This window comes from Papaver somniferum, chromosome 3 (assembly GCF_003573695.1).
Source record: "Papaver somniferum cultivar HN1 chromosome 3, ASM357369v1, whole genome shotgun sequence".
Taxonomy (NCBI): domain Eukaryota; kingdom Viridiplantae; phylum Streptophyta; class Magnoliopsida; order Ranunculales; family Papaveraceae; genus Papaver; species Papaver somniferum.
The window spans coordinates 68,610,566-68,682,654 of record NC_039360.1 but is presented as its reverse complement, the minus strand read 5'-3'; the positions used below and the strand labels follow the sequence as shown (position 1 = coordinate 68,682,654).

Here is a 72,089-nt window from a genome sequence, read left to right as displayed (position 1 = left end):
TGTAATTTTTTTTTATTAGACTTTCTTTTCTTTTGTATTTTTTTTATGGACTTTGGACATTAATTTTGGGACATTTTTATTTTTATTTTTAAACCCTACGGAAGGGTACCCTTAAATATAAACTGTTTGCAGGGAAGGACGACGATTACAATATCGTCTCGGCCCCTCGGGTTCGCACACGACATAGGAGTCGTGGCCCGAGTCGACGACAACGGTTCATCGCCCGTCTGGTACGGGAGGTAAGTCCAATCGAAACACTCGCGAATCTCCTGCAAGCGGGTTACTGTATTCCTTAAGGTGATAATTGTTTGAGGACGAACCGGACTGTTTTTATATTCCTAGTAAAGGGCAAGGCCTGGCCTAAACAAGATAAGGGTTCGGATTTCATCACCGCTCCCTTCTTGCCCGCCTTAGGAAAACGAAACCTAAAGCGGACCTAAGCCTAAAATTTGGACTAGAAAGAGACATATAGGGTATCGAGCTTAACAGGACAATCATTCGAAAAATATTGGTTACTCTTTTAAGCACACCTCGAAGTTCTTGACGGTTTCTGCGAGTTGAATGCGTGACTGCGCCGCATTGGATCGGTGAGGTTTTGGGGATCAAAGCTCCACTGAGCTTCCCTCGCCTCTATTCAACTTACTTTAACTCGGATTGATTCCATAGGGGTTTTCTTAAATTGTAACGAATTCCCTTTCGAAGGATTAGAAGCTGGTCTAGAAACAATCTAAGTGGAGCCATCATGCTTGTTGTTTGCTAGAAATCTTTAGGTTTGCTGTGGTAAAGTCGAGTCAGCCTGCTGTGTGATTGCTAGAACCTTCTTGTTAGGATTTTTATTTCTTTTTGAATTCTTTTTAGTGTATGCCCGATTTGTTAATAGGGCTTGGAAAAGAGATACTCTAGGTCGATTGATTAGCGAAAAACCTAGTAGTTCTTCTGATTTAAGCAGGGAGCTCGAAGACTCTTCTTTGGAGAGCCCTGTTTTTGGAAACTTCAGTTTTGAGAATTTATCTCTGAGTGATAAAAGTACCCCTAGTACTTCTGTTGTGCCAGCGATGACAACTTTGAAAGATTACATGTTCCGAACTAGGACCAACCGAGCTTCATGCATTAAATTGCCAGCCACTACGGCTAATTTTGAGATAAAACCTAGTATTTTTCAGATGATCCCTATATTCTTAGGAAAAGATGATGAGAACCCTTATTTCCATATTAGGGACTTTGAGGAAATCTGTGGGACAATTAGAATAAAAGACCTTACTGATGAAGTCTTGAAACTTAAAATGTTTCCCTTTTCCTTGAGAGATAAAGCCAAGACCTGGCTTAACAACCTACCGTCTGAATCCATAGAAACATGGCAGGAACTTATCGCTGCCTTCTATATGAAATTCTACCCTAAGCATAAAACTGCAGCTGTTAGGCAGAAAATTAGTGCTAGTGTGCAACAAGAGGGAGAGTCTCTTTATAGGTTTTTAGAGCGATTCAATGATCTCCTATCTCAGTGTCCTCACCATGGATTTGATAATATGAAACTTGTACAGATTATTTATGATGGTTTAGACTATTCGACCAAAGCCATGGTTGAATCTATGTGCGCTGGTGAGTTCACTAGTAAAAATGTTGATGATGCTTTTACCTTCTTAGGAGCTATCGCTGAAAAATACCAACAGTGGGAATCTTGTGTTGAACCCCCTAAAAGACTCTTGGTCAATAGAAGTAGCACCAATATGGTAGATACGAGTTTTGCGTCAGATGCTAAGTTTGTTGCTTTATCCAGAAGGTTAGAAGCTTTAGAAATGGGTCAGACTAAAAATAGGTCCCTTGTTGAACCTAATAGAGCCTCTCAAGTCTCTAGTTGTGAAATAGAGCCCGATAATTCATTTTGGGAAGGTCAGGTTAGTGAAGAGCAAGCCCATGCTGTCTATAACAATGCTAGGTTTGAGAACCGTCAGAAGTTTGACCCATACTCAGAAACCTACAACCCTGGTTGGAGAAACCATCCAATTTCTCTTGGTCTAAGGGCCAGAGTCAAGGCCAGTCTAGCAATTCTCAGCCTCCCCTAGGTTTTGGTTTTAAGAACTCTTCAGGTCAAACCCAGTTTCAGAACACTTCCGAGAAAAAGATCTCTACCTTAGAGGAAGCTATCACTATGTTAGTAAGTAACCATGACATGCTATCAAAGAACCACATGAGCTTTCAACAAGAAACTAGGCAGGAATTGAAGAATACTTCACAGAGTCTTGCCAAGTTAGAACTTCAAGTAGGACAAATAGCTAAGTTTATAAGTGAGAGAGAAGATGGAAGGTTCCCTAGTCATACTGATCCTAACCCTAGAGGAGAGAAATCGTACAATCATGTGAATGCTGTCACGACCCTTAGGAGTGGAAAGAAAGTTGATAATAAGGTCGACATACCTGAAAGTGAACATGCTGTAGTTCACCCTTATGAGCCAGAAAATGAGGAGACTGATAGAGTCTCTAAAGAGACCAATGAGGGTCATGTTGAGCCTCACTTTGTTCCCAGAGCCCCGTTTCCCCAGCTGCTAGTTCCGAATAAGAGGGAGTCCAACTTTAATGATATATTGGAGGTTTTTAAGCAGGTTAATATCAACCTTCCATTATTAGATGCAATTAGGCATATTCCCTCTTATGCCAAGTTCCTTAAGGACTTGTGTACGCGAAAGCGTAAGCTCAGTGTCCAGAAGAAAGCCTTCATAGCTAGTCATGTGAGTTCTATTATTCAGAATACCACTACTCCTAAGTATAAAGACCCAGGGTCCCCTACCATTGCTTGTACAATAGGTAAGTACCGTGTTGAGAAAGCGTTGCTTGACTTAGGAGCCAGTGTGAACTTACTTCCATACCATGTGTACCTCAAGCTAGGACTTGGTGAGATGAAACCTACCCAGATAACACTTCAGTTAGCTGACAGGTCCGTTAAAGTTCCTCATGGTGTGATAGAGGATGTTCTCATAGAGGTTGACAAGTTTATTTATCCAGTGGATTTTATTATCCTAGATACCCAACCTGTCCCTGATCTAGAGAACCAAATACCAGTGATTTTAGGTCGCCCGTTTTTAGCCACGTCTAATGCGATCATAAACTGTCGAAATGGTATTATGAATCTATCTTTTGGTAATATGACTATTGAGTTGAATATTTTTAATGTCAATAAGCTACATTCTGAGCTAGATGACACGTGCATTGAAGAGGTCAACATGATAGGAACCTTAGTTCCGAAGTCTGTACCAAACACCGAATCGAAAGATCCATTAGAGAGTTGTCTAGCCCGTTTTAGCATGGATTTTGACGATGATAGCAACATTGAACAAGTAAATGCTCTGTTGGATTCTATTCTTATGTTAGATACTGATAGATGGAAATCTAGGTTTGAACCATTACTAGCTACCGAATCTACCTTAAGCCCTTATTTCGAAGAGCCTAAAGATCCTCCTGAGTTGGACCCCAATTATGCATTTGTAGGCCCATCTGAGATTTTGCCTATAACTTCCAATTTGGATAGTGATCATGAGATTAGGCCAGTAACCGTGCTTCAACATAATAAGGAAACTCTAGGGATGACCATAGAGGATATGAAACATATAGGTCCTATAGCTAGTATACCTCAAAAGAATTTAGAGGATGAACCACCTGATTATAACTCAGAGAAAGCAATTGACCTTTTTCAGGAACCGGATGGTCTAGAAATTAGGAATATTGTGACTAGTTTATCTAGAGACACCCAAAACTCTAAGTTTGGGGGTAGTGAACTAGAAGAAGCTCTAGAGTATTTTAAATACTCTCCGGATCCGGAAATTCAAGCCATAGTTAAAGGTCTTACGGAGAATAGTGATTACCCTAATTTGGGGGTAGAGATTGTCAATTATCCCCAATAGAAGTCCCTAACTTGGGACTAAAGCCTAGTGCATCTGAGGTATCGCTTGAGTGTATTCAGACTCCACAACCTGATCCGCCTGATAAAGTCCAGGAAAAAATCCATATGTTAGAGGCCCGTTTTTCGGATGAATCTGTTTGCCGAGACACTCATATGAAGCCCAATTGGGCACTCCAGATAAATCCAGTTGTCTTGCGAGAAACTTTAGATCAGGTTGTGCTCTTTCTGCTCATTTTTCTGATCTTGACCATTTGTCTCCTATTAGTGGCAGTTCTATTTGATCTTATGGACCCACAATTGTTTCGACTATTGGTATACGACTTTGGAAGGTGAAAATTCTTTTTGAGGTATTTGATGTCTAGCTAATGACTATAAATTTAGCATTTACTGGGAGGCTCCCGCGTTCATGTGATACGGTAATATCCTTCCTTATTTCTTTTCCCTCTAGTGGTAATAGTTTCTCCTTGTTCATGCTTTTAATTTCATCTTTAGAACATTGAGGACAATGTAAGATTTAAGTTTGGGGGTGTGGAAGAAACACTTTTTGTCACCTTTTTGCAATAAATAAACTCCAGAGCCTAGAAATTTATGCCTATTGAGGATTGCACTAACTAATCTAAGTGGATGGAAGCATTTTGATTGTAGGAGTTTGAGGAACCAATCTGATTAGATGGAAACATCTAAAGAGTCTATTCATAAAAGCACAGAGCTCAGGTGTTAGAAATAACATGATAGTTTCACCATATCTCGTTGAGTCCTTTTCACTTCTATTTTTATTTTATTTTGTTTTTAAACTATGTTTCTCTAAGTGATAGGTGGGGCTCACGATTCAAGTTGTTACCAATGCTAGGGTGAATTAGAGTGATTGAGATACCATGAAAAAAAAAAAGTTGAAAAAGAAAAAGAGATGATAAAAAAAAAATGAAAAAAATGGTAGTTACCAAAAAAAAAAAAAAAAAAAAAAAATTGAGACCAGACCATTTGACCAAAAGGAATAAATTCAATAAAGTCGACCACTGGTACCCTTGTATATGCCAGTTGTGTTGACCTAGAGTTAGGTTATCGACCACTGGTACCCTTGTATATGCCAGTGTGTTGATATTAGTCAGACTAGTATCTCAATCCATTAGGATAGGTTCATTTTGGCGGAGGCCTTCAGACAGATATGGGAAACGCCGTTCACTTAGTAAACATCAAAACCATACATGTTTTTCTATATCCATCTTCTTGATCTATCCATGTGATTAGTTTTGACTCCGAATATGATGTCCATAGTGCAACTATCTGAGTAGAGCTCTGTCACTTTATATGAATTTTAGTATGCTTGAGTGCAAACTCGTGTACAGCAATTGGAATTTCGCATCAGGGTACTTCTTCCTGTAGTCAATAAGTATGCCAACCAAGGAGATTCTTTAGTGCCTTCCAAGGTTCTGCGTAGATAGCTAAGGTCTGGAGTACAGGTTTTGTGGGTATATCTCTGGTAAGCCCTCCCGAGACTATAACTCGGCCACTAGGGCCACCTAGGGGTTTAAAGGCTTATTGCATACGCTAAATGCAATCGACGATGCCTGCGACAGTGAGTTAGGATTTTATTTTGTAGTTTTTTTGATTTGCTCGGGACTAGCAAATAATAAGTTCGGGGGTATTGATAGACGCATTTATGTGTATAATATAGCTCATTTGTATAATTGTTAGTACTCGATATTGTACTTATTTGGTTATTTTATGTATTTGTAGGTGTTTTTGGAAAATAATCTCTTGCGGCGAATTTGGCTAAAAATGTGGCATTTGGACCTCCGTTGATAACGTACCGGAAGCGCCTCAGAAGTGTACCGGAAGTATCCCAGAAATACCCCGGAGGAACCCCGAAAAAAGTGCGGAAAATGCCCCAGAGGACACTTGCTATACGGACCCTTGATTTTGGATAAGGGGTAACCTAATTACTAAGGGGTGACCCATTTCCAGGCAGCTGCTAAAGGGACACCAGAACTGGATAGGGGGAGATCACATTTCTTCACGTTTTCAAATTAATGTTTTGGCGGGAAACTTCATGCATGTTTACTGGCAGAGTTGGATTCGATTAATGGACGGTTTCTAAAGAGATTCAACCCCCAAAATCAGTTGGGCTGGATGTGAATGGACTAAACAGAGCTGGTACATGTGTTTTGATCGATCACATTGGGCTGGAATAGCCGGGAGAAGAAATCAGAGTCCAAATAGGACACGTATGGTTCTGTTTACGTTTCAAAGATTTTTTTGAGGATATTCTGGGAGAGTTTTACGCTAAAGAAAACTCTACTTGGTCCTGTTCAAGTCTTGGGAGAGTTTTGGGGCAATAGAATAGCTCATAAACGCGTACAGGGAGATCAGAGAGAGATATTCTCTCAACAGCGCAGAGAAGAAAAAGAAAAGAAAAAGTCGGATTCAGTAGAGATTTTTGGGGATTAAAAGACTATATAAGAGTTGGTTCAAGTCATAGAAGGGTTGGAAAGTTTTAGAAAAGTTTTGGAGAGAGTTTAGAGGTCAGGAGAGACGAGAGAATCGAGTTACAAAGAGATTTTGTTGCTGGTGCTGCCAGCCATTGAAGACCTTCAAGAACACGAAGAACAGACTCTCAGAGTCAGTCGTTCTTTAACAGTCTTAAACAGCAGTATCCCGTGTTCTTCATTACAGCAGTACCGAAGTGTCGTTCTTCAACAGTGCAAACAGCGAACTCTCTGTGTCGTTGTTATACAACACTTGTGTTGTATCGATTATTTTCAGCACTACCCCTTTGTAACAGTGACGCTGCAACAGTATAACAGCGTTACAAACTTCAATTATCAATTATTTTCATCAATAAAAACACTTATTTAGCCATGAATACATCTTGTGAGTGTGTTTTTGAGATGAGGAGCTAAACCCAATCCCAGGGGTGACAGAGGAAGCCATTCTCACAATAATTATGTGGTAATCACTATTTTATTAATTTGTGCAATATTTTTATATGATTAATTGCATTGATAAAAATGATTTAAATGGTTTTTATTAATCAACTGTGTTTTCCCTTGATAATGCATGCTTAGTTTTAGACTCTTGATGCATTATACTTGTGATTAACATTTGATATTTTGGAAAATCTGCTCTTGGCAATATTTAGAATCAACCCAATTATTTAAATTGCATAGTAAAAAAATATTAGATCACATAAGTATTGTTGATTGGTGGAATCTTAACCCCTATTTCTCCATAAAATTTTACTTCAGTTTGCTATTTTTCCTAAATTTTATTTAAATCTAGAAATTTTGTTACCTTCACAAGTCTGAAAAGAACCTTTTTACCACTATCTCTACAAAAAATTGAAAATACATCAGTGTCATCATTGGGTTCACTTGTTGATCCGTTGGTATGGGTGTTTCCTTCCTCGACTGACCCCTTTTCTTTGCAATAACTTCCGCACTTGCTTGACTCTCAAGAGATGGAGTGCTATTTGGATCCAAGTTTGAAACACTCGGTGTAGTTGTTTCTTTCCTCGGGCGACCTCTTTTCTTTTTAGCCGGCTCCTCTTTGTATTCCGCCTCGGTATAATCATGTCCGGATGGATCGCATGTTGTACTCAAATACTCTTTAATTTGTTCCCTTTCTTTCTCCCTTGTCTTTGTGGTAGGTGGTCTACCCGTTGGATCTTGTTTCAAGGGTTCTTGAAGATCTTCCATAAATGGGTAAACAATCGACATCAACTTGTACTTCATAGTTTATTTATCCAACCTATTCATTGTGGGGTATTTATCGAGGATTATTCTCCCAAGTTCCATGTTGTCCAAACTCTTCACCGGGATTTTCTCTTGGAGCCGTGGTGAAAGATAGTTGCTTTCAATAAGGATCGATATCTTCAATCGGAATCGGAGTTTTATACCTACGAAGCATATGACGACATGGAAGTCTGATAGCCTTCATTATCCGACACTTACAAGGAGTGCTCGGGTTGTCATACTTCTGATACAACTTGAGATGTTTCATCATGAAATGTATTTTCCAATGCGAGACGTTGCTATGTATACCAACAATCAACCAATCATCCACTTTAAACTCCTTCAACTTCTTGTACCTACTTTTTTTGAATTGCTTACTTATCTTGTTGATATCATTATTAGTGTACTCATGTATAGCATGTTGCACTGTCACAATCCCATTTTGACTCGTGAAAAGTAGACGTTTTAGTCTCCCATGAGCTTGCTCTACCATACTTGTGGATTCAACTTTGAAATGTTTATAGTCGTAAGTAAAAGCATACACAAACCTCTCTTTGTGTGGCGTCAACCATTGTCTCTTGAAATATGCCACTACTTTGGGGTAATTAGTGCCCCAATCATCTTCGAACTCCTTCAAGTTTATCTCATATCTTCCCACACTCATCGACCAAGCCAACTTATCCCACGCTTTCATGAATAACCCAAATTTAATCTCACCTTCTTTCCATTCTTCGTCTTCTTTCTTTTTCTCTTCCTCTCTCTCCTCTTTAGTTAGTTTACTAAGACGTTCATCTTTTTTTTTCACTTTTAGTAACTTTCTTTGCATTCGGTTTTGTATATGACTCCTACAATGCTTTCTAAGATTGCATTTTATGTGCCATGTGCAAATCAAATTTTGTCCGTTGGGAAAAACTATCCTCACGGCATTCATTATTGCTTGCTCATTGTCGGTCACTACAACCCCGGGAGTTTTGTCTTTGTGGTAGAGAAGATTCAAAGTTTCCAATGCCCAAATATAGCTCTCATCCTTCTCCCGATCCATAAAATACCATGTCACCGTGAATGATTGCTTGTCCGAGGTCTGTCCTACAATGTTCAACAAAGGCATGTTGTACCTATTCGTCTTATAAGTACAATCCATAAACAACACTTGGTAGAAGCATCGGGCTAATTGTATCATATCGGGATGCACAAGAAAAATACGATCATCCTTCCTTTCCGATGACTCATGGTGTCTCACCGTGTAGTTGTATTTGTGGGCGAACCATTGTGATTCTTCCATTACTTTTCTTCCATCCCATTCAATTCTTTTGATAGTTGTTTTGGCCGCATAAATTGTGGACAATGAAGAAAGGTTATTCTTTTCATCCCTCCAAAACTTACTAAGGAGCTTGCTTGGTTTAATTCCCCAACTTGTTCTTACTTGTTTGAACTCATGCGGTTTCAACTTGGAAACTTGTGGGTGTCCAACAAGACTTTGAGGATCTTTATGGTTATGCCAACCAACATCAACTCTATTCATTCTCCACATGTTATCGGTGTCTTTGTTCCTCCAAAAAATAATATTGAATGAGCCTCCACACTTCTTTGACTTCGTCTTGTATACCCTAGTCGTCTTCTTATCATACACATAACCCTTTCTCTTGTGATTGCGTCCGGCGACCCACTACACTCGCATACCATTTCAAACCGCGAATCTTTTTGTTGGGTGTTTTTTACTAGAACGCACATCTTCTCTTTTGCTTTCTCAATAACCCAATTGACCGCGTCGTATTTTTCCTTCCATTCCAAATCATCAGCATAATGTGCGGAAGTATCAAGACCCTAACACTATGAGCTTGAGGCTGATCCATCATCGGTACCAATGCAATCTACAAAACATCACAAGTTAGTTGATATGTACTATAATAGTCGGCAGGGTCGATATATAAAACAACAATGACCAATGAACCGCCGACTTGGTCGAAGAATAAAAGAGCGCCGACCAAACAACAGTCGGCAGGGTCGACGTATCCAGAACAATGCCGGCTTAAGCATGTTTCAAATCACGTCTCCTGAACTGCAAAAATCTTATAGTCAGCAGGGTTCATATTTTCAACCTTTCCGACTAAACACTGCTCATGAAAAGTCGTGGCATTATGTAATGAAGACCATGCCGACTCTTTAAGTCGGCAAGGTCCGACCATCGTCGACCTTGCCGATACTGGGTAGCAAAAGTGAAAAAAAATCCATCTTTTTACATGGAAAAATCACAATCTTCACCACGTAAGTTGTGTACCTGATTACTTTCAGTTTCCTTTTCTTCTTCTTGGTCATTAGATTCCACGTTTAGCTCAAGACGTTCATCACTTCCAAATCCATCTTGAGTTTGAGGAAAATAAAAGTGAGGATCATGCATATAATCCATTTGATCATGATTTTGTAGATCACCATACAAATACTCATCTGTAGGAGGAAAATTAGCAGAAATAGGCATCCTCAGACCGAATAGATCAAGGAATCAGTACCAGTAGGATTTGATAAAAAAAACTAGGTCAGAATCATACCAATTTATGATGAAAACAGAATTTACAGACGAAATTGAATTTGTTAGAGCATTGCTCGGTCGAACTCGCATGCGTTGCTCTCTCAAGCATGTTTGTCATATTACTGATCAAAACTATAAGTCTTGATTGCTAGTCTACTATAGCTAAGTCTCAGACTAGGATAGAAAGTGTAGTTGAGCTCAAGAACTCCATGGAGATCATTATACAAGACGAAGGACTACTTAAGTAACTGGTGGATCTTCATCGACTAAAAGGTATGTGGAGACTTGAACTTATCTATCACTCAAAAGTCTATCTACTCTATCTCCTATCTTGAGATAAAAGTCGTTTTGCTATATAGACTTTGATTATACACATTTGCTATTTCGAGCCGAGTTTATCTCACCTATCCATTTCTCGAAATATGTGTTGGTAAGCTTTTGCTTTAGCCAAGTTCATCTTTACCTAGTGACGAAAGTCATGATACGTTTCAATCACTTTGAAAATTGCTTACTTTGACGAAAAAATAGTTTGTGAATAACAACTATATAATAACATCCTCTAAGAATGTTTCAATGATTGAAATGAGAGTTTAGATTATATAACCAATGATGGATATAAGCATTGTGTGGTAACACATATATGTATAAGTCCTTTTTCCTTGAACCAAAGTTTGCGAACTTTGTTGATCAAGAGAACCGGAATATTGGCGTGAGCTAATTCCGCGAACTAAGTTTGCGAACTTGAGTTGGTTATATCTAAAAACGATTGTTTGTGAACTTATTCATATTAACTAAGGAATGCTAAATGCAAACCGTGGCTATATAGTTCATGAACTGATTCGAGTGAATCAAATCATTTTTGCTTCGATTGTGTCTTGTGTAGTTACATAAGATTTCCTTGCAATTGAACAACTCTGTAACTAGTTCATTTGAGTCATTTGAAACTAGTTATGGTGAAGAAGAACATGGTTGATATGAAAGTGCTCATATGGATAACCATTGGTTAACTATTGTTGAACCAACAAATGTTCATGTTTGGGTACGGTTACATAAACCCAAAATAGTACATTTCATTTGTATGTAACAAGCTAAGTTTTCGATCTAACGGTTGAAAGATATGCTTGAATATAATCAAGTTTTCATCTAACGATGAATATTGAATGCTTTGTTACCAAGCTAACATTGATTACAAACCCTTATTTGAAAGACTATATAAGGGAGAACTCTAGCAGCTGGGAAACCTAATCCCAAAATCTCATGTGTGATACTAGTTGTATTAGCTGGAGTCGATTCTCCTTTAACCTTTGGTTTCTTCTTAAAAACCACGTTAATGACTTAAAGACTTCATTGGGATTGTGAAGCCAGACCGATACTACTTTCTCGTAGTTGTGTGATCTGATCTTGCTGATTCTATCATGTTGAGTACAATCGTAACGATTGGATTGAGATCTTTATCTCCGATAGGCAAGATAGAAAAGTAATCACAAACATCTTCGTCTCATCGTTTGTGATTCCACAATATCTTCTTCCGCCGCATCGATTAAGATTATTGTGAGGTGATTGATAATACTAGGCTATTCTTCGGGAATATAAGTCCGGGTTATCAATTAGTTCCTGTTCACCTTGATTTATCAAAAGACGAAACAAAAACTTGTAGGTTCATCTGTGGGAGACAGATTTATCTATTCTGTAGACTTTTATGTGTGATATAGATTTGTTTATTAAAGTCTTCGACTTTGGGTCGTAGCAAATCTTAGTTGAGGGTGAGATCAGCTAAGGGAATCAAGTGCGTAGTATCCTGCTAGGATCAGAGACGTAAGGATCGTAACTGTACCTTGAATCAATGTGAGATTGATTAGGGTTCAACTACAGTCCAGACCGAAGTTAGTTTGTAGTAGGCTAGTGTCTGTAGCGGATTAATACAGTGTGGTGTTCAATCTGGACTAGGTCCCTGGGTTTTTCTGCATTTGCGGTTTCCTCCTTAATAAAATTCTGGTGTCTGTATTATTTCTATTCCGCATTATATTTTGTTATATAATTGAAATATCACAGGTTGTGCGTTTGAATCAATCAATTGGAAAGCCGACCTTTAGTTGTTGATTGAAATTGATTGATCATTGAACATTGGTCTTTGGTACCATTCAAGTGATTTCTCTTGTATTCAATTAACCTCGCAGATTTCTATTTGCTTGAGTAAGAATTGAATCGAGAAAGAGAGATATAACTCTTTGATATACTTTATTGAGATTGAGTCTTATTGATTCTCTTGAAAGTATATTGGAGTTTGTCCATACAGATTGTTAAGCGAAATATTGGGTGTGGTTGTTATACCCCCGCTTTTTCAGTTGGTATCAGAGCAGGCAAACACATTTAAAGACTTTATCAGTTTGTGTTTGTAGCGATCTGACTCTATGGACAGAAGTGATATCTCAATAAATGCACCACCAGATCCAGGGATTCCAGAATTATTTTCCATGAATTATTTATTTAAATATGTATAAGAAATTCTATCTAGACCTCCACTAGGTTTAAAATCCCTTGAAGTGTTTTCAGGACTTGACAGAAACTTGAAAGTCTTTCTTCTGATGTTGATTTATTTCTCCAGAAAGAACAAGTGTCCCTTGACAGGCTAAATCAAGTCATTATGAATAATACTCATGTTGAGGTTGATATTGATTCTCTAATCAGTGAGTGTAATGTTCCTCCTCTGAGTTGTAACAATTTAAACGAGTTACATGAGGAGTTTAAATCTCAGTCATCTGAGTATATCACCTCAAAGGATGAATTGTTTCATTGCTCTGTCCCTGACACTTCCTATCAAGATAACATAATTGTTTTCATTAAAGGAGCAAGGACGTCTCTTTTTATCAATAGAGTTACCCTGTGCAATGCCAAAAATTATCTTCAGAAAAGGTTTCTCTTAAGGTTTAAAATAAGAGGTCAGAAACACAAGTCTTATTGTGCTTTTTGGATATCCTTTGAAAAATATACATAATCAATTCCTTGGGATTTCTCCATTAGTGTAAGATGTAAGAGCTGCTGGAAGGAGACTAGTCCACACTATGTCTATGTGACCACATGTCTCGATTCTAGGGGTTTATCTGTTGAGCTTCTGCTTCAAATATCTGTTTTTGGTTAATCCAAACAAGTCCCCTTTCCACACGTGTGGTTCACACAACTTGAACATGGTTTCTGTACGTTTTAATCTTATTCCAGAAGGCACTCGAACCAGCTCAAGACCACCGCTCGACACATTAAAAGATGAAATCTTACTTCGTTCTCCTCGCCTCTTCTTCTTCTCAAACAGTTCAAGAACAAAAAGAACAAACTGTTCACGAACTGTTGATTCCTATAACCTCAAGTCTCAATATTTTTGAGTGTTCTTAGGCTCTTTGGAATCTCAACGAAAAATTACATCAAGGGTTGGTATTGTTCTTATCGTCTCTTCAGTCCTGGAACTTCACCTTTGTCATCAGTTCGCATACCAAGTAAGTTTTTTTCTCTTTTCTTTTTCTCTATCTTGTCCAAAAATGGCTCATAGGAAAAAGTTTTGTCGTGGTGAAGGTTCAAGTTCACAACCCAATCGAAACTTAGACAATGATAATGAGTTTGAAGATGATGAAATTGGTTTAGATGTTCTACAGCCATTTTAAGACCTTGCCCTTCCAATTAGTTTTTCTAGTTTTCTTGATAGGAATAAGTATGTGAAGTTTCTTAAAGGGAAATTTGTTGTATAAAGAGTATATGATTGTTCTATTTGTGAACCTGAGTTTCATCAGTTCATGAACGAACATGAGTGGGGATATATTCATGATGGTCTTGGGTCCTCTTATCCTGAGATGACGTGCCAGTTTTATGCTAACTTGCATGCTGCTAACAAAGTCAGTTGGAGGAATTACTTTTGAAGTAAATCGTGAAGTGATTGCATATTTGTTGAACCTTTCTCTTGAACACTCATTTGCAATTCCTCAACCAGAGAATCACAGACCAACTCATGGTCAGCTATCCGAATTGCTTCTGAATAGAAGTAAATCATGGTTTGGGGCAAGTTGTTTGTTGACAACATTAGCTTTCATCTGAAGATTTTCAGTAAATTGGTTGTTGCAAATTTGATTCCAAGTACTCTTGATAAGAATCTATGGAGCAGAACCCTTGCTGAGATGGTTTGCTACCTTATCTTTGGAGAAGATATTGATTTCTGTGGCCTGATTATTCGTCAGATGATCCATATGGTTTCACAGAAGAAGAATCTTGGGTTCCCATGTCTTATCAGTAGAATCTGCAGTCAATTCAAGGTTAAACCATGGGTAACCCATAATATGAGGCCCTTAATTAAAAGAAGTTTAAATCTAGGCCCCGAGTTATTAAAAGACATCCATACCCTTTTATATATTGTCAAGCCCCAAATTAAATAAAATTTAAATTTAAGCCCAAAATTATTAAATCTATGCCCAAAATTATTAAAGTATAGTGTGAATGTGTAAACATAAGTTACACATGCATATGGCATGTGTATCCAGAAGTTACACATCCTTATTGCATGTGTAATGCAAAGTTACTCATCAGTTATATATCAAAACTACACATACGGAAAATACATATATTACTTTAATTTTCATTTACTGTAATTCGAACGCGTATCAATTGCAGTAATTGGTTGTTATTGAACGTAATAAACGAATTAAAACACGACTAATGCAAAGCGAAATCCTAGAAATAATCCACTATATCATATAACTTAAATGTTTCCTTCCTTTTTTGTCTTTCTCGATTCCAATATTCAACATCTGTAAACAAAAATACACATCCATGGGATTAGGTTGGATGGACAAAAATAAAGAACCAAAATTATAGAATGATTGCAAAGTGAAATTATAGAACAAAGAACACATAAAAGGCACATGATAACTAATCTTAGCATGTGCGATTAGGAGTTACACATGCATCTGTCTAGTGTAACTATGAATTACATATGTATCCGTCTATTTTAATTGACAGTTACACATGCATATGAGTTAGACACCTATCATGTGTAACAATGAGTTACACAAGCATCTAACTTGTGTAACTAGAAGTTACACATGCATCTGTCTAGCGTAAAGAGAAGTTACACATGCATATAGAATGTGTAACTAGGAGTTACACATACATATGACATGTTTACTCAGCAATTACTAAGTCTAATTGTGTATCTCTAGCAAAAAAATCCATCAGAGCATCAAAGTAACATGGTTCAAAGACCTTGGTGTTTATAATTCAAAGTTTACATGTTTGGATATATATAAACTAATGTGCGGATGCAATAATGCAAAGAAATGTCTAAGAATGTAATGTCTTACACCTAACTTGTAAGCAGCAGTAGCACTACAAAACTTGTGTCGTAGACAGTTGATCGACCAATCATACATTGAACATAGCTAGTGCCTCTAAGGAACATTACATAAGGATGCTTCAATATATTCACTAAGCACCAGCAACATCACTGGTGTCAACCTCGATGAATCAAATTAAAGTATTTTCTACTTTTCAGTGAAAATTAAGAATCAAAACAAGAAATTGCAAGGAACAATACTGTGAAACTCATCAAACAAATACAATGATGAAGACAAATTTTAAGAGAGATCAATACATGAAAGCTTTCTCCTCTCTTACCTGCAACATTGATTTCTCCTCTTTACCTGTTAACTGCAATCATTAATTAAAAAACTCAACTGCAGCTTTCTTCTCTTTACCTGCACTATTGCTTCCAATGCACAATAGCACCACCACATCTCCATCTATAACTCACACAAACATTCCCATTCACATCCAATGCTAGCCTGCATTTACATCTCAGTCACCAACACATTTCCACTATTTTCTTCTGCGAATTCCATCAACATCACATCTCCTTGTTTCAGCTCCAACAATTTAGTTCAAAAATCAACCTGCAATTTCAGTTCCAAAACCATATAATTAGTATATATAACTACTTCATCCATATATGCAACTAATAAACTGAATTACTTATTATTTCGGGTATACTCAAACTTTTACACATATAATTAGCATATGTAACTGGCAGTTACACATTAAAAAGAACAATACACACAACAATGTATAACCAGTTTTACATGCACTTGACTAGTGTAAATAAGAGTTACACATGTATATGACTAGTGTAACTGGGAGTTACAGATGCATCTGAATAGTGTAACTGAGAGTTACACATGCAATTCGGATGTTTATACGCAAGTTACAGATGCAATTTGGATGTGTAGAAGAAAGTTACACATGTTGTGCACAATCATCAAAATGAGAAAATTGAAGCACAATGAATAACTCTCTAGCTTCAGTACTACTACCAGCATCACCACCTGATCCAACTTTCACCATCACAAGCTTTGAACTGAAAATTGAAGAACATCAAATCTTAATAAACCAATTCAAAAGAAACTTAAAATGATTGTTTTGCTTTAATCTTACCTGAGATAACGAGCTACGAGATTAACAAATCCAGATTTCTCATTCTCACTGCAAAACAAATAAAAATGTTAACAAAAAACAAAAACACAGATCTATATAATCGTAAATGCAAAAACACTAAATCAATCCAATCAATAAATAAAATACTGAAATCGAATATAATGAGATCAATAATCAAATCCGATCTGATCGAATCCAGCAAAAAATGATTTAAGATTGGTGATTTTTTCAGTTTCAATTGTCACTTTTCTATTACAACTACTACAACTGCTCCTTATTGATAGAGACATACACAAAAGAGATCCAACTCAAAATCGATCTATCATACAATAGATACACAACAACATAAACAAACCAAAAAGAAATATAGATCTAAAGTAAAAACAGTTCAAATATTGATTAAAAATAATGAAATCTTACTCAAAAATCGAGTGTGAAAAATCCGAGATATAACGTCAACTTGAAGAACAAAAACTAAAATTAAAACCGAACAACGTCGATCGATTAAATATCACGATCTGAGGGTTTCAAACCTCGTTGATTCGTTTGTTGTAGTTTGATGTAACTCCGATTGTATCTATATCCTTGACAACAACAAAATAAAATCTAATCAGATCTCGGATCAACTATGAAGAACCCTAGAATTTATTTTCGTTTGAGAAAGATAGAATAGAATGGAGAGGAGAGTGAAAAAGAATAGAGAAATAAAAATATATTCTGATATTCCTCTTGTGTATATACTAAAGGGTAGTGTTGTCATTATTAAAATTCGTAATAATTAATTATGGGCCAGATCTGAAGAAAATTTGATATTTTGGGCCTAGTAATATCATTTTCTGAAAGTATGGAGTTGACAATGTATGATCCATTTAGTGGGGCTTCTATATGTTGAACCCATATAGAAGGGGATTATAGTATTTTTCACGTAAACCTATTGGTACCTGCAATGGTTATGCTTCTCCTCTACCCCAGACAGACATCAACAAGATGAAGAAGCCAGTTACTTCTGAAGACAATCTTCTTAATGAAAGAATTGAATGCCTTCAGGAACAATTAAGCTATGTATTGGTAATTCATCCTGAATTAACTGAACAAGTGTGTAAGATTGCTGAGAAATATAGTCGTAATCAAGCTTAGTTCTTTGATATCTGTTAAACTTCTTATGTTGAACTATTATTGTTTCTCTGTTTGTAATAACTCTTATGTTTAGCCTTGAATGATTTTATATTAAATTGCTACATATGATAGATCCATAAGAAGTACAGATATATCTTGTCAAAAGTGAAGTCCTTTATATGTCGATATGCATGTGTTGATAAAAGAAGGAATGAACTTTTGACAAATACAAAAGTTAAGCCTATTATGTCAATTATTGATGGAAGATAGGTTAAAATCTTTTGTTTCCGAGGATTATGTCTATTGTATGTCATTGTGCAAATGGTGATGGGAAATAGAATGAATCCTTGCTTATTCCACGGTATAAGGTCGATCTCCGATCCACAATTTTTGTATACATACTGTGATTGTTCCATAAGGTGTCTTATGTTGAGCACAATCGACTGAGTTATTTTTAGCTTAGTTATTGCTCTGTGAGGTACTTTATGTCGAGCATGTTCAACTAAATTAATCATTCTCGTTTGGTTATTTAGTTATTGCTCTGTAAGTTCTCTTATGTCGAGCATGACCAATTAAATTGATTACTTTTTGTGGTTAATTTGGTTGTGTATTCCGATTAGATTAATTATGGGTTCTCTTGTAATTAATATAATTGTGTACTTTTGAGTCTCCATAAGTTCACTTATGTTGAGCATTTCCGATTAAATTAATCATGGGATCTCTTGTGGTTAATTTAATTGAGTATTTTGGATTCAAATTCATACTTGTATGTGATTTGTTATGTCCAAAGAAATCCTTATTTTCTTTTGAAATTAAGGTCGCTCTTGTTGTTCCTTCAGGAATGACATATTATGGGGAAGAGTTCTTAATTGAACTTGTGCTTAATTGCCAAATCTTTATGGGGAGTGCGGTTGTGGAATATTATAGGGGTTATCTTGTATCTTTATAAACTCCTTGATGAAGCATTTAGCTTTGGCTATATGATTGCATCTAAACAAGATGATATGTGCTTTCTTTTGGTCATGAAATGTCTCTTTTGTAAATTTCATTAGGATCCCGTTTTCGTACCTTTGCAAATTTTATTGACAAAATGGGGAGAATTAATATGTAGTTCACACTACAAATACATATGGTTTTCGGATCATTATGTAAGGGGGAGTGGTTTCCATGTGAGATGGAGTATTGAATAAGGGGGAGTGATACATATCACCATAGTATTGTTGTCGAAGTTGTGATACAATTGAACCTTGATACTATATAATGATACTATGACACTGTATAACAATGATTGAGAACTCTTGTTTTCTTGTTGTTATAGCTACGGATTTTCAACAACGATGATGCTGAACTTACAACCTTTGGGATCATTGGAGTACTTGGAAGTGACGAAGATTTCGAGTAATGTTGAAGATTAGGCATGTGGAATAAGAGCTACAAAAGTTATTTCATTTATTTTTGTGTTCCATATGTATTGATAGTTTTGTCACTAAAATTGATAAAGGGGGAGATTGTTAGAGCATTGCTCGGTCGAAATCGCATGTGTTGCTATCTCAAGCATGTTTGTCAATGTTAGTGATCAAAGCTATAAGTCTTGATTTCTAGTCTACTATAGCTAAGTCTCGGACTAGGATAGAAAGTGTAGTTAAGCTCAAGAACTCCATGGCGATCATCATACAAGACGAAGGACTACTCAAGGAACTGGTGGATCTTCATCGACTAAAAGGTATGTGGAGACTTGAACTTATCTATCACTCAAAAGTCTATCTACTCTATCTCTTATCTTGAGACAAAAGTCGTTTTGCTATATAGACTTTGATTATACACATTTGTTATTTCGAGCCGAGTTTATCTCGCCCATCTATTTCTCGAAATATGTGTTGGTAAGCTTTTTCTTTAGCCAAGTTCATCTTTACCTAGTGACGAAAGTCATGATACGTTTCAATCACTTTGAAAATTTCTTACTTTGACGAAAAATAGTTTGTGAATAACAACTATATAATAACGTCCTCTAAGAATGTTTCAATGATTAAAATGAAAGTTTAGATTATATAACCAATGATGGATATAAGAATTATGTGGTAACACATATATGTATAAGTCATTTTTCCTTGAACCGAAGTTTGCAAACTTTGTTGATCATGAGAACTGGAATACTGGCGTGAGATAAGTCCGCGAACTCAGTCCGGGAACCCAGTCCGCGAATTGGCGGAAGTTCTCGACCCGAGAATATCTGCTGGAGTTTGTGAACTCCTTCCGGGAACTTAAGTCCGCGAACTAAGTTTGCGAACTTGAGTTGGTTATATCTAAAAACGATTGTTTGTGAACTTATTCATATTAACTAACGAATGCTAAATGCAAACCGTGTCTATATAGTTCATGAACGGATTCGAGGGAATCAAATCGTTTTTGCTTCGACTGTGTCTTGTGTAGTTACATAAGATTTCCTTGCAATTGAACAACTCTCTAACTAGTTCATTTGAGTCATTTGAAACTAGTTATGGTGAAGAAGAACATGGTTGATATGAAAGTGCTCATATGGCTAACCATTGGTTAATTATTGTTGAACCAACAAATGTTCATGTTTGGGTACGGTTACATAAACCCAAAATAGTACATTTCATTTGTGTATAACAAGCTAAGTTTTCTATCTAACGGTTGAAATATATTAGCTTGAATCTAATCAGGTTTTCATCTAACGGTGAATATTGAATGCTTTGTTACCAAGCTAACATTGATTGCAAACCCTGATTTGAAAAACTATATAAGGGAGAACTCTAGCAACTGGGAAACCTAATCCCCACACCTCCTGTGTGATACAAACATCTTCTTGTCATCGTTTATCTACGATAGGCAAGATAGAAAAGTAATCACAAACATCTTCTTGTCATCGTTTGTGATTCCACAATATCTTCTTTCGTCGCGTCGATTAAGATTATTGTGAGATGATTGATAATACTAGGCTATTCTTCGGGAATATAAGTCCGGGTTATCAATTAATTCCTGTTCACCTTGATTTATCAAAAGACGGAACAAAAACTTGTAGGTTTATCTGTGGGAGACAGATTTATCTATTCTGTAGACTTTTCTGTGTGATATAGATTTGTTTATTAAAGTCTTCGACTTTAGGTCGTAGCAACTCTTAGTTGTGGGTGAGATCAACTAAGGGAATCAAGTGTGTAGTATCCTGCTGGGATCAGAAACGTAAGGAGTGCAGTTGTACCTTGAATCAGTGTGAGATTGATTGAGGTTCAACTACAGTCCAGACCGAAGTTAGTTTGTAGTAGGCTAGTGTCTGTAGCGGTTTAATACAGTGTGGTGTTCAATCTGGACTAGGTCCCTGGGTTTTTCTGCATTTGCGGTTTCCTCGTTAACAAAATTCTGGTGTCTGTGTTATTTCTATTCCGCATTATGTTTTGTTATATAATTGAAATATCATAGGTTATGCGTTTGAATCAATCAATTGGAAATCCGACCTTTGGTTGTTGATTGAAATTGATTGATCCTTGAACACTGGTCTTTGGTACCGTTCAAGTAATTTCTCTTGTATTCAATTAGACTCGCATATTTCTATTTACTCGAGTAAGAATTGAATCAAGAAAGAGAGATATAACTCTTTGATATACTTTATTAAGATTGAGTCTTATTGATTCTCTTGAAAGTATATTGGAGTTTGTCCATACAGATTGCTAAGTGCAATATTGGGTGTGGTTGTTATGCCCCCGCTTTTTCAGAATTTTGTTGAGATAAGGATGTAGAAATTGAATACATGAGATCAAATCTAAAGTAATCTAAAGGTTAAAATGGAGATTACCAGCAGAGATTCGAGTTTTAGCTGTTGAGGCAAAGAAATTTCAGATCCAAACAACCAACTGGAAATCCAAAATCACCAAGAGCTCAAGTTGTAAAAACGAATTTTAGATCCAAAATACATGCTCAATCCTTTTTGACGACGTTGCAGTAAAGTATCAGAATCAAATCCCTAATCCATACCAAGAAATCACCAGTATCAACTCTTCATACGAACTCCTTGAATCTTCCAATCAAACTCCATAAACCCTAATTGAAGATGATGTAGAATAGCAGTCGCGGAAGAAATTGGTAAAGAATTTAAGACATAACAGCGGAATAGGATCGATACCCTCAGAAATTCATGATTTCGGAGTCTGAAACCATGATAGATTTGTGAGAATCTACATTTCTACTGTTAACGGTTTGAATCAATATTTGATTAAGAGAAAAGATTGATTTGTTTACGGGACATCGCTGAGTGTGTATACTCGACTCTTACAAACTGAATTATCTCACACGTGCAGCCGGCAAATGCATGACTCTCATGTCTTCCACATTAACATGACACCCACTCATAATCTCTTGCTATTAATCAGACTTTCCAACTATTTGCTATTCACAAAAACTCTGATACCATGTTAGAAGTGTGTGGGCTTCCAACTCAAAACCAATTGGCAATGAGTGGAGTGGCTTCACACCTTATATATTAGGATCATAAGGAGGTAGTAAGCAATGTGGGACTAAGATGTGACTAATACTTTCCTTAGTCTCCACTTAGTCTCCATTACTCCTTCCCTCTTTCTCTAAAACAGAGATATTAGTTTTAGTAATTCCAATCCGTTTTCAACAAGAGAATCTTGAGTACCCATTGTGTCAATTATCGAAAAGCTTAGAGATCATAAGAAAATTATCATAGTCTATGACACAGGTTGTATGGTTGTTTATGTGCATTCTTCTTTGGGCTTTGGACATGTAGTCCCCTCTGCCTTTTTTCTTTGAGTTTTTAGCTTCCCTTTTGTAACCCTTTATTTTTATCAATAAAAGTGATAGTTTTTGTTGAAAAAAAAATCAGAAGAAAATTCGGGATTTGCCTAATTTCTAACATAGTTTTTTTTTTTGCTTTTTTGCTTTTTTTGTTTTAAAGAAAACGAAGATGAAGATTTCAAATTGAATGATTTTATAGGACCCCTACTTTCATTTTCTTCATTTGAGAAAATCCATTTCTAGAATCAAACACTCCATTATGTAACTCATATTGTTTACATGGTCATGTTCAAAATTGTTTACATGGTCATGTTCAAAATTGTTTACATGGTCATGTTCAAATAAGCACATATATCTGTTCAAAATTGTTTTTCTTGAGTATTTTGTGATTGTTTTTCAATTTTTTCCCTAATTTTTTGTGATTGGGGAATTATTCTTATATAGATATAATGGTGTATTTGGGGGAAAGAGTTTCATATCTTGGCTAACCCAAACTTGATGTACGCAGCTGGAGGGTGTGATGCAAGATATGCAGAGATTATAATGAAAGACTATACTGGAGAAACAATTATGGCAGCTGCGATGCGGAAAATGGAACAAGCAACTGTTTATATTTGTATCATCTCACCATCCTGTGGTGGTCAAATAAGATGCACCTCTTTTATCTCTCCACAAGAACAAGAAGTAAAGACAAAAATGATTGAAGCTCTGCAGATATTACATATGCCATCTCTATTGCGCGGGAACCTAGAGGTTGTTAGTGCCTTTCATCGCTTGTCGTTCAACCAGCAACACGTATGGTTCACAGGAAAATCGGTCGCATTGACGTGGAACGTAAAAGTTCAAAAATTGAGTGAAGAAGGTTCTACCAGGATTGCCCGAAAGCGCCCAATTAAGCGCCCAATTTTTGGATGATCGTTTACTTGTTGTTTTTTAGTTATGGATTGTTAAATGTAGGAATTACTGTTTAATCCAGTTTTTCATGACCCAGTTAATGGTTAGTCCACCTGTGAAACTAGTTTACTCGCTAGATTATTTATTCACATGTCCGAAAACTTTGTGGAGATTATAAAGTGTGTTTTCTAAATGCCTAAAACACCCTTCCAGATCTAATTAGTATGTAGTATCAATACATAACAATTTTTTGATATGTAGTATCAATATATAACAGTATCAATACATAACATATTAATATGTAGTACCAATGTATAACATACTAGATATTAATATGTAGTATCAATACATGACATAACAGTATTGAACATAACATATTGATACTACATATTAATACGTAGTACCAATATGTAACATACTACATATTAATATGTAGTATCAATATATAACATATTACTACTAGTAACGTATGTTACTAGTAACATACATAGTATTATATGTTAGGGTTAGTAGAGTAATTTTATTTTTTTCAAATCTTTTTTGGTCTTGCGAGTACATATGTTTTCCCGCTGGACTAGCGATTAACCCGGGTCGGGTTTAGTGGACTAAACAACAAAGTTCTCTTGTTAAATTTGTTGTTTTAACTTTGGGATACTGTTCTCTTGTTAAATTTGTTGTTTTAACTTTGGGATACTTAGGTTTTATCCAATACTAGGCTTTGGTCTAACATTTGTCCAATGTTAGGACTTGGTACCTGGATTGTACGTTGACCCTCGTTGACTAAGTTAACTTTTAGATTCAGTTTAGTTATTATTAAAAAATTATATAGAATATAATTATTAAACGAATTTAGTATCATACCCTCCAGTTTCTTAATATTTACCAAATTCTCATATTAAATAACGAAATAATTTATTTTTCTCTTCCTTTCCCGAACCTTGACCACCGCCACGACGGTTGTCTCCACTCTCCATCTCTCCGGCAATACCAACGCAATCACCAACACAATCACGATCAAACAATTTGGGTATTATCAACAACACGACTTAGTTGATACAATTAGGGTTTTATGTAGGAACAATTAGGATTCAATTTTATTTTATTTTATTGCTGAGATTGAATCTATTAATAGGTTTTATCAAGAACAGTCGGGGAAGAACATGAATTTGTTATGGGTTTTATGCAAGAGATAACTTGGAGAAGCGAAGTGGGTGTTTGATGATTTGTAACATTCTCTTTCTTTGATTCCAGATTCTTTCAATTGTAACAGATCTAAATTTTGGGATAAAGAATTGAAATTAAGCTTTTGAATCAGACTTACAATAAAATTTATACTTGTAGGGTAAAATTTCGAAAAGAAATTTTCCAATCTCCGGATGAAGATGGAGATATACCATCACTAGGTCAAGAATTTGGTTAATTTGGGTTTTTTTTCTTCTGGGGTATTGAATTTGCTCAAATTTGTGGCGCTGATTAAAGATGATTGTTGAATTTGTTGGTTTGTTGTTGATGGGAGTCTCAGATGATTGTTTGGTGGAATTAAAAGATGAGGGGTGAGAAACGGGGACTAGAGTTCTATTACGTCGAGGAATTGATGATGATGCCGAGAAGACAAGGCAAAGATGATCTCAAGGGAAATTTAAAAGGGGTTTTAATGGGTTTTGGTTAGAGTTTGAATCCATGGAGTTTTTCGACAGAGATCTTGAAGCCGAGAAGAAAAATGGATAATTGGTTCTGTTGTGGTCAGTGAAGATTTGGGGATAACAAAAAATCAAGGGAAAGAAATGAAATTGATGCTGCTGTGAGATGAATGGGAGATGAGTAGAATAAGGGAATGATGCTTGTCATGGGTATGAGAATGGATTTGAGCAGCGTTTGAAGAAAACACAAAGCTGCTGGTGAAGATTCCTTCGCTGCTTTCATCTCGATTGATTTTAATGCTTTTTAATTCGATATTTCAGTGATTCCATTTGAGTAGGAAGTGATAAAATTAGGGTTTGGTGTGAATGAGGACCGTTGGCTAAAGTGTTTTTATAGTAACCGTTAGATCGTCATGATAAAAACCAAAGTTGTTGAGCTTAATTAATCATATTTTCTACCGAATAAACATAATTATTAATGGACTAATATAGTTGATAAAACCTGCAATAGAGGCACGTTCCCGTCAATTTGGCTAGTTCCTCGCCTCGACGCCTTTCTCAACTCTTCCATCAAGTATGTATGGATTAACTCCAATATAATTCCAAGAGACTCAACTAGAAAGTCAGACTCAATCAAGGAAAATATATCCAAGAGTTGTATCCCAATTTCTCAAATCAATTTGCAATCGAACAGATAAAGATCTGTGAAACGGATCGATATGAGAAATAACTTGGATGGTACCAAAGACCTATATCAAAGTGTCAATCAATTCATATCCAACAATCAAGGTCAGATTTACCAATTGATTGAACTATACACAACCTGTGATATTTCAATTATATAAACAAATAAAATGCGAAAAAGAAATAACACAGACACCAGAAATTTTGTTAACGAGGAAACCGCAAATGCAGAAAAACCCCCGGGACCTAGTCCAAATTGAACACCACACTGTATTAAGCCACTAAAGACACTATCCTACTACAAGATTAACTTCTGACTGGAACGTAGTTGAGCCCTAACCAATCTCACACTGATCAAGGTACATTCGAGTTCCTTACGCCTCTGAATCCCAGCAGGACTCTACGTACTTGATTCTCTTAGATGATCCCACCCACAACCAAGAGTTTCTACGACCCAAAGTCGAAGACTTATAAACCAACCTGTCTCCCACAGAAAAAGTCTATTTAGATAGATAAATCTGTCTCCCACAGAAATACCTATGAAGTTTTGTTTCGTCTTATGATAAATCAAGGTGCACAGGAACCAATTGATAATCCGGTCTTATATTCCCGAAGAACAACCTAGAAATATCAATTACCTCACAATAACTTAACTATATGGTAGTAGAACAAGTTATTGTGGAATCACAAAGAATGAGAGAAAGATCTTTGTGATTACTTTTTACATCTTACCTATCGGAGATAAATCTCTAGCCAATCTTAGAGAAGATAGTACTCAATAAGATAGAACAAGTAAGATCAGAATACGCAACTACAGAGAAAATAGTTGGATCTGTCAGAATCCCAATGAATCTTCAAGTCGTTAACCTAAATGGTTTTAGGAAAAACCTAGGTTAATGGAGAACCGACTCTAGTACGCAACTAGTATCACACATGAGGTGTGGGGATTATGTTTCTTAGTTGCTAGAGTTCTCCTTTATATAGATTCCAAATCAGGTTTTACTTAGTTACCTTAGAAACAAAGCATTCATTATTCGCATTTAGATGAAATCTTGATTTAAGATGCAAGCTAAGTTTTGCTTGAAACCAAAGCAATATATCTCCACCGTTAGATGGACTTAGCTTGTCACACACAAATGAAATATACTTCATTTAGATATGGGTATCCGTACCTAAACGTGTACATAAGGTTGGCTCAATAGTAGTTAACCAAAGTTAGCCATACGAACACTTTTGTCTAATCCACATTCATCTAACACATCTAAATCAACTATGATGATCAATCATGAATGAATGATAACCAAAGAATCTAATTGTGTTCTTCATAGAGTTGTTCAATTGTTAACAACCACATAGAAGTATATATGACCTAATTGAAGCAAAATCAGAATGATTCAAAAGAATCAATTATGAACATTTAAGCCACGGTTAACAAAGATTGCATTCCTTATTATATAAATGTATTTGTTCATGAGTATAAAATCATACTTAGACGTTTTAGAACTTGAACCACTTAAGTTTGCAAACGGGTACGCAAACTTTAGTTACAAACCAAACTCAGGTGAATAAGTTCGCAAACGGGTATGCAAACTTAGTTCCCGGACTTCAACAATTAAATCAGTTTGCGAACGGGTATGCAAACTTAAGTACCCTGACTTAACAGTTGAAACAATTTGCGAATGGGTATGCAAACTTAGTTTTCGGTCCTGAATTATATCAAAACAGTTTGCAAACTTAGTACATAAACCGTAACGTATCCAGACACGAATTTTAGCTCTTAACTCCCATTTCAACTATTGAAACATTCTTAGAAGACGACAATGGATGTCTCACACACACCATTAGCTAATAAGCAATTTTCAAGTGATCGAATGATCAATAAGAAACTTTCCAAGTCGATGTTTCAAGGCAATTTCCACATGATCATCTTTTGACATAAAGTCAAGAATTAGATGAATGTGGCTAAGACAGAAAGCTACCAACACGTATTTCGAGAAATTGATAAACGAGTTATACTCAGCTCGAAATATCAAATGTGTATGATACGAAAGACTATATCGTATATGACTTTTGTCTCAATGGGAGATAAGTAAGAATAGAATAGACTTCTGAGAATAGATAAATTTTAGTCTCCACATACCTTTTGTTGATGAAGTTCCTCCGAGTTCTTCAGTAGATCTTCTTCTTCAGTTGTAAGCGTCGTGAAGTCTAAAGCTCAAATATACAATCTATCCTAGTACGGAACTCCTATAGGTAGACTAGAAATCAAGAATATAGTTTTGATCAACTAAACATGACAAACAAGCTTGAGATAGCAACGCTTGCGAGTTCGACCAAGCAATGCTCTAACAATTGTCACTGAGATTCTTAAGGAATTCCCATTGTTTTTTTTTTAAATCATAGTGAGTTGAGCCATAAACACATGATAGATCCACTCTTTCTTAGAAGTATTAGCTGTAATGATTAGGTGAATCATGTTATCTTTACTACAAGCAATCTTATATGGAAAACCATCTTTCCATAGAAGAACTATCCCGCCTGACAAGCCAAATAAACAAACATACAAAGAATTGTGGTAGTTATACTTTTGTGTTAAAATTTTTACTTTAGTTTCGCCAATTTTAGTTTCTAGAAGAAAAATTATATCTGGATTATGATTTTGAATTATGTCTCCTAAGTAATCTCTAGTTTCTTTAGCTACCAACCCTTGTACATTCCAAGATAAATTTTCATCTTAGACCAATAGAATAATAAGAAATTTCTAGGGCAAATATGATGGATATTATTTATGAAAGATATATAGGAGATTGTAACAGAAAATTGGAAAGTATAGATATTGAAGACTGAAATAGAATGTAGAGAGATTACCTGGTCACCAGTGCTTGGATTTTTTCCTTTGAACTTGTTGAAGTGATATTGCTCTGAAACAGTCCCATGAAATGTAGGATAAGAGTTAGGAGTTTGAGAATGCTCATTTGCTGAAGAATCATCATTTTGACTGGTAGAATTATGGCTTGAATGGTTTTCTTCATAATGACATATGAGGGATTGAATTGGTTTCTTATAAGCTCTGGTATTATGGAGTGAATCTGGATCAATGTTATCAACATTGAGGTCATCGGATTCTCCTATAGCAATATAGGATTCAAGAAGATTGGTATTGGACCCGAATCCACTTTTCTGACCCATTAAGGAATTAAAAGCCAGTAACTGCTGATCCATATTTTCCTCTGACGTGTACTCTAAGATATTGCAACTATTCATATTATGACTGATATTCTGATCCAAATTATAGGTGTTACTAGGCCCATCTTCCTCCAATGTTTATGGACCACTTCCTCTCTCACTCTTCCTCTATTAACATTAACCTATAACATACCTTGAGTGTCACAACCAACAGAAGTAACTGGTTGAGACTGCGCCAAAGGAATATTTCCCATGTTGTTGTCTTTGTCTCGCTGATTTTGAATAACTGTATCCTTTGTCATTGACCCCAAAAACTCAACAGGATTCTCATTTAATGTGTTTGCATGCATGTGACTATCTTCATTTAAAACAGTAGAAGCTTCATTAATGTGATATGTTCCAAGTTTATTTATATTCTCCGGACTAGGATTAGAAGAAATAATCATTGTATGCTGAATTTCTTGCCTTGTTGAACTTGAGAAGCACTGATGTTCGCAGTTTTAACGCCTCCAGTGTCTGGGTTTTTCCAGGAAGGTGGTTGCAAGATTGAAGTGGAGGAAAGATACCCTCTCTGCTGGTGAAAAAGGTAACTTACTATTGTTTCACACTCAAGTTCCTTGTGATCTACTGATGTAGGACATCTACCTGTTTTCAATGTATCAACTGTCCCAGCTGATCCAATTGGTCTGTATTATAGATGGTGGATTTTCGACAAGGGCTAAAATCGTAAAACCATAATTATAGTGCTCCTGATCCAGCAATCAGATGAGTATTGAGGTTCATGTCTCTTATTGAAAGCATGAAATCTCATGCCATAAGAATCTCTGACTGAGAATACTGTCTCTCAGAGTATACGTAGATGAGTAGTCTCTCAGCTGAGGTAACGGCATATCTCATGAATACTGAGCAATTTCAATAATTACTTCTATATAGAATCGAAAGATTGGACGACTCCTAGACAGCTTGCCTGCTAGTATAGAGCAATAACGTCTTCAGGATGTAACAATGTTTTCCCTGACTATATGAAAGAAATATGACGCTTCAACAAGCTCATATCACTCAATTCCTGAATAATTAATGCTCCTAGATGATCGTACTAGTATAGAGCCCTCAATTAATTATTCGTAAATCATTAGATTCATTAACTGAGTCCCTGGAAAATATTATAGGTTTTTTCATAATATTTTGTTACTTCAATTCATGGTTCTTCCCAACAGAGGGTTAGTAATAAATATTCAACACACGGGCATCTGAGCACTATCGAGTAAGCCCCGACCAAAATGGTGCAAGTGTACTCAGCAATAATGCACTGACGAGCACCTGAATGCACGAACGAGCATTCCAAAACACGAAGGAACGATGAACCTATGCAAAATAGGAAGAAAATAATAAATAATAAAATATTAATCAAGGCGCTGGGGGACTGGGCCCACCGGCCGGCCGGCCGTGTCGTGGCCAGTCCCACGCCTAATTTTATATTTTGTCACATTTTTATTATTTTCCTTGATCTCATGAAAATTCCCTCATTTGAACAAAATTCCTTCGTTTCAAAGAAAGTCCTCAGTTTTATGGTGTTTCCTTCGCATCAAGGAAATAATAATTAATTAGCAAAGATGTGCAGGACCCGAGCCTACTAGCCGGCCGGTCATGCCCTAGTTGTGGCCGATCCCGCACCTTGCATTTCTTATTATTTTATTATTATTTATTTCCTTGATCCCATGAAATTCCTTGATTTCATAATATTTCCTTCAAATTATGAAAATTCCTTCAAATCATGAAAATAATACATAAAATTAGGGAAAACTCACGGACCGGGCCCTAGCCGGCCGGCCATGCCCAAGTCGGTCCCACACGCCCTTATTTTATTATTATTAATATTATTTGTTTCCTCATCTCATGGAAACTCCTTCACTTCAGGGAAACTCCTTGATTTCAACAAAACTCCTTGGTTTCAACAAACTCCTTAATTTCATGATATTTCCCTAAAATCATGAAAATAATTTAAAATTAGGAAAAGTGCCATGGGACCGGGATCATTGACTGGCCGGCCATAGCCGGTCCCACACTTTATGATTCCTTCATTTTATTATTATTATTTCCTTCATCTTATGAAGTTTCCTCAGTGTCAGCAAAATCCTTGATTTCTTCATATTTTCTCAAAATGTTGCTCAAACACACGTCAGAAAATATCAAAATTCTCAGGACTGAGACACAGACACTCGGGCAACGTGAGCATGTTATGTTGACTGAACAAGGTTGGCTCTTTGGCTTGCAAGAGTCTGGTCCCACATACTTTCACCATTTGACCTAATTTGGTCATATTAGGTTCAAACTCTTCCAAAAAATTTTGGAATTTCATAAAACGATCGACAGTCGATCCCGTGACCAACCAGGGTCGTTTTCATGACCCTTGGTCGGTCCTTCATCTCCTCATAATTTATTAGGTTTTATCACTTAAGGTTCAGACGAACATTGTTTGAATAAATGATTAAACCAGCATTTAATCATCTTTTCACCAACTGGTCTTCAATAGACTTTGGTATTTGCTCACTCGAGCATTTGGGAGCTTCATGGTCGACCCATCATCCCGTGTAGCCGGTCCCTCCTTCACCTAGTGGTCAATTTTCAATAAACCATCAATTGATCATCAGTTGATCGAATTAGGGTTTTCGAATCCAAAGCTCTGCAAAACATAATTCTGAGCAGATTCAAACACTAATAATTTTACGACGATCCCATGATAAACATTTTATTAATTATACTCGGTTCAGTTGTCAGTATCTTAAAATAATATTTTATTTGATCATGCTACCAATAATTCATCAAACGAGCAACACTTGCTCAAATGAGCAATATTTGCTCAGACTAAGGAATATTGGTTCAACTATCAATATTCAACGATCCATGAGCAATATTTTCTTAGCTTAACTATCAACATTTACTTGAGAATCATACATCTGTCTCAACAGACACGTTCAATTCATGAGTATCAGAATATTTGCAAATCACGTTCGACTCAGCAATACAAGGACTCATCGTCCCATGAAGTCAGCAACTGACTAACTAAATACACGTCTGGCTTGCAGACTCCACAATCACGAGACATCAATCGTGTTACATGGGGGGATATTAACTAGGGTTTTGGTCTGGCGGTCTACGGCACGTGTGTTCATACACATGATGAGAATGTGAGCAAGTCGTGGAGTCAGTTGAAGGAGTTAGCAAAGTAGTGGGCAGAAAATCAACCAAGTCTCCGCACGATGAGCGACTGGTTTTAACACGATTTCCACTTCCCCACTCTTTGACTCCAGCAACTGCCACACTTCATGGAATCAAGGTGTTTACAATTCTAGCAATATAAATAAGTCTTTGAATCATGATTGAAGAGAGGACAATCTTTTCGTTAAACATACAACATGAGATTAACAACTCAACGTCTGAGCAATTACTCTCAACAGAGCAAATTCAATCAATCAGATCTTATTTTATTTATTTACGCAGAATACACAACGCACCTACAATCTTCGATCACCATTGATCTCACACATTTCTCAGCTTTCCTCCTACAGATCGACCCATCCTCTCTTGTGACCGAATTGACTCTGGAACGACCATTTTCTTGGTTTAGGCCGGAGTCCTACAGATTGATCTCTCGAACTTAAAGCACTCCCTTCTTGGAGTGCATCTATGTGAGGTTAAGCATTTCGCTCGGTTCAAGGAGCCTCCTCCGTACGGTCGTCTCCTCAATTCCGTAAAAACCAGCAAATTTTTTTTCACCATCTACAGATTGGCGACCACAGTGGGAGATCATTCTCTCGGTTGCAATCTCAATTCTCACAAAGATGGTCGGTCTTAGATCCAATTCAGTTACTCAAAACTCCATCCAGAGTCTCTCATATGGTGACGCTTCTCTGGCTCATCCGAATAATTCTGGTAACATTCATAATCTGTACTTTACTACTCCTTTTCCATCTATTAATGCATTCGATAGAGAAATTCCGTCACTAGCCGAACTGGCACGAAGGCAAGATATCTTAAAAAGGAACAAAAATTGATTGAAGGAAGCGATCGATAATTTGTTTAATGGCCTAGTTCTATCTTTGGAAACTAATCTCTTCGAGGAATATGAGATCTTACATACCTCGGCTGTTTTCTCCGCGAGTTTAAGCTTGGTGGCTAGACGATCTGCTCTTCGTTGAAGCTTGTTGACATATCTCATCTTGTGTTTGTACTTGAAACACTTTGAAAACTCATGTCCCTTGAGAGAACAATAGGAGCATGTCAACGCAAAAGATGATTCAGGCGCCTTTGAAACGCAAGCTGCTAGGCACAAGGTAGATCCTGAAACATTAAACGAAGGGTTTCCAACAGAGGGTTCAATTGATTCTTCCATCTTAATTGGGCTCTCTTCTAAAATATTATCAATATGTATTTCTACAATTATCAAATTCAATATTTTCACATAGAAGAGCAACACTTGATTTTTTGTCTTCATCAGAATCATAATTGTCAGACATCTCATCAAGTGTCGCAGCTAGACCTTTGTTCCCAGTGTATTTTCTACGGTTTGGGCACTGTTTGCAAAATAACCAGATCCTTTACACTTAAAGCACTGAGACATATCCTCGTCATCAGTTTCATCTGTGTCCCTGTTTTTAGGAGGAATACGATTATGAGGTTTGACTGATGCTTTAGGCTTATCTTTGGAGAATCGTTTACTTATCTTCAACAGAAGATCTCTAAACTGTCTTGTGATCATCGAGACTGATTTGTCAATATTTTCATCTGATGAATCCGTCTCAGAGTGATCATCTTCAGAGATATACACATTTTTACTTTTATCAAGTAATTTTGTGTCTTTCAGTGCTTTGAACGCAACATCCTTTGATTTGGACGAATGTTCGTGATCAAAGATCTTAAGCTTCCCAACCAGCATATTTCTGGAGAGGTTATCAAGGTTATTTCCCTCAACGATGGCATGCTTCTTAGAATCGTATCTAGATGGCAGCGATCTGAGAATTTTCATCACAATGTCCTTTTCAGGAATAGTCTTACCCAATGCAAAAGATGCATAAACAATTTCAGACACTTTGTGATTAAACTCATCAAATGAATCTTCATCTGCCATACGAAGGTTTTCCCAATCGGAATTAAGGTTTTGAAGCCTAGCTTCCTTTTCACTGGTATTTCCTTCGAATACGGTTTCAAAGATATCCCACGCATCTTTAGACCTAGTGCAATTTGACACATGGTGCTGAAGAGTTGGGGTAATGGCATGTATGATGGCATTCAAACCGTCGGAGTTTTGATTTGCAGCAAGTATCTCAGCAGCATCGTATTCGCCAATATTTTTTGGAACATTAACGTTACCTACTGCAACAACAGGAGCACCATAGCCATTAACAACATATACCCATGATTGAAAATCACGCGCTTGAAGAAAAGCTCGCATAGCAATTTTCCACCATAAGTAATTAGAGCCATCGAAGACTGGTGGTATGTTAATAGAGATATCACCTCTGTCCATAGAGTCAGATCGTTACAAACACATACTTTTGAGGTCTTAAACGTATTTGCCTGCTCTGATACCAATTGAAAAAGCGGGGGTCTAACAACCACACCCAATATTTCGATTAGCGATCTGTATGGACTAACTCCAATATACTTTCTAGAGAATCAACTAGACAGTCAGATTCAATCTAGAGAAAAGTATATCGTGGAGTTAATATCTCTCTCACTTGATTTGATCTTTACTCAAGCAAATAAGAATTTGCGAGTCTTTATCAAATACAAGGATAATAAACTTGGATGGAACCAAAGACCAATATTCAAGGATCAATAAATTTCAAATCAACAACCAAAGGTTGGGTTTCACAATTGATCGATACAACGCACAACCTGTGATATTTCAATTATATAACAAAATATAATGCAGAATAGAAATAACACATACACCAGAAGTTTTGTTAACGAAGAAACCGCAAATGCAGAAAAACCTCGGGACCTAGTACAGATTGAACACCACACTGTATTAAGCCGCTACAGACACTAGCCTACTACAAACTAATTTCGGTATGGACTGTAGTTGAACCCTAATCAATATCACACCGATTCAAGGTACAGTTGCGCTCCTTACGTCTCTGACCCAGCAGGATACTACACACTTGATTCCCTTAGCTGATCTCACCCATAACCAAGAGTTGTTAAGACCCAAAGTTGAAGTCTTTAATAAACAAATCTGTATCACACAGAAAAGTCTACGATAATAGATAAATATGTCTCCCACAGATAAACCTACAAGTTTGTTCCGTCTTTTGATAAAAATCAAGGTGAACAGGAACCAATTAATAAACCGGACTTATATTACCGAAGAACAACCTAGTATTATCAATCACCTCACAATAATCTAATCGTATGGTAGCGAAACTAGATATTGCGGAATCACAAACGATGAGACGAAGATGTTTGTGATTTATTTTTATCTTGCCCTACCAGAGATATAATCTCAAGTCAATTATTCAATTGAACTTGTACGATAAAAAATGGCAAGATCAGATCGCTCAACTACAAGAGAAGTAATTTCGTCTGGCTTCACAATCACAATGAAGTCTTTAAATCGTTAACCGACAGGGTCTCGAGAAGAAACCTACGTTTAAAGGAGAATCGACTATAGCAAAACCAACTAGTATCACACAGGAGGTGTGGGGATTAGTTTTTCCAGTTGCTAGACGTCTCCCTTGTATAGTTTTCAAATCAGGGGTTGCAATCTAAGTTACCTTGGTAACAAAGCATTCAATATTCACCGTTAGATGAAAAACCTGACTTATCCAAGCTAATATCTTTCAACAGTTAGATCGAAACTTAGCTTATCACACACAAATGAAATTTATTTCATTTAGGTTTGAGTAACCGTACCTAAACGTGTACATTGGATTGGTTCACAAATAGTTAACCAATGGTTAGACATATGAGCACTTTCATATTAACCGTATTCATCTTTCTCATAACTAGTTCAAATGACTCATAAGAACTAGTTCAAGAGTTGTTCAATTGCTTATATCTTTATACATAGACACAATTGAAACAAAATCGGTTTGATTCACTTGAATCAATTCATGAACAATATAGCCACGGTTTGCAAAGATTGCATTCCTTATTGATTTATTATTTAAATTCATGAACTTCCGATTTGAAAAATATAACCAGCTTAGGTACGCGTACGGGTAAGGGTACCATAGCTACCGGACTTGAGTTTGGGAACTCAACAAAAAATTTCGGTTCGAAAACTTCCGTGGGTACGCGTACGGGTACGCATACCTAGGTGACTGGTTTTCAGTTTGCGAACTTCACAAACTATAGCAGAAATTTTCGGTATGAAAACTTCCGCCAGTACGCGTACCTAACCTGTCTCCTTCACCAATACCGCATGCACACATATGCACGCACTTGGTTTCCGGCACATGGATTTATACACTAATGTGCGAACACACTATATATGCTTTTATCCATAGTTGGTTACGTAATCTCAACTCCACATTTCAATCATTGAAACATTTTTTTTATAATGTTATAATAGTCGTTAGACAAAAAGAATCGACTATCGTCATCAAAGCTATTTTCAAGATTGAAACGTCATCATGAATTTCGTCACGGATAAAGATGAAAATGGTTAAGGAAAAAGCTTACCAACACATATTTCGAGAAAAAGATAGGCGAGTAAACTCGGGTCGAAATAGCAAATGTGTATGTATGAAAACTATCATACTTATACGACTTTTGTCTCAAGAGTAGGAGATAGAGTAGATAGACTTTTGAGTGACAGATGAGTTCAAGTCTCCACATACCTTTTGGTCGGATGAAGTTCCACTGTTTCCTTAAGTAGTTCTTTGTCTTCTTAAGATAATCGCCATGAAGTCTGGAGCTTAACTATACCTAACTATCCTAGACCGAGACTTAGTCATAAGTAAACTAGAAATGAAGACATATAGTTTTGATCACTAACATTGACAAACATGCTTGAGATAACAACGCATGCGAGTTCGACCGAGCAATGCTCTAACATCTACAACACCGACAACAAGAGCCTCAACAAAGACACTAGCGGCAACAGTTTCTCTAAAGACACAAGCAACAACAAATTCTCCAAAGACAAAAGTAAACACTAGTTACAGAAGACTGATTCCGGTGAAGTTTCAGACTGATTCCGACCGATTCCGATTATCTTTGCTACCATTGTTATTTATTTTTTATATGAAAAAACCCTTGAGAAATGGGTTGATCTTTGGATCCTAACATCTCTGCTGATTACAGAAATGTTATGTGGTTTGGATGTACTAATTTTAATCCAAACCAAACCATTTAAACTTGTTCAATTACTGCTACTTCTGAAGCTCAGGAATCATCAGGGAATGGTTAGATCTCTTCATCAGTTCAATGTTTGTAACTGTTCATTAAGTGTTTTGACTATATTTGTTGTTTGTCTAGAGACTCTAAACTATGTAAAACTTTCGGTATCTCTAAACCGAACCAGAGTCAGTCATATACCTGTTCCCGAGTCCTATTTGGGTTATTATTAATGGGTAGGGATCATGGGACGTCTCATTTTGACAAAGGGTTTTGACACATGACAATAACCATTGATCGGTTTTCATCTGACGGTTATCTATTTGTTGAGGTGGAAGTGTTTCATCTTTTTAGGAATTAAACCGAGCCAATACGGAATCGGTGAGATGATATTTTCTTTTCTCCAAGATTCCAAAAGGAATTTGAGGTTTATTTTTCTATATTAAACTTGTAATCATGATGATTTTACCAAGCTTATAATCAAGAAAAGATCTGTATATCTCAGTGAATTAAATTAGTTGATTAGAAACACAACACTCGTACGAAGTTTTCAAGACCTTGATACTGTTTATGGGTTAAGGAACTCCTAATCATGATGATTAAATCTTCTCAAAATTTGGATTTAGTATTCTAAAGTAGACCAACTTTCCCAAAACTCTCGACTGGTTCAGATTTGTTTCCCAATATTTCGATAAACTGCACATAAGGGAATACGGATTTTCAAAGAAGAAACCAAACTGAGAACTGAAAATCTGTACCCATAAAACAATCGTCCGTTATAAAATCATATGATTTTTTTCCAGGAGATTTAATCAAGAAAGAGAACGGAGATATATTCCATAGTTTTAGTCACTGAAAACTATACAAGTGAGAAGTGATCGTGGTTTGAGTAACCCAATGATTGACTCAGTTAAACTTACACTTTCCTAATCCGCGACTAAACCCCTTCCACATGAACCATTTTATTAGCCTTTCGATAAAAGTTGATCAATGGTTATTGTCATGTGTCAAAACCTTGTGTCAAAATGAGAAGTCCCGTGATCCCGACCCATTATTAATTAAGATTTTCTGGAAAAATAAAAACAAAAACTTTATTCCAGTAAATTACTTTTTACTCCAAGGTCACCTAGCCTGCTTGATCATCCATACCCGACCCGAAAGAATATATCCAAAGACAATGCCATAGGTAAACACAAACACCTTAACAGTTGACTAACCTTCCACAAACAAATAAAGAATCAAGGAACAAAAAACAGAAAAAGCCAAAGAAGAAAGCAATCAGATGTCAGGGTGGTGGAGTGACCATCAGCACCAATCCATCCACTCTTTCTTGTAGTTTGTTTTTGTCTCTTTCTTTCCCTCCCCCACTCTATATATTAGCTTCTTCAGGACCTCAGCTGCTCAATTTCATACTACAGTACAGAAACCGCGTCTTCCCACTTTCTCCCTCTCCCTCTAAACAGGACTTCAGGGCTTATTAAAAGACTTGGAAATTTTCCCGGTCTTTCCTTGAAGTTTCTTTACTGTATATAAATCCAATTATAGTCTTTATTCTCTGTCTAGTAGTCAATAGAGAAAGAGGGAGAGAGCAATGGAGATGAAGTTTAAGATGATGAAGATGATGATGATGTTAGCATTGACTTTACTTGTGTTAGTATCAGGTTCTTTTGTAGCTGCAAACCAAGAATTAAGGAGGAAGAAACAGATATTACCACCAGCAGCATCATCTTCTGCTACCAAAGTTGGATCATCTGTTGTTTTTCGTGTTCTTGGGAATGTTTATCCTATTGGGTATGTTTTTTTAAAGCAATTTATGATCATGTTTTTGTCTTAAATTTGGTGGTTCTTATTTTGTTCCTAAAATCCTTTCAAACCCATTTTTAAACTTCAAATACACAATACAATTAGATCTGGTTTCATTAGATATCCCCAATTTTGACTAATCCAATTCAAACAAATGTAATTAAAACCCAAATTTTAATGAATTTGAAACAAAAATTTCAGTCATGTATTAGTAGCAAAAAAATCTTATCCTTGTTTGATTCTCTTGTTGTGTAGGTATTACTATGTCGAACTGGGCATCGGTTACCCACCCAAACGGTACTACCTTGATATTGACACTGGCAGTGATCTCACATGGCTTCATTGTGACGCCCCTTGTAAAAATTGTCCCAAGGTAACACTAGTAATACCATTGACAATTCATCATAGTCACCATCATCATAGACATTATCACTAACATGTTCTAATGGCAGCTAGCAACATTTAGCTGTTAAGCTTTTAACCCTGTTGGTATTTGACTTCATGCCTATATAGAATATATCTGTGCATCTTTATTTAATCAGCTTATTGTTGTAGCTGTAGTTTGCCTCCCCAGTTAGGCAAACTTGTTTGTTACTCTTATAGACAACAAACAAATCTCAAAAACACGCCTCAATGTGGAAGTATGTCATTATAGAGTACCCAATAACGACATAGCTTGTCATGAATAGCAACATTATCTGTGTCATTTATTTTGTACTCTACTATTTAGGTTGCAGGATGCATACATGTAAAAATGCCCCCTTAATTCAAAGAAAGCATCCATGCTTATAACTTGTAATCTGCTTCTTATATGAAATATACGATCTTCCTGTCTCTTCTATTGACAGGCTCCTCACCCCTTGTACCGACTCAACAAGAACAGCCTTGTCCCATGTGCAGAATCTGTATGTGCAGAATTGCACTCTCTTGAAAAGAACATATGCAAGAAACCAACAGATCAATGTCACTATAAGATTCAGTATGCGGATCAAGGTGTATCGCAGGGGGCCCTTGTCAAGGATGTTTTTCCCATTCGTTTGACCAACGGAACACTGTTTGGACCTCGTTTCGCTATTGGGTACGGCAGTATTACATTTACACTACTTTGTCTGGATCAATCAATAAATTCTCCTCCCTTCCACCTTTCTGTCGATTTCTTATTGATCATTTTCTCTGAAATCTTGTCTCCAGCTGTGGTTATGATCAACAGGGTTCCAAAGGAACTACGTCCCCTACAGATGGATTACTAGGTCTTAGCAAAGGGAAAGCCAGCTTCGTATCTCAGCTCCAAAGTCTGGGTCTAGTACGAAATGTGATTGGTCACTGTTTCAGTAGCAACAGCGGAGGCTTTCTCTTTATTGGAGAAGATCTTGTTCCCTCTTCTGGAATAGTTTGGACACCAATGTCACGTAATTCCATCGAGTAAGTAGCACCAGTGACCAGTCCCTTCTGCGCTTGTGTTTTTTCTTTCCATTTGCAGGCGTAAAACTCATAGCCAGTTATCTGTCTAGATTGCCACATGCACTTTAGTAACTTTAAATTAAAGGAAACCACACCCTTCTTTTGATGTATCTGCTTTTTTATTCCATGTCATTCATCTAACCACTACTTTTACGTTCATTCCTTTCAGCGAAAGCTACTACTCCCCTGGTCCAGCTGAACTCTATTTGGGAAATAAGTATATTGGCGTCAAGGGTCTTCAAGTAATTTTTGACAGTGGGAGCTCTTACTCATATTTCAATTCCCAGGCTTACAAAGCTATCATTTCTTCTGTAAGTAGGGAACCCTCATCCATTTATCCAAGCTATAGCTACAAGACTCGCTCATGATGTTATTTTTATTCATCATCCGTTTTTAGATGATGAAAGATTTATCTGGCAAGCCTTTGGAAATAACTAAGGATGGGACCTTGCCTATTTGTTGGAGAGGTGCAAAACCATTCACATCCTTCAGCGAAGTAAAAAAGTACTTCACGCCTCTAACACTAAGGTTTAAAAGCGGCTGGAGATCACAGCAGCAGATGGAAATACCTCCTGAATCTTACATGATCATCAGTGTAAGCATCATTCTTTCAACATATATTTCATTTTTCTGAATTTAATGAGAACATAGAAGATCCACCAACATGAATCCAAGTTCAGGCTTCTGATAGTTTCTCATTTTCTTTCAGAAATATGGTAATGCTTGCTTAGGAATACTAAACGGTACAGAAGTTGGCCTGCAAGATGACAACATTATTGGAGGTAAGCAAGATAGAGAAACTGAGTGATTGAGCAAGTAAATTCCACTCTGAAATTGACGGACATATCTAATATTTTTTGTTGCTGAACAGATAATTTCTTTCAAGACCGAGTGGTGATATATGATAATGAGAAGCAAAAGATCGGATGGGCACTTGCAGATTGCAACCGGATTTCTAAGTCTGGAGTAGTCCTCTTGTGATTTCTTCCTTCCATTATAATGTGGCACCTGGACATTCCACCAATTCTTTTCATTCAACAGCGTGGTTCTTGATGAAGAAAGACTTTCACAGCTTGACACAACAAATATTGATTTACTAACACAAGGCTACTGCCCTGCAACTTCAACTTACCAATTGGACGAGTATGAAGGATCATAGATTGGTGATGAATTAGATAAATAACGGCAGGGTCATTACTTTACAAAGGACATATTGTAAACCCAAAAATTCCAGTTAAACAGATATGTTTGTGATAACGATTAATGAATAAAAATAACTTGACTTCATCCTCTACATTTTACAAAATTGTATGTTGTTGCAGGAAACATATTCCAAGAAAAGTGAGAACATATGCGTAGGTATCAGCCAATTTGATTGATTAGGTTCATTTGGATCATATGAAAAAATCATTAGGGTAAGGTTTATTATGGATCATCAGTGCAGCACACCTCCAAACCTTCAAGAGTAGAAAACATTAATCATCATTAACAACTCTATTCAAGTCTTTTTGGTTTCTGGTTGAGGAATGTGCTCAAAGCCAGATGCAAAGAGGTGTGGAACAAGACTTATTTGTTGGCATTTGCAGATAGAAAGAAACAAAAGAGTTTTTTTAAAGTATTCTACTGTTTTCTAGACGTCAGAAGCAAAGATATTTTCAAAGATATTTTGCTTCATAAAAATCGATTTTTTTTTACTTCCAGAAGTCGTTTTGAAACTTTACACAAAACTAATCTTTTGTCTTTTGACTTCTGGAAACTCAAAAAATTACTTCTGGACGTGTATCCAACGCTAGCGTTCAAAATAGTTTGAGACATCAAAGAACTAATCCTGGCTGTCGAAAAGAAAAAAAGGAAAAAAAATCGTAGCCGTCGAATTGTGGGGTAACCAATCAAATGATGGGGTACCGAAACAGTGCCCACTGCCCACACTACAAGTTGTAGGTTTTACTCGGGAGGAAATGAATTTTGGCGCCACAACCGAGTTTACAGTCTAGGGCTAGAAACGTAACGAAGAGAGTCCAAAGCAGAAGAATCGAGAGATGGCGGAGGAAATAATATCTCCCATGGAAATCGATGGAGGAGCTTCTGATGAAGCTATGAAAGCAGCTAGTAAAGGCAAGAATGTAGTAGTAATGGCTCCATTCACCAAATCAACCCCATGGGTTGAAAAGTACCGTCCTCAATCCCTAGCTGATGTTGCTGCTCATCGCGACATCGTTGATACTAGTAAGTAGTAATTACCCTAAATCCCCACTCTTTCCTTCTCATCTTTACTCTGATATTATGTGTTTAATTAAATTTCTAGGGTTTCTAATGAATTGATTTTTTTTTTTTGATTTGTAATAGTTGATAGACTTACGAGTGAGAATAAGCTACCACATCTGTTGTTATATGGACCACCTGGGACGGGTAAAACTTCAACGATACTTGCGGTTGCTCGAAAAATATATGGACCTCAGTACCATAATATGATTTTGGAATTGAATGCTTCTGATGATAGAGGTATTGATGTTGTTCGGCAACAAATTCAAGATTTTGCCAGTACTCAGAGCTTCTCATTTGGGTAATCCTCTTTCACTGTTTTATGTGCTTTACTAAGAATCCCTTTTCTTAATGATAGTTATGTTTATTTTCATGAACTGTAGATATACATTTTTTAAGTAAAGATTTTTGTTTATGCAATTGAACAAAAAGGGTTACTTGGACTCCAAATCAGTACTGCAAGAGGTGCTATATGATGGATGCGCCTACTGGCTTTCCCACCCGTGTCTTAGGTTATCAGCCACTAGTCTGTCTTGGAGGACTAGTTGGGATCCTGATGGTAGGGGTCCAGTTGTTGTGCTTTGCCATTTCAAATTGTCACATACTTGAAATAAGGGCAATTGTTACCAAAGTGGTGTTCACAGTTGAGAAATAGTGCTTTTTAACAAGGTTGCTTTAAAATCATGAATGAATCAGTAAACCTTGCACATTAGAGAGAGGCATGAGGATCTGTTCTTTGCCTTGTCAATCTTTCATTTTGCAAGGATATACTACCTCCTCTCAGATTATTTTTTTTTCACTGAAAGGCAAGTTTCAAGGACTCTTTGCTGCTCCTCTCCCTCTTTCACAGACACAGACATATGCTCAAGTTATTCTCTTCATTACATACAAACGATATACACATTCCTTTCATGTGGTTTGGTCCATGGAGTCCTTGCGTATACTTTCAACTTGACTCACTTAGTTAAGGAATTTGAAAACAACATAAAAGTGACTGAGTTTCTATAAACATATGAATCCTGAATGATGAGAGTAGAGGAGGGTGTAAACTGTATTAAATGCAGAATTTGAAAGTTATATACCTTGGCATTGTTGTTTTTGACATCTGTATCTGTTATAAATGCATTGGCTGGCATAACTAGTCAGACTCAGAGTCTTAGGTGATATTTCAATGCTAATCCTGTATAAACAGTAAATCTTACTTTTGTAAGATATGATGGGGAATTTAACCTCCGAGATGATGTGTTGATATGTTCTTGGATTTGTTAGCTTACACAGCTTTATTCTTTCCAGTGTAAAGGCATCTGTCAAGTTGGTATTACTGGACGAGGCAGACGCCATGACAAAGGATGCACAATTTGCTCTACGTAGAGGTATGCAATTCTGTTTTCTCATTGTTAATCCATGACTTTATCTTGGGATAAGTTTTTTTTTTTAATTGCGTTATACTTCTGTTGTCGGGTGTGCTGCAGTGATCGAGAAATACACAAAAAACACTAGGTTTGCTCTCATTTGTAATCATGTTAACAAAATCATTCCCGCCTTGCAATCAAGATGTACACGGTTTCGTTTTGCTCCTCTTGATGCTACTCATGTCACTGAACGCCTTAAACATGTTATAGAGTCCGAAAGGTATGTCTTACTTTCTTGGTTATTTCATGTATCCAACAGTCTCTTTAGTACAATATTTTTAAATGCTGTATTTTTCTAACACCGAGTCTTCACCTGTAGGCTGTCCTGTATCACATATGTATAGGTCCGTGTTTTGCTTAATTCTGTTGAAAATTATATCATTTGGCTGTAATCATTGACATAAATTATAATTTTTTCCAAGTAGTTACGGCTAGAAACCAGTTTGTGTGTTTAGGGATTTAAGCTACAGTTCGGGCTTTAAGTAGAGATCAGTAGATGTTTTTTCCGTCTTTCCTAAAGGGAGATGCATTATCCCTTTAGCTTGCTTAGTAGTCATGCTCTTGAAGTGCTTGTGATACATATTAATTAAGAGAAGTATCAAGTCAGGGTCAAGGCATCCTACCGTGATCAACATATATCCCAGCAATAAAAACTGAAAAAGAAAAAATAGCTTTAAATAATTTCCCAAGCTTGTGAAGAATAAAGGCATACAGCATGCATTGGCATGTAAAGTTACTGTCTGCTTGTTTGGGAGCATCAGTTGCGTGCAGTTTGATATATGCCATTGCGAAATTGAATGGGCCTGGGCCCTGATTACAGCTATCTGAGGGCATCATGAGAAATTTATCTCAACTCTTGTTTACGTCTTCATGTCACACAACTTAACGTTCAACTGAAATCTATTCCTCGATCAATGCTATTAAGATGCGTGTAAAGTAGATAAAACGCATCAAATTTGAATGTCCTTTATCAGCTTTTTAAATCCGAACTGTACCTAATGCAGCACTAATAAGCTTTTATACTGTCACTAGGCTTGATGTTGATGAGAATGGCTTAAAAGCACTTGTACGCCTTAGCAACGGTGACATGAGAAAAGCTTTGAACATTTTGCAGGTAAGTGCATTCCTTACTAATATGCATTTAAACTTCACTTAGCTTACATAAACTTGTGTTTTATAGAGATGGTTGTTTAGGCTAATAAACTTTGCCACGTTTGAAACCTTTAGGATGATCTTTTAGTTATAAGCGTCCCAAAGATGAACACAAAAAGAGAGAATAAAAGAACAGAGTAAGTAAGATAGAGGTAAGGAAAATATTAATAAGAGAAGCCCAACTGTCAAAAAATGAAGAAAGAAAAAAATTGTAGCTTTTAATCATAAGCGGACTTTTTTTTTTTGTGGCAACAACTCTTTTCTTTTCCTATTTCTATTTCTATTTTCTTTTTCTGTTAAACCTTGGCCCAAAACCCTAACCCAATTCTTGTACATACCACCCCCTTCTAGGAAGAAAGAACTTTCTTTAGTATTGATTGGCAAGTAAAAGTTTCAATCTGAAAAGAACTCTATTGTATGCAAGCAAACATTTGCTACCTTGGCGATCTAGGCACTCAACTAGCCAACCTAAAGAATATGCAGGCAATATGAGTCTTATCACCTACATGCCTAGGTTGCCTTGTTGCCCCTAGACATCGCCTTTGATAACATAGGCCACAACATTTTGTGCTCAAAGGATGAAGAGTCTGTCATGTCTTTACAAAATGGATAACAGTGTTACCTGAGCCACTTCCATATTAGCCTTATTGCTTTATTGTGCTGGTAGGGAACATGTTTAACATACCAATATACCATATATGATCATAGTATTGTACTGTTGTGTCCTTGCTTTGAGTCGCACACAGATAAGGCAACCTTGTTTCCACAGGCGCCGTTTCTTGTCCAGGTTATCGTCATTTATGTGTTCTTGGAGGGTTTTGCTCCCCGCTGACAACACAGTTACTTTTCAGGATTGTCGCCTTAGTAGGCAGGTTCCCTAGGCACACTTCGATGCTATTTTTGATAACATAGTTATTCATCAGAATTGTTGACACACGATCATCATACATTGGCTCAACTAATTAGTTTAGTGGGATGCATACTAGCATGTTTGTTTAGGGTTCCTTGATATGTCAAATTTAAATTTTACTATCTGCGATCACATCTCATTCTGGGTTCTCAGGATGTGTTTATTGTAAATGGAAGTGCTTTTATCTAGTTATTATGTTGGCACACATAATTTGAATGGATTCCAGGAGATCTGTACTTTCACTGTTTTGATACAACAATGATCATTTTCTTAAACTTTGTGCAGTCGACCCACATGGCCTCTCCACATATAACTGAAGAAGCTGTTTATCTTTGCACTGGGAATCCAATGCCTAAAGACATTGAGCAGATATCTTTTTGGCTTCTAAATGAAGTGTATGTTACATGTTATAAACGTATCCTGCAACTTTTGTCATTTACTTTTTATTATAAGCTTTTATGTGGTTATTTCTTACGCAAAGAAAATATGGAACCTTTGTTGGACTTAACAACAAATAGATATCACTGACATGAAGATGAGGAAAGGACTTGCCTTGGTGGATATTGTGAGAGAGGTTACAATGTAAGCTGGTTAATGGTTCTGCACTATGTATTCTTTTGCTTGCTTTCTTTATCTGAATCTCACCCTTTTGGTTTCAATAACAGGTTCATATTTAAGATCAAGATGCCATCGGATGTACGTGTTCACTTGATTAATGATATGGCTGACATTGAGTATGATCTCTTTCTCTATATCTGTCATCTGTGATTTATCTATTCTGTACCTTACCTATGTGTGTATCTATGGCTATTGTACTTCAGAAAATTATTAGACTGCCGGTATCAACATGATCAGGTACTCGTATCATCTAGTACAAGCTTGGTAGTGCAAAGATCTAGATTGTTTATTACGACATTGCTAAAGTATTAGCAAGTATAACTATATAAGGGCTAATTACATTTTAACAAAACACTATAACTTGTCGGAGTGTCGTCCATGTTGGTGTTTGTACTAGATAGCACTGATATCAGATCATCACTATCGGATAAGAAGCATCAACTAGAATTATTTGTAATTAGGTTTCAGGATATGCCGAAAATAAGATTGTTCCATTTAACAGCTAGACATCTAGAAGTACACCCTGTTATGTATTTAGAAAAACAAAAAGGTCCAGAGCTAATATAGCAAACAGTGATGATGAAAGGGTGTCCTAGCTTGTTGTGCTCCCAAGGATGAAGGGAAAATATGTCTATAGCCTAATCCACTTTGAGGATGAGGATCATTTTTTGCTCTTTGCTGTATGTCATTGTATTCGTCACAGTTTCTTTTGGTTACTGGTGAGTTTGGGTGAGAATTATAAAGAATCAGAAAAAGAAATTAGTGACAAACAGCATATGTTGGCGTATCTGAGATTGTGTTGGTCTTTGCTGATATGCAGGTACAGACTGACTTTTGGGTGCAGTGACAAGTTGCAGCTTGGAGCGCTCATTGCTTCTTTCACCAAGGCTCGATCTGCTCTGGTTGCATGTGTAAAGTAGTTGAAATCATCTGCTCGTGCTAGTTTTCCAGGTTGCGCACATATCTCCTATTTCAGCATCTGAACTGCTGTTATAGGATGCTTTCGGGTAGTAGCAGGAAGAAGTTGATTAGATATTCAGTAGGCTTGCAAACAATCTTAGATTAATGTGTTTGGGTTGCCAACAAGGTTGTTTACAATTTACTTTGTCATTGTATGTGTGACTGGGTTGTAAATTTTAGTAGAGATGATATCTCCTCCTGGCTATGTGGCTCTGATTTGGCTGGATAGTGAATCGGAATTCTAAAACCATATAGGGTCCATTTATGTTCCAAATTCTGACCGTAGTTTAATAGAATAGTCGTGTTTTAGTAGTTTATGGTGGTCTTATAGTAAAATATCTTTGCTTTTACCCTCGTACTTGACAAAGCTACACTTATAGCAAAAAAAAAACCTTGGATTGTTAACAAGAGGTGACATAAGGCCATGTGGTTGAACACGTGAGCAAAAATTTTCATCATGGCCAAAGATATACCTGATGCAATGTCAAGCAAAAGCAAAGACAAATAACTTTAAGGAAAAGTACATAATTGGTTTTGTTGAAACAACAAACTGGGGCTAGAAGAACCTCAATGCAGGGCAAATGAATCTTTGAAACAAAGGTTGCCAAAATGCATGTCCATAGTTTTTTTTTACCTGTGCTACAACAAGCTCTTAGTGCCTGGAAATTTTCCTCCTATTACCCAAACTATATCTACTATACTCATTGTTGAGATCGTTAGCACCATCTATTTGTCTCCTTTACTCTACTCCACAGGACATTTAAACCATTATATGCTTTAACCTCTGAACTTAAATACAAATTACATTCACATCAACTGACACTGGCAGCTTACTCATTTCACACCTACAAAACTGAAACCTGAAAAGAAAAAACTACTAGTTACAACCAAATCAATTTTACCCAATTCAAACTGCAACATAGTTGGATGGGAATTCGACACCATGATAATCACAACAATTCTAGTCCCTTTTAGCTCCCTACTTCCTGAGAAAAAAATACTCCACAAATGACTACTTCCATTTCATTTTCGAATCTTCTCGTTTGTTATCCTGTTAGACCAGGTGACCTCAATTTCAAGTGTTCTAGATGACCCATCCTTATTGCTGTCGCTTTTTAGACTGAAAACTCCACTATGTACTCCATCTATTACGACTCTGTCTATCGGTAGTGTTATTCTCCCAAGAGTTGACTGCAACCGACAACACCACTATTTCCATCATACTGTTAAATAAACCACGAGCCTTGGAACGGGATAATAATGGGCGAAGCAAAGTTTATTGCATACCTTCCCAAATGTATTTTTGCTTTTGCATATAATCTGAAGTTTCTGTCCCTTTGGTGGTACATCAAATGCCCAAGTGAACCCTTCCTTCCATTCTGGACTTGTACTGTGGCTCACTACCTATACAGCAAAAAGATCATAATTTTTAGGTAACCAACGTATCAAAATTCAGAAAGAATTTTAAGAGCACCCACAACAACAAAGTCTGTATCAGCAAACATTAGTTCGATACAGCTGTAATAGTGTTTTAGAACAAGAGAAATCCTCTTAAATGTTTTCGGGAACAAAAAGTTTTGTCGTGCTTACTTTAGTTTGCCTTGGAGGACCATTTCCTATCATCAACCGGCAAAAGGCATTTGTGGTACCAACACTCTGCTTCAAGTTGCATCCACGCTTGATAGTGACAGTTAAACAACCAGGTAAGCCATGCAAAAGGGCATCTACTCTCTCATGAAAACTTGGTGGACAACTTTTCATTAGTAATTGCAATATCGGAATAGCTTCTGCAGCAGCCATGGCTTGAGCCTTGGAAATATCTATAGGAATGAATGACCATGAATGTCTTAATATGCATAGAATATCCAACACCAACTCCTGGAAAGCTACAGTCCCAGCCTTCAGTCCTACAACCAAGTGAGGAATGACGAGTGTTGCCGCTTCTGATGCATGCAGCTTAGGGAAATTACTGAATATCACTTTTATGGTTGACAAGACCTCTTCATTTATACTTGTTGCGGAGAACTCTTTCTCGACTGCAGCTGCACAACCGTCATTTAATATTAGAAGACTCGATGATATTAACTGTATAAATCTTCTTTCAATATATATTTAATTCTGCTAATTTGTGAGAATCATTAAGCAAACAGTTTATATATGATAAGCAATTAACGTAGCAACCAGATCTCTGTTTGTCACTTCTAGGAATACAACTATGTAATCAAAATTGTATAGATACCTGTCAAAGACCTGATCAAATCATTTGAAACATACTCTTGGAGCGTGTGATTGGAAAATAGGAATTTAACCAGCAGTGCTGCCTGTGCAGCAATTTCTGAATTTGATGACAGTAGCAATCCCTGTATTATCAATATCCCACCTGCTTCTGCAACCACTCGTTTGTTTGTCCTACTGTGCATAACCAAGTTTTGCAGCGCAGACACAGCTACCATGCTCATGGGCTCAGTCGGCTGGTCCTCAAGTAACCTCAATAGTGCTCGACATGCGGATACTGAATCTCTGGATCTAGCATGTCCTTCGTGCTGGAATATGTCCTCAAGAGAAAGTGCGGCAAGAAGCTTACCGGGTTGCGATTTGGTTTCTGGATCCAGCAGATACTGAGATAATGGAGCTATAGCAAGCTTTGTGACCTTCATTTCTCTCACCCTCGCATTATTAAACAAAGCTTCAAGTAGTTTTCCAGATATTTCTTCGCACTGGTGGGACCTTAAAAGGTCCAGCAGTGCATCGACGGCACCAGCCTCTGCCAAGAGTTCAGAACTTGAAGCATCAGTACCCTCTTGGACAACTATTAAAGCATTCAGCGCTAGAGTTATTGTACTCTCCATCTTGGAGTGCAACATTCTCACAAGGACTACCAAAGGAACTTTGAAGTAGTACTCCGTATTGAACCGCAAAATATTTGACAGAACCAACGCAGCAGATTCCCATAATTCATGAGAAGGCTGAGGGTCATCCTGAATAATAACTTTAGAAAGCTCAAAGATACCCCCGGCAGAAGCAACAACCTCTGGCCAACTCCTGGAGATACTCTCTAAGGCCTTAATTGCTGTTTGCTGCAAGTTCAGTATCCCAATTCCAGCAAGCTGAACAAGAGGCACAACTGCATTTTGTGAGGTAATATCTTGTTGAAAACGTTCCTGTGCTAAAAGATGTGATAGTACTTCGGTACCAAGTTGTTGAATGGTTTGTGAAGGGGACTGTAGACATGCTATCAAAGGTTCAATTACTTGGCTAGGAGTTAATCTCAAGGTTGCGAGGCTTTGGGGCTTCTCCAAAATATTTACTAGTGCTTGCAAGGCACTATGCTGTCCCCACATGTCGAGATCTGGACGCAGTAAAAGCATGAAAAGAGGTTCAACAGTTTTTGCAGCAGCAGGACTTCTCGCAATCCCGCTACTATTAGTTAATATTCGGAACAACTCTGCTGCCATGGAGCATAGAGACCCAGGTGAATTAGGAAGTAACTCTAGACAATTTTCAACTATTCCTGCTTTCACCATATCGAGTTTGCAAGGAGTGCGATCTTTCCCCAACTTTATAAGAATGCTGATGCAAGCCTCTATAAGACGATTGTTATTACTAGAAACCAACCCAACAAGAAGATCCACGATTTCATAAGAAGATGCTGCAAGTTCTACCTGTTGCTCGTCATCCAACAGCCTATTAAAAGCCAAGGCACCCGACTCCATTGCAGAAGTTGAATTTGATTGCATTAATAACAGAAGGGGTTTTATACATTCCGAGGCGGTTTCAGTAGCTCGCACTTTTTTGTTGCTGAACAAAATAAAGCAGAGCTGTGCAGCATCTCTCTTCAGCTCCAATGAAGAGGTGGCGGATAATAAAAACCTGCACAGGCTGTGAAGTGGATCTCCTTCAACATCTGTTAATGCTACTGCATTTGAAGAATTTCCGGAAGTCAACTTTATCAAAACTACAAGAGCAGTTTGTTGTTCTTTCTCTGATCCACCAGCATCAAGCATGTCAACTAATGGTTGTATGGCTTGCTTTGCTGATTCACTGTCTCTAATTCTCTGAGCATCAAAAAGTAAATGGAGTGTCCTAACAGCACTGAACCTAGCGCTTCTTGACCCTAAACGTAGAACAGCAATCAGTTGATTCAAGGAACTGATGGACGCTTCATGGCGAATCAGTTCAGGGTTCATAAACAAAATCCTCAGTAGTTCAACTACGGTAGTCTCAGCTGAGTCTTGAGGACTCAAAGACAGATATTTAGGTAATGCATCTAGAGCTCCAGCTTCGGCTATAGCCAGTTTATTCTCTTCATTCTCCTCAGCGATACGGATCAGAAGGGAAACAGCAAATGGAGGAGCACCTGGTCTATCTGGCATTGGTCTCAAAAGGTCTACTAGAAGAGGTATAGACTTCCTCGCAATAGATCCAACTCTTACATCTTCAATGTCAAATAAGTGCTCCAGAACAACTCTATCAGGATTGCGTAAAAGTGAAAATTCTTGAGATAGTGCTACAAGATTGGGCATATCTGATTCTATATAACCAATGAGGCTAATCAAACCAGCAACTGCATCAGAATGTGCAATTGCCATATGTATTCCTTTATTTCCACCATTTACAAGACTGGCCATTGCTTGTGCAGAGAAGTATCGATCAATAATTTCGTCAGACCTTAAGAGAAAAGCAAGTGAAGGTATGATGCGCATCGTAACAGGAGACATCAGCACAGTAGCATCCTGGAATAAAATAGATAATAGCAAAGAACTAATCCAAATACCCTCTGTATCTCCAAATTCATTCTGCTGGTTCACAAATAAAGAGAATCGTTAAATTTATGTTATCAAAGAAAAACTGCATGGATTGAGACGATTTGAAGATTAACATGCAAAGCACACTAGTCAAGTTTTGTGCTTATCTTGCAAGAATAAACCAGACAATGCCATACCTGTGGATTGGAGGTGTAACTAGTAAGCTTATCATAGAGAGCTTCTAAACCACCTGCTTCCATGACAGTAAGAATGTTCTTTTTATGAAATGAAGAAATTATAGACAACAACCACAAGGCAACTGTACTCCCCAAAACAGTTGCTGGATCAGGGACTTCAAAATCACAACCTTCGTCAAAAAACGTTCTTTCTATATAACCTCTAGGAGTTTTGACTTCAATCTCAAGAGAAGCACAACTAGAGTTTATCTTCATCATATCTACTAGGGAATAAATGAGAGGTTTCATAAAGCCAGATGCATTCAGGGCACTCATTGATTGCTGCTTATGTTCCTTAGTAGCACAAATAAGTAGTGCTGCCCCTCCAACTCTTACTTCCAAACTAGATGAGTTCATTATCCTATTAGCTAGTGAAGTGATGCACCTAATTGTTCCAACCAAAAGATCGCCAAGCAAAACTGGTAAATCACTACACACCCTAGAAAGTATTTCAATCGCCTTATCTTGTGCTGGAGGAAGCCCTTCAGCGAGGCACCGGATTAATGCCTCCAAACTCGATGGAACTTCAGTAAGGACAGACCATGGTGGACAAGAGAAGTTTACAGCATCTTTAGTCCTAGCCAACATGGCAACCACGTCTAGAACGTCAACAGAATCAGGTTCATCCAAGTCCATCGAAGATAAAGAATCAACAAGCGCAAGAAGAACAAAACGACGCTGAGCATTACTACTAAGCACCTCATCTATAGGGAAATGGTTCATCAGATGGTGAAGGGAGCGTGCTGCATTTCTCTTACCTTCTAATGTCCCTTCTCCCAACACTCTGGTCAAAGCAGATATAACATCTCCTGCCAGAGCTTCTTCAGCGATGTGAGGATGAGAAAGAAGGTTAGCGAGGGAAGCAACTGCAGTCTCGGCTGAACCAATAGAAGAAGTTTTTGCAATCTTGATAAGGGACTTAACATCCCCTTCGTACTTTTTGTTTGTATCATTTATATTTGTTGAACTCTGCATTACACTGGCAGAACGAGTTGATCTGGGTACACTTGATTGGGGTATTGTTCTCAATCCCTTAGCTGATTGTGTATCAACTCCCTGAGTTTTGCTTGTCAAAAGCTTTATACGAGGATGAATAGTTTCGTCAATCCCAACACTATCAGAAATGTCCTGCCTGCTATCGAATAGGTTTGTTAAGACAGAAGCAGCACTCTCTTGAGATTCTTTATTCGATGACTCAAGAGCCTCAACAAGGGACTTAACTACTTTATTACCAGGTGCTCCCTTCTGCGCAAGATCCTCGCGGGATGCCATACTGAGGACATGACCCAACACCCTGGCAATGTGGACTTTTGAGCGTGGTGTGTTCCCATAAAGCAAAGCCAGCAACTGATTAAGAGTAGCAGCGTCCGCTGATCTGATAAGCTTTGTGAGTGCCCTCGCAGAAGTTTCTTGTCCTCCAAATCCACCACTTTTAAGAAGCCATAAGAAAGCTGGAATTGCTCCTGCACTTTCGACACATATACGAATATCTTCACTATGACTACACAAATTCCACAACACATGTGCAGCATCCTCTCTTGCTTTCAGTGACCCCGTCTCTAATAACTGCACAAGTGGAGGGATACCACCGGCAGCAGTGATTGCCCACTTACTATCATCAGTTTGGTCGGTCAAAATTGCTAGCAATGCAACAGCATGCTCTTGATGTTGCTCACTTGATAATCCCAACAACGATATCAGCAATTGGATTCCCTCTCTCTTTCCAAGGGCCTCCCAAACCCCTATTCCATCACTACATAAGCTTGTCAAAGAGAGTATCAGGAACTCTTGAACATCAGTAGAAGCTGTAATTATCAACCCAGTGAGAACCCTCTTGGCATCTGAATGGTTGAGCCACTTTGAGATGTGGGTATTACCATACAGACTTGCTAAAGACTCAAGAACACGCTCTTGAACTAGCTTATTATCCCGAGGCTTCAAAAGCATCATAAGAATATCTTCTAATTGACTAACATCAAATGATGCCTCCTCCTTATTAGTATCTTGCTCAAAGATCATCAATGTATAAGCAAGTGCTCCAATTATATCAGCAACCGGAGCAGACAAACGAGGCGATTGGGACAAGTCTCCAAGATAAAGTATTAAAGCTGGCATTCCACCGCAAATATTTGCCAGTGCACGTGTAGCATGTCCCTGTAGTAATCGGCCACCCTCACCTTGGATGCCCTCTTTAGAAGGAGCTACAACAGCTCCAATCAGAATAGGTATTCCATCTGCATCAACCATAGCTTTCCTTCCCGCGGTCGATTTAGAGGAAAATGACTCCAATGCATCGGCAACACTAACACGAACTGAAATATCATTTTCCCGTCCTACCAAACGAAGCAAGATTTTAAGAACTCCTGCATCAATAACTTTATCGATGCTATCTGGGAAAGTCAACATCAAACGAGCTAATAGAGAAGCTGCATTTGATTGGGCGGTGATATTATCAGAAGAAAGAAGACCCATAATGATCTCTACTCCTCCAGCATCAAGTGTGGTCCTCCAATATCCGTCCTTGTCTCCACAAAGATTTCTCAAAGCCCCAGTAACAAACCCCTCTACCATTTTGTCCTGCTTGGTTTTCGGATTGAGCTGCTCCCATAATGTGGGAACTACACCTTCAGTAACAAATATTTTCATGCCTACATGATCATCTGATAGACCTCCAGACGACACTTCATAGATCGCTTCTGCTGCTGCTTTCCTGGCTTCGAAAGATTCAGACTTAAGTAGTGACAGTAAAGGGGGTATGCATCCGCCCAAAAGCACCTTTAGACGTAAACTGTCTTCCTTGCAAAGAGCACTCAAAGTTGCAGCAACATTAAGTTTCGCAACGGTTGTTCCACTTCTCAAAATTGATACGAACAATGGCATTGCCTGTGGATGGGAACCAATAACCGTCCTTGCATCCTTTCTTGCTCTGGCAATACCAAGCAATCGTGCTGTAATAAGCTCCTTCTCATGTTGTGAAGACATTTTGGCATGCAGCTGCTCAACGAATTGAGCAACCCTTGCTGTTGTACTTTCTGGATTATCCATTGGCGATGTTCCATTTAAATCCCTGACAAGAAAATGGTTTACTTATTAATATTGTCTTCCCTGTCTGGACACATGAACTTATATAATGTTGGCATACTATGTGAAGTTATCTGACTTGGAGCAGACAATGATAATTCAGCATGAACGGAAACTAGTTACCTTTGTCGGGGAGAAGATGGTGAAACACGTTGTCGAGGTTCAGGCGAGGGAAATTTCGACATATGCAGCACTAATTATACTTTGACTCTCTCTTTAGCCTTTTTTTTTGCTGAGAATTCTCTCTCTCTCTTTAGCCACCTTTGGTACAAAAAAACGCAAAAAAATTACCATTACAGAAATTTTACCCCATGATGAATATTTTCTAAATAGATAGCATTAAAAATGCTAAACAGGCCGGATCCATTCACATGTTTTTAAAATATTATCAATAATACTACAAAAGAACATTGATTTCCTCCACGCTTCGAGAAAAGGATACGACATTGGCATGTTTAAGATGACAGTTTGTGTAAGAGAATGCATACCAAAGAAGAGAATGCAAAATGCCGAAGAAATCCCTCGTTTGTCAAACAAAAAAATGTATGATAATGCCTCTTGAACCACCAATGTCGTCCGAGAAACACCATAAAATCCCTTTTCTTGTCCGGTTCTTCAATTCTTAATGGAAATTGTGCGCATTTTGAATAAAACCATGAATGGAATGAGGACGTAAAAAGGGAGAGCTCACAAAAAAAAGTGTAAGCTCCCCTTATTTGAATACACGGCAAATGATGAAGAAGATCCTGATGATGAATTGATTAAGATTTGAAAGATTGCAGAAGAATATGAGTTGGTAGATGGACAAGGAAAGAGACGAAATCCGAACCGATCATAATTAGACATAATCTGGATTATGACATCAAACAGAGTGTCTAAATTTTGATCACAAAACCAAAAGTGGAAAAAAAACAAAAAGGAAAGAGAGAAAAGGTGAGGGGATGATGATGATGTGGGAGAAGAATTGATGCGGAGTGAGAATCGGAGAGTGATGATGAGAGACTCATTTTTTCCCATTTTCATTAACTAGGTTATGGTAACACCTCCCTAGGCCGGTGAGAGAGTAAGAAAGGGGGTCAGATTTTGTTTTGCTGTGGAACCAAATTACTCGAGTCGCAGATCTCCAAAGCATAATAATACGATGAGCACGTACTTTAAGCCATCAGATTAGGCATCTATCTATGTGCATCTTTAATAACAAAAATGATAGCTTAAAAGTAGGGCTATCAAAAGGATACCGTTTTCCGTTATCAATAATCTGAGTTTCTATAGGCAATTTTCCGACATAACGGTTATCGGAAGTTGGTAACGAAATTTTATCAGTAATTGTTGTCTTAATGAAACGGTATCGGCTGAGGCACATTCAGTTTGGTTAACTATCGATACCCATGGCATATAAGGCTGTGTCAAACCTTTTTTACCTTTCGCCTTGTTCATTTCTTCTTCTAAATCGACTAATCCATCAACAAAAACCTCTCATACTCTCCATTGCTTCTTATGAATTATCTTCTTCATCTTCCCACTAAAACTTATAATCATCATCTCCTCATCTTTCTTCTTCTCTAGCAGTAATGAATCTATGATTCAGGTATTAGAAAGCTAGGGTTTCTGTTCAATTTATAGGGTTTGCGTTCAATTATTCGAATCATAGTATTTGTTCAATTTTTCGAATATGGGTTTATGTTCAATTGTTTAAATCAGTATTTCAATTGTTAAATTTAGGTTTACTTTATTGTTCAAATTAGGCCAATAATATCACACAGTCAAAGAGCATCCAATCATATTGGTAGCTCAAACAATCCATCAAGTTCAATGGCCTCACAGTTACGAGAACAAAAAGCAAGTATTCAAGGTTCGAAATTAACTCAGCATCTGTGATCGTCCCAGAGAAGAAGAAGATCCAGTTGTAGCTGAAGCAAAGAAGAAACTACGTACAACAAGGTCAGATGTATGGAATGAATTTGAAAGAATTGTTACTAAAAAGGTTGGAGCAGATGGGAAGGAGGTATCATCTTTAGGTGAATGCAAACATTGTTTGAAGAGAATTGATGCACCAAGTGATAAATGAACCAGTGGTTTGAAGATAACTACAAATAAAACAGGTAAGACACAAACTAAGTTAGCTAATTAGAGTATGATCCTAATCCTACTAGAATATTTTTGCTTAGATGATTGCCAAGCATGATTATCCAATCAATATGGTTGAGCATGCTTATTTTAGAGAGGTTTTTAGGTCTCTAAATCCTTCTGCTAATTGTTACAATAGGAACAATACTAGGGAAGATATCATGAAATTGTATGCTGAGTTCAAAGTAAAATTACAAGATCAATTTGACATAATAACATCTAAATTTAGTTTAACAACAAATATGTAGACATGTAAACATAAATGATGAATGGAAACTGATTAAGAAAACACTAGCATATTTTTAGTGCCATCACCACATACTAAAGAAGTTCTAGCAGATTATGTGAAATCAATATCTCTAGATTGGAATATAGACAATGAGGTTTCTGCCTTAGCTGCTAACCATGCTAGATCTAATGCTGTTGCGATGAAAAATCTGAAAACTTGGCTTAGTAGCAAGAATTGTCTAGTTATTGAGGGGGATTTATTTCAAATGAGGTGTAGCAATCATGTATCGCATTTAATTGTATTATGAACATGTGGGATGAAAGTAGATGCTACGTTTGTAGATGCAATTAGAGAGTGTGTGAAATATATCAAGTCAAGCCAGGATAGAAAAGAGAGGTTTTCAAATGCTATAGCACAAGTTAAGCTTTCTGGAAGGTTTGTTTGTTTAGATGTGGATACCAGATGGAACTCCGCCTTTAAGATGCTTAAGGATGCAATTGATTTGAGAGAAACATTAGTTAGGATGGCTGAATTGGATTCTGACTTCAATATACTACCAAATTATCAGGAATGGCAACAAGGAATACATATATGTGAGTGTTTGGAAGTGATTAATGTGATTTCAACCAAATTTGCATGGATTAAGTATCCAAGATCAAATATGGAAAATTCACATTTCAGTCCAAGGATGCAACTATTTTGAATTTATTTGTGTTTTCTTTTGCAAGAACTGTAATTAAGAAATTTGGAACATTTTTATGTGTTTACTTTGTGTTTGGCATGGATTTTGAACTGAAAATTTCTTATTTTGAACTGAATATGGGTCTTAAAAACAAGTTATGTAAAACTCCGTCAGATAACGGAAATTATCGGTAATTTATCGATATTCGATAACCTTAACGAAATGGTATCGACTAGGATTTTGAATATCCCATCGGAATTTATCAGTATTGGAATTCTACTAGAAATTATCGGTAACAGTACCAGCGGAGCCACTTGTCGTTTCGATAAGTACTGTTGACAACCCTACTTAAAAGTTGTGCTCATTGTGCACTCAAAACACATGCTAACAGTAGTCAATTCTGGAAATTCACATTAAAAACCTTCAATATCCGGCCGAATATATTCCTCGATTTTTCTTAAGCTATTCGGTTATCTTTTGTCAGAACATGTGCAACATTACCTCCTGTACAACATGTTTCACCTAAGGATAAGAATTTCTTTTTCTGTTTTTATATTGTTTTTATAATTGTGTTATAGTGAGATCGTAATCCAAGAGTGTAACCCTAACAATCTTGTATAAATTTTATTTGCTCTTAGGGTTCTTCTCATCAATTGAGAACCCATCAATAGCATGTCTTAATTTGGTATTATCTTAACATTGACCTAATAGTCTCTTATTTTTCTCCACCTTCCTTTACAACACAATCTCCTCCACCACCTCTTTAACTGAATCAAAATACATGCCTATCTAATTTTCTTTAAACCGTTTTATTTAAGACGACCATGACAGTTCTGCAAAATGTTATTACCGTCAAACCAGATCAAATGAATCTTTTGCTTTGGGGAGCGTAGTTTGAACCTCCAAACTGCGCCAACAGTTATGTTCTTGAAAAATATTTTACCAATGCCAATCTTTGTCCGCCAACAATTATTAATGATCTTTAAAACCTTCCCTTGTTGCTTGGATTGGGGAAGATAAACTCCTTCTTGGATGGCTGATTTCTTCACGTTTATCGTATGTTCATGTAAGAGTTCGTGTATGTACATCTTGTGCTACAATATGGACTAAGATTAATGAGTTTGTTTCTTCCAAATCAAAGGCTAATGTTATAGATATATGGAAAGAACTTCAACGCATTCAAAAGGGTAATTATTGTATGACGGAGTATTTAGCCCATGGCCAATCAACTTGCTGACTCTATTGCTTCATCTGCACCCTGTTTCTGATATGGAATTTTGTCATATCCTGTTTGATGGACTTGATTGATCATCTTTTGAAACTATTTATATATTTCGTCGAACTTGTATGGGCTGTTTTACTGTTGAATATTTTGAGACTCACCTTTTGTATTATGAATGCCGTGTTGAGAAACATAATAAGTACGTTGTGCATCTTTAAGTGAATTTCGTTAAGTCCACTATAAATCGTGTCAATCTTCCTTTCCTATTGCTGGTGCACCCTGTTGTTTGTTAACTCTGTGAAAAATCTTACCATACTTCCAAGGACTGCTTTAAGAGATCTGATCGCACTTTTATGCCTCTACACAAGCAGTCACCTAATAAGTACTCGCTACCTAACTTATCGCAGGGATTTTCAACAATAACTTATACAACAACCCTGGCTAGTCTGTACACTTATGACTGGCTTCTTAATAATGGCACATCATATCACATGAAAAATAACATCTCTAACTTCCATGTTCCTACCATATACAATGGTCCGGGATTAGGTAAAGGTGGTTAATGGCCTAAATCTAGGAATTTCACATACAAGTTCGGCATTCTTACCTATCCCGACTCGTAATTTTTGTACCTTCTATGTCCATTTTCTATTCATAATCACCCATTGTCTCTCAATTTTTGTTGTGATAATAATGTTAATTTTGAATTTAATGATTGTTGTTGTCTCGTGAAGGATCAACGAACAAGGAAGGTAGTTATTTAGAGTGTGCTTAAAGATAACCTTACATGTTGAGTCCAATTTTTCTTGTTATTGCTCCTCTTGTCAGAGAACCAACCTCATCATTGAAAAGGAAAGGGTACCAAGTACATCACCAACTTTTCGTTCGGCAATTTGTATGGACAAAACCTAATACAATTTCAAGTATATCTAATTAAAGTCCTTGAAAATATTTATATAGGGTTTTTCTCTTTCTCTTCCACAATCAATATGTCTTGACAAAGAAGTCCGTGAACAAGTTTTTGGACGATCTCACAAATCAATATGTAAGATCGATATAGTTGTATCCAAATCAATAGGATCTGAATTCTACCAAGTATGAAACTTGTTATCTATCTTTCAAGATACGAATTTAACAAGAACAAGTCTCGTTATTGATCGCAATTAATCAGGACCTAAAATACCTAGATTGAGTACGTACTACTTGTTTTATTCCTACTATAAAGATAAAATAATATAATATGGAAAAGGAAAAACACAATACACCAGAAGTTTTGTTAACGAGAAAAACTACACCTGTTGTGACTACTCGTTTTCCCGTAGTCTACGTAATGCATACAGCTCTGAGGATCTGATACTAAGCAATATTGATACCTCTGTTGAACTGATAATGCTAAGTAATAAATGATATCTAAGATCGCAATAATAACGAAGAACACAAATATAATGTAAAAGCTTCTAAGTTATCATGAGACACAAGAGATTACGTGGTTTGATATTTGTCTACGTCCACGGGGTTCATTGTTTTGTATTAAGTTTGAGGTGGTTACAAAGATCTTAAATGCTTCCCAAAGTAATAGAGAGAACTCAAGTGGAAGTAAATACTTAAGTTCTAAACATTAAAGAGGTATAAGCTTAAGACTAGATCTTCTCTCCTAGATATTGAATGCCTTTAGTTTGTTGGTGAGACTTGGTATTTATAGCCCCTCTTGCTCCAGGTATATCTTTGCTGCCTCTTGGTCCATCGTCTGCTTATATACCTTCCGTACCAATGGTACCTTCGTCCATCGCGTACCTTCTCCAGTTGTATTTCGCCACCTCAGTTGGCCCACGTTCCTTCGGGAACTACCCAACCTTAGTACAGGTTGTACCTTCGTTCACCGCAAGCTTCCGCCAATCGGGTTCTACCACGCCTTCTCTCTCCACGTGCCTTGATTCATGCGTGTAGATAAGAGATTTGAGCATTTGATGCTGATTAGATGCGTCATCTACCTCTGTCCCCTCGCCAGCTGCCTCTTTGTAGACTTGGCTTTTACCATTCTTATCTTGACCGTTTAGGCCTTCTTTCTTGGGATGAGATAAAGTAGATATGCGGAGGTATCCTTTGCTACTTGGGCTTATCAGTTCAGCGAAGGATACACAGTTGAATATATGTGCGGCCACTAAGATCATGACACGTGCTCCACAGAATATTGGTATTCATAGTTTGCCCCTTTTCTTTCATATTCTACCGTTTGGTAGAAGTGGAAGAAAACTTCCGTTACGCCGCCATTTTTGCACGTACCGATTGGGTGGTCCCCACATGTCCTTTCATGCAATAACTTTCCCTTGAATTTCGGGACATCCAAATTTTTGGATTCTCCAGCCGCCTATAAGAAGGGAACAAAGAGAAGGAGTATTTATTAGTTCCCTTTCTCCTTCTTCTTCGAACTGTCGCCCTTCATCTCTTTGATTTAGATTCTTCCGCTTCGAACTGCTCTTTCTCTCCTTCGATCTTTCGAGTGCTTTGGCTTCACAGTTGATCGTGAAAGTAAGTGATGCTCGTCTATTTAGTGTTGATTCTCTTCATATCGTGCACTGTGTCTTCTTCTTTGGGTAGGGTATCACCGATGTTGCGATTATTAACTGCATATGAGAGTTTTTGATCTCTTTTAATTGCTTGCGCTGTAATGGAACTCGGGTTTCATTCAATTTTGATTTTTGATGATAATTCTGCCATGATCGTTCCTTGCCTGCAATTTTGCTTTTCGTGATGTATGATATTCATTTTTTGCCCTATATTGTGTTCAAACCGTTCCTTTGGTTGGTTTAGTGAAACACATGCCCAAAGTATGTCGTTTTTTTCCCCTTTCTGCTTTTGGAATGAACTGTGATTTTTCTCCGTCATTGTTGATGAAGATGTTCTTCCTGATGGTGTTAGGTATCATGAGGCTTCCATAGAAACCTACGCGTAAGGGTCCGAAGATATCTTCATCGACTGATCCCCCTCCGAGAATGGATCATCCTGATGCTACGCCATCTCCTCCTCCTGAGGACTCTGAGGTGCCTGCTGGTACTGAGGTGGCTACGGTTGCTGAGGGGGTTGCGGACCCTAATGTTGAAGAAGTTGTTGTTGAAGACCTTCCGCCTCCTCCTCCTCACTATGAGCTTTTGAGGCTCCAACTGCGTGACAAGGACAGCTTTGCTCATCTGTCTATTGCTGAGATTACCAAGTCTTTTCTCCTCCATAAATTCGAGATTTCCTTCGTCAATGGCCCTGATGTTCTCACTGAGTCTCTCATCCGGTATTTTCCTTATGATGAGAATAACCTCCTCATTAGCGTTGTCCAATTGGCCGCAGGTATGCTCCTCCCTTTATTTAGTAGAAAGGATCCCTTCTACTATGATGTTTTGTCTTCGAGGGATGACCCGGCAAACAAGACTCAGGTTAGAGGAGTTATGCAATATACTGGTAATTACTGGCGTGCCCTTTGCAAAAGACGGTACCGTAGCAAGGGAAAAACAACCCTGGAGTCTTATGATCCCTTTGCTGAGGGGAGATCTAAGCGGGAGGATTATACCCCTGCCAACTTCAATGCTACGTATGCTGATGCTATTTAGAAGAGTAATCTTCTTCTTTGGAGTGTTGGTCCTCGTCGTATCCATGTTACTACTAGGCAGATTAGGGAAGGTAATAGCCTTCGCTTGCTGGAGGAGATTGATAAGACTGGTTTGACTACCATCCCCTATTCTGTTAGGCTACCTTTGCCAAAGTCTGATCGCATTCGTCTTGATAACAATGATCGTTGGGCTCGTATTCCTCTTCGTGTGGTTGGTCCTCGGGCTTATGGTTTTACCATCGCGGATCCCTCAGTTCCTCGTTCGGCTTGTTCTTTGCCCAAGAAGTATGATGGGTATCGGCCTTGGATTTTTAATCCTGCACCTTCCCATGAGGTACCTTCATTTTTGATATCTTCGTTCGCTTTGATATCTTTGTCTGCTTTGATACGTTTGTTCTGACAGTTTTCTTTTGCAGCCTGCCCCTGCTTCTTCTGCTGGGACTGCTCCAGGTTCTGCTGGTAATTCTGTGGCCACAAGGACTAGAAGAGAAAATCTTTGGTTGAAACGCCTGCGGAGGTAAGGATCATTATCATAACTTTGTGCTTGTAAGTTACTTAGTACCTTGCCCATGATTCTTAGCTGACGCATGTGTTTTTTTATAGTCTTCCCAGAGGAAGGGTAAGTTGAAGACCGTCATTAATCTTGATGCTTTGGATGATGATCCTAAGGCTGTCAGTGAGGTACCAGGTGACGAAGACATGGAGGATATCGAGGATACTGGCCTCAGCCCTCATTTGGATAATATCGAGGAGGATTTTGCCAAAGATAACCCTAGTCCCGTCCGAGCTGCCTCAGTTGAGGGTGAGAACCTTCTTGTTGGTACTGGTGCTCAGTTGGTAGAGACTGTTAGTGTTCAAACCCCTGAACCTACGTTGTCCTTGAAGATGCCTTCTTTTTCTGCTCCTAGCAAGGCTTTGCCTGTTACTTCTGTCGCTGCTGGAGCTGCTGCTATGGATTCTAAAAGTCTGCCTTCGTATCCTGCTACCTCCCTTCAATCAAGTGCTAAGGTTGTTAACCCCAAGGTGAGGGTTGGTAGCTCAGATTCACAGCAGAAGAAGAAGGTTGTGATTTCACTAGCCAACTTCTCCTTCAATGCTGCTCCTGCTTCACTAGGAAGTGCTCAGTCTGTATTTACTTCCCCCGTTAGCAAAGCTGTTGGACCCCCACCTTCGTCACCAGATTGGACCGTACTGGGTAATCTTCCTTCTGCCGGTGACATGGATTTGGGAGGCTCTCAAGCTCCTCTTTCTGTTCCTATCTTATCCACCATGCCATCTCTTCGTCGTGGTGAGGGTTCAGCAGTCATGCCCTTGCTCATGTTCAAACAAACGAGGGAGCTGTCGCTGAATCTAGCCAAGGTAGGTTGCCGGAGAGCTTGAGCTTAGGCAGTTCTGATGACGCTGTTCTTGAGGCCATCCTGCGGGATTCCAAGGGTCCCTTTTCTGTTGGAGTTGATCATCATCATCTTGGTAGTTTTTTCGAGATAGCTTCGCAGCTGGACGTGTTATCTGCCCAACATCGTGCTGCCAAAGACTTGTTCTTTGACCCTGATTGTCTCCGCTCCAGTCAGAGCTCTGGTGAGATCCGTAGGGGTAGCATCCAAGAGATGGAGGCTTTCATGGATACCTACGCCAACTTCCTCCCTCGTCTTTCAGCGTTCTCAGTAAGTGATTCTTACCTTATCGTTTTTCTTCTTAATTTGATCCTTCGTCTGCCCTTATACTCCTTTGTTTGCATCTTTGCAAGCAGATCGATGTTGGTTATACCTTATTCAAGGTTTATAGCACTAAGTGCACTCATTTGAGTGCCCTGTTGGAACGTGCTCGTCAAGAATATGCTCTTGTTGTTGCTCAGCAGCCTTCGTCGGGTGATGCTACTTCTGCTGCTAAGATATCTTCGTTGGAGGATGATCTGAGGAAACTCAGAGGTCTATGGAAGCTTGTTTATTGGATCTTGAGAGAGCTAATAATGTTGCTAAGGTTGCTGAGGATGGTCGCAAATCTGCTGCTACTGCCTTAGCTGCTGAGTCCTCTAAAGCCATAGGTTCGTTCCTTCTTCTCCTTAGATTTTTTCTTTACTTTCTGGTTGCATAGTCCTAAGACAACCTTCGTCTGCCAGCCGAAATCTCTAGTGAACTTAGATATCTCTAATATCAAGTGGCCAAGTTAACCTCTGACGTTTGGTATTATCAAAAGAAGTCTGATAGGCTGATGAACGTAACTGTTCATAATGAGGCCCAACTTTCCCTTGAGTCCGCCCATAATGCAGACTTAGTGAAGCAGATGGCTTCGCTTCGTAAGGAGTGTGATGAAGCTCTTAGCTGGAAGGAGAGTCTTATTTTAAAGCAAAAGGAAGATATTACCTTAGTCGAGAAACGTCTCCCAGCCTAAGAAATTATTCGTAAGGAATATCACGCCGATTTTGAAGATGCGTGTGCTTCCTTAGCTAAGGTTACTGCGGAGCGTAATGTATTAACTTCCGAGGTATGTTCTCTTAAGAACAAACTTGTTGATGCCAGCTCCGTGCCTTCTTCCATGTCTCATGCATCCTTAGTAAAAAGGTTTGAAGAGTTAGAGAATGTGTACCAAGCTTTATCCTCTGAGAATGCTTCGCTCCAGATAGATGTTTATGATCTTCGTACGGAAATGGATACCCTTGTGGAAGACCTTGATGCGGCTGAGGTAGATCTTGCTGAGGCTCAACATAGTTTAGAAGAGTCCCTTATCCATGCCAGAGGTAGCTTGGGATTATTATTTTTTCCGTAGCATTCTTTGTATCTTTAGATGCTTTTTATCGTTGCTGATATACTTCGTATCCGCAAGTCTCCAAGAGCAGTTGGTGGGTGAAAACGCCAAGATTAGTCGCCTTGAGGGTCAGATATCTCAATTGGAAATATCTCGCCAGTTTGATGCTGCTGCTAAGTTTAAAGCTGAGGCACTTCAGCAAGCTAATGATCATCTTAGCGCTCAGATCAGGGAGCTCCATCAGAAATCGGCTTCGGACCTAGAGGCGCAAGCTTCTCAAATGAAGGTGCAACTCGAGCGTTCTGCCGTTGATTACATTAATGATGCTTTTGCGGAGGCTGAGCTCCAAGCTGAGGGTGTTGTCTTCCCTCGTCTTCCTTACCCATGATTATGTTATGTTGACTTTGTTTTCAACTGAACTCCTTTGTTGTATTATGCCCCCAGCTGAGGGGCCTTTGTTGTCTCCTTTCTTTGAAACAATGCTTCATTACTTTCTGAACCTTCGTCATCTGCAACTTTTGAGATGTGTTAGTTTTATTTTGGTAGTACTATTATGGTACCTTTGTTATTATATATAGACGTATTGTGTCTAATTATTTGCACATTCGAGTCATCACAAGGTGCTAAGGTGTTTTTAACCTTTGGTGGAACATTCATCATCCTACCCAAGTATCCTTTGGCCAGAAGGTACCGTGGTGGCGAGGGTTCCTACGTAGGTAATAATTTTCATGTAACCCTACGCGTTCAGCGCAATGGATGCTTTACTTCGACAAGGTATCTCTCTTTGTGGGATATATTGCTTATTATTTGCTTTTTAGTGGGATTCATTTTCCCTTAGGATCCGAGATTGAGATATGCGCAGTTATGCCGTGCCTTGCCTCATCGTCAATTCTGACGGAGGGTGTCTATTCTAACCCAAATTAGTTAGGTTTATAATACCTTTGATCAGGGATAGAACATGGTGGGCCATTGCCCCTTCCCTTCTTCTCCCGAATAATAACCATTCTCTTACGGGTAATACTTTTTTAGGTACATTGCATTCCAAGGGTGCTGCAATACTTCTCCTTTGAGATTCCTTAGGTAGTATGAACCCTTTCCGGCAATATCGTGTATAATGTAGGGTCCGTCCCATGTCAGAGATAGCTTTCCCCACTCTTTCTTCCTTTGATATGGTGGTGTTTGACGTAGTACGTATTCTTCAACCATAAAGTTTCTAGGAATTACCCGTTTGTTATATTCACGAGCCAGCCTTCGTTGGTAGTTCACCATTATTTGTAAAGCTACTTCCCGCCTTTCTTCAAGGTCATCAAGCTTTTCCAGCATAAGATTTGTTGTCAGATTTGTTTCCCATGCCTTTGTCTTTGTCGTTGGCAGTATTATCTCCGTTGGGATGACTGCTTCGGCTCCGTAGGTTAGCAAGAACGGAGTTTATCCCATGGTTTCCCTTGTTGTAGTGCGGTAGGCCCATAGGACATTGTGCAGCTGCTCGCACCATATTTTCTTGTATGCCCCAGCTTCTTTTTTAAGTTCATTGCTATCGTCTTATTAGTGGCCTCCGCTTGTCCATTGCTCTTAGGATATATTGGAGTAGGCTTGTTTTTCTGAATGTTGAAGGCGTTAAAGAGCATGTCTATGTTCTTTCCTTCCAACTGTTTGTCATTGTCAGAGACTATGGAGGCTGGTATCCCGAACCTGCAGATGATTTGCTCGAACAAGAATTTAAAGACATCTGTGTCCCTAATTCTTGCCAAAGCCCTTGCTTCCACCCATTTGGTGAAATAATCTGTAGCTACGATAAGGTATCTTCTTTTTGATGTCCCCTCTATCAAGGGTCCAACAATTTCAACTCCCCATTTGGCGAATGGCCATGGGATGATGACCGAGTTATGTTCCGTTGCTGGTGCTTTAATCTTCCTGCATAGCGTTGGCATCTTTCACAACGCCTTGCTACGTTCTTTCCATCTTCGTCCATGCTTAGCCAATAGTATCCTTGCATTTTGGCTTTGATTGCCAAAGACCTTCTTCAGCTATGATTGCCAGCTTCTCCGCTGTGTATATCATGCAGTATCCGTCTACCTTCGGTTTGTGAGAGGCACCGCATCAAAGGTCCAAGAAATGACCTTCTATACAGTATTCCTCCTCGTAGGCTGTACATTGTTGCCTTTGACTTGAGTTTTCGAGCTTCTTTGACATCTGCGGGTAACGTACCTTTGTCAAGGTACTGGTGAATTGGAATCCTCCAATCGTCCTCAGCTTCGTCCTCGTTGCTTCCGTCTGACATGGGTTGATCTTTGTCAGATTCGTCGGCTTTGTTATCTGGTTCTTCCATTCCTTCATCTTCTTTTTCTTTTTCTGCTTCCCTCATGGCTCTGGTCTGGGCGACTAAGGTTTCCTCGGTGGCGGAGGTTAGTCATTTTGTCGAAGGTTCACAAATTCTCCCAATTTGGACCGAGGTAGTGTTTCTGTCTCTCAGCATTGATGATATGAATGTAAGGCATCTGCGTTTCTGTTGTCTTTTCGGCAGACATGTATGAATGTGACCTTGTTGATCTTTGACGCATGCTCCTGTGCTAGCTTTAGGTACGAAGATAGTATTGGATCCAGAGTTTGGTATTTAAGCTATATTTGTCTAATGACCAATTGCGAGTCACTAGTCAAACGAACATCTGATAAGCCTAGCTCCTGTGCTAGGCGTAGGCCATGTATGACTGCCTCATATTTCGTGATGTTGTTAGTGTATTGTTCGAATTCTAACCTGAATGTATAGATGAGTCGGTCTCCGGTAGGGGTTGTTATTACGATCCTTATACCTGCACCTTCTCCGTTGGAGGAGCCATCTACGAATATCTCCCACCTTAGTGAGTTTTGTGGTTCCAAGAGGTCTTCTGGTTCCAGCTTTTCTTCCTCCATTCCTGGGATGTGGTCTATCTCTGCTTCATCATTCAGAGGTAGGTCCGCCAAGAAGTCTGCTAAGATTTGTGATTTCTCCGCTTTTCTGGTTTCGAAGATTATGTGAAACTGTTTGATCATGGCATTCCATTTTGCCACTCTTCCAATCTTCTCTGTGCTGTCGAGGATTTGACTCATTTGAGCCTTTGTGAAAACTCGGATGGTGTGTGCATCGAAATATATCCTTAGCTTTTGTGTTGCCACTACTAAGGCATAAATGAGTTGTTCCACCTTGGTGTAGTTACGCTCCGCTGAACTGAGTGTCTTGCTGATGTAGTATACAGGGTTTTCTCCTTGCCCTTGGTCTCGTACCAATATTGCGCTCACATCGTAGCTTGTTGCTTCTAGGTATAGGGTGAGTATTTCACCTGGCTCCGGTTTCTGCAGGATGGGTACTGATACTAAGTACTCTTTGATCTTGTGAAAAGCTCGTTCGCACTCTTCGGTCCAAGTAAACCTGCTTCCTTTCCTTAGTGTGTCAAAAAATGCTTTGCATTTATCTGACGACCTTGATATGAATCTTCCCATGGAAGCTAAAATTCCATTTAGCTTTTGTACTCCTTTTAGAGTTTGTGGAGATGGCATCTCCATTATTGCTCTGACCCTTTCAGGGTCTACTTCGATTCCTCGTTTGGTGACCAAGTAACCCAAGAATTTTCCTAAGGTAACTCCGAACGTGCATTTGTCCGGATTTACCTTCATGTGGAAGTTCCTCATGGCTTCAAATATCTCCCTTAGGTCTGAGAGATGGTTTTTTGATTCTTTGCTCTTGACGAGCATGTCGTCCACGTCGACCTCCAGTATTTTGCCTATCCATGGCTTGAAGATTTTGTCTACTAATCGTTGGTATGTTGCCCCCGTGTTCTTTAGTCCAAAAGGCATCCTTGTATAGCAATATAGGCCTCGTGGGGGTAAAGAACGCAGTATGCTCCTGATCTTCTTCCGCAATGGGCTATTTGGTTATAGCCTGAGTATCTATCCATGAAACATGGCCTTCAATTGCATTGACCAGCTGGTCAATATTTGGCAGTGGGTAGCTATCCTTGGGGCACGCTTTGTTGAGATTGCTAAAGTCGATGCAAATGCGCACGCCTCTGTTCTTCTTAGGAACATGTTGGATATCCACGTGGGATATTTGACTTCTCGTATGAATCCATCTGCAAGTAACTTTTGCAACTCTTTTTCTACCCCTTCATGGTAGATGTCCGCCACCTTACGTATGCGTTGCTTAAATGGTGGTATTTTCGGTCTGAGCCGAAGGTGGTGTGAGACCAAATTCGGATCAATTCCTGGCATGTCTTCCATTGACCATGCAAAGACGTCTACATACTCTTTTAGTAACCTTTGTAATTGCACCTCCTCTTCCTCTTCAAGTAAAGTTCCGATATTGAGCATCTTTGGTTCTGCCTCCATCCCGATGTTGATTTTCTTTGTTGGTTCCACTGGTGAGAAAATTTGTTGCTGAGGTCGTTGAGGAGTGCTTTTCTGTAATTGTCATTTGGCGGATACATCTGCGCCTGGAGTGGCGGAGGTGCTTGTCTCCGGGGCTGAAACGACTTTGGGTACTAAGGAGGATGCGTCCTGCACTTCCTTGATATTTGACTTGCGTCTCTTTCTTTCATGCTGTTGAGTAGCAGTTCTTTCTTCGTTGAGTCTGATTTACGCTAGATTGCATAGCCTTGCGTCTTGCTGGTCGCCTTTGATTTCCATTTCACCCATAGGTGTAGGAAAACGTAGGTATTGGTGATACGTCGAAGCTGTTCCTCGAAATATATGGACCCATAGCCTTCCCCCGATTACATTGTAGGGCGAAGGTGCTTCTACCACACAGAAGCGTGTATTGGTTACTAACGGTCATGCATGTACCTGCAAGACGATTTCTCCCTTTGGTCTAGAGATTGCTCCGTTAAAACCATATATTGTGCAAGTGGAAGAATCCATTTGCTCTGCTGTCAAACCCATGCGTAGGTAGGGTTCGTAAAATAACACATTTAACGAACTGCCCCCCATCCACGAGGACCTTCGTAATATTTCATCCGTGTATTGGAAGAGTGATCACTAGTGGATCGTTGTGCATTTCAACTTCCTGGTTGACGTCCTTTGTTGAAAAGGTTAATGGTGTGGCCATCCATTCCTTCCAAGTGCTAGTGGGTGGTCCACTTAGCTTGAACACTTCATGGGATTCAATCTTCTTTGTGTTTCGGGCTAACTCGAGTATGTCTTCGAGCATTTCTTCTTGGCTTCCATTGGAGAAGGTGATCATGTTGATGTATTTTCCATCCTGAGGTAGTTCTACCCTTTTCTTTGTGATCTCCTCAGTCTCCGCTGGCTGTAGTTGTACGTACTCCATGAATTTTCCTTCGTCGATGAATCTTTGGATCACGTTGCGCAGGTGGTAGCATGTATCAGTAGTATGTCCGTAGTATTGGTGGTACGCACAATACTCCTTAGCTTCCTTCGTCTTTTCTGGATGCTTTCCCCTAGTATTAGGGTAAGGAAAGCCTGGCTTTGCTCCCTCATTGCTTAGGATGTGAGAGAAAGTTGTATTAAACTTCGTGTAGATTTTATCCATAAATTCTTCTCTTCCTTTGCCTCTTTTTCCATCTCTGTATTTGGATCGTTTGTCTCGAGAGCTGGTCCTGCC

The 72,089-nt window shown here is 38.1% G+C and overlaps 3 protein-coding genes across 4 annotated transcripts; 2 read left to right on the top strand and 1 right to left on the bottom strand.

Moving 5' to 3' along the window:
* The first annotated feature begins 38,509 nt into the window (after nucleotides 1-38,509).
* Nucleotides 38,510-41,811, top strand: LOC113356414 (aspartic proteinase Asp1-like). The gene is made up of 8 exons (XM_026599539.1): nucleotides 38,510-39,044; nucleotides 39,312-39,429; nucleotides 39,905-40,134; nucleotides 40,248-40,478; nucleotides 40,687-40,828; nucleotides 40,915-41,112; nucleotides 41,227-41,299; nucleotides 41,389-41,811. Exons 1-8 carry the CDS (start codon nucleotides 38,845-38,847, stop codon nucleotides 41,496-41,498), a joined length of 1,302 nt encoding a protein of 433 aa, XP_026455324.1. The 5' UTR covers nucleotides 38,510-38,844; the 3' UTR covers nucleotides 41,499-41,811.
* Nucleotides 41,812-42,459: 648 nt separating this feature from the next.
* Nucleotides 42,460-48,146, top strand: LOC113356413 (replication factor C subunit 3-like). Its single transcript, XM_026599538.1, has 9 exons — nucleotides 42,460-42,743; nucleotides 42,864-43,080; nucleotides 44,073-44,152; nucleotides 44,252-44,411; nucleotides 45,224-45,305; nucleotides 46,539-46,668; nucleotides 46,772-46,835; nucleotides 46,919-46,987; nucleotides 47,692-48,146. Exons 1-9 carry the CDS (start codon nucleotides 42,557-42,559, stop codon nucleotides 47,789-47,791), a joined length of 1,089 nt encoding a protein of 362 aa, XP_026455323.1. The 5' UTR covers nucleotides 42,460-42,556; the 3' UTR covers nucleotides 47,792-48,146.
* Nucleotides 48,147-48,289: 143 nt separating this feature from the next.
* LOC113356412 (protein CELLULOSE SYNTHASE INTERACTIVE 3-like) lies at nucleotides 48,290-56,945 on the bottom strand. Of its 2 annotated transcripts, none has more exons than XM_026599536.1 (7): nucleotides 56,382-56,945; nucleotides 56,017-56,154; nucleotides 52,774-55,879; nucleotides 50,071-52,630; nucleotides 49,422-49,873; nucleotides 49,119-49,235; nucleotides 48,290-49,022 (listed from the first exon to the last, which is right to left on the bottom strand). In XM_026599536.1, exons 2-7 carry the CDS (start codon nucleotides 56,076-56,078, stop codon nucleotides 48,855-48,857), a joined length of 6,465 nt encoding a protein of 2,154 aa, XP_026455321.1. In that variant the 5' UTR covers nucleotides 56,079-56,154; nucleotides 56,382-56,945; the 3' UTR covers nucleotides 48,290-48,854. The 2 variants fall into 2 exon arrangements, with proteins under 2 accessions (XP_026455321.1, XP_026455322.1); XM_026599537.1 differs by having other exon boundaries at nucleotides 50,071-52,627.
* Between the last annotated feature and the right edge of the window lie 15,144 nt (nucleotides 56,946-72,089).

What these genes read in the sequence shown, in the direction of transcription:
- LOC113356414 (XM_026599539.1), top strand. Translation starts at nt 38,845, where the DNA reads ATGGAGATGAAGTTTAAGATGATGAAGATGATGATGATGTTAGCATTG. An exon ending in GGGAATGTTTATCCTATTGG is followed by an intron (nt 39,045 to 39,311) that starts GTATGTTTTTTT and finishes CTTGTTGTGTAG; the next exon opens with GTATTACTATGTCGAACTGG. An exon ending in GGACCTCGTTTCGCTATTGG is followed by an intron (nt 40,135 to 40,247) that starts GTACGGCAGTAT and finishes TCTTGTCTCCAG; the next exon opens with CTGTGGTTATGATCAACAGG.
- LOC113356412 (XM_026599536.1), bottom strand. Translation starts at nt 56,078, where the DNA reads ATGTCGAAATTTCCCTCGCCTGAACCTCGACAACGTGTTTCACCATCT. An exon ending in CCATCTTCTCCCCGACAAAG is followed by an intron (nt 55,880 to 56,016) that starts GTAACTAGTTTC and finishes TTTTCTTGTCAG; the next exon opens with GGATTTAAATGGAACATCGC. An exon ending in GTCCTCCAAGGCAAACTAAA is followed by an intron (nt 49,236 to 49,421) that starts GTAAGCACGACA and finishes TTTGCTGTATAG; the next exon opens with GTAGTGAGCCACAGTACAAG.
- LOC113356413 (XM_026599538.1), top strand. Translation starts at nt 42,557, where the DNA reads ATGGCGGAGGAAATAATATCTCCCATGGAAATCGATGGAGGAGCTTCT. An exon ending in CATGTTATAGAGTCCGAAAG is followed by an intron (nt 44,412 to 45,223) that starts GTATGTCTTACT and finishes TACTGTCACTAG; the next exon opens with GCTTGATGTTGATGAGAATG. An exon ending in AATGATATGGCTGACATTGA is followed by an intron (nt 46,988 to 47,691) that starts GTATGATCTCTT and finishes GCTGATATGCAG; the next exon opens with GTACAGACTGACTTTTGGGT.